Source organism: Cupressus sempervirens, chromosome 11, assembly GCF_028749045.1.
Source record: "Cupressus sempervirens isolate cs-2001-9-10 chromosome 11, ASM2874904v1, whole genome shotgun sequence".
NCBI lineage: Eukaryota > Viridiplantae > Streptophyta > Pinopsida > Cupressales > Cupressaceae > Cupressus > Cupressus sempervirens.
In genome coordinates, this window is record NC_143128.1 from 699,653,900 (window position 1) to 699,725,988 (window position 72,089).

The window sequence follows — 72,089 nt, forward strand, 5'->3', positions numbered from 1 at the left end:
CGAAGAGCCCTCATGATATCCTGGTTTTCTTGTAACATGTCTCCAGCACTAGGCACTCTACTATCACTTATCAACAAATCAAGAAAGCTAGGAGCCTCATAACCATACAAGGCCATGAATGGTGTCATCTGAATAGAAATATCGTAAGTGGTGTTGTAGCAGTACTCACAAAGGTATATCCACTTAACCCATCCTTTTTGCTGCCCAACAATATAATTTCTGAGGTATCCTTCCACCCATTTGTTGACTATCTTTGTCTGTCCATCTATTTGAGGGTGATAACTAGTACTCAAAGAAAGCTCAGTCCCACACAATCTAAAAAGCTCCTTCCAGAAATTGCTCATAAACTGACTGTCTCGGTCACTAACAATGTTTCGTGGTATTCCATGCAATCTAAACACCTCATGAAAAAATAGTTCAACAACCTGTGTGGCTGAAAATGAAATAGTGATTGGGAAAAAATGTGCAAACTTGGCAAAGCGATCAACCACCACATAAACGCAATCCTTGCCTTGCACTTTTGGCAACCCTGTGATGAAGTCCATAGATATACATTCTCACTTCTTGTTTGGAATTGGAAGTGGTTGTAATAAACCAGTAGGATATGTATGATTTTGTTTGTTCTGCTAACAAACAACACATTCTCTAACATATCATAGAACATTAGATTTTAGACCCTTCCAAGCGAACCTCTCCCAAATTTGTCGATAGGTTTTGAAATACCCGGGATGGCCTACCAATGGTGAATCATGAAAGGACCTCAATACTATGTTCTTCACTTTTGATCCTAGAGTCAAGAAAATCCTCCCCTTGTAAATGATAAGATCATTCACCACCGTGTACCTATTATCATGTAGTGACCCATCAATAATACTTGAAGCCCAAGAATCCTTAGCATATTTAGCCACAATCAAATGACTCCAATCCTCTGAAACCTCATTCATAGAGCTCAAATGTGGTTGGCGAGACAAGACATCAACAACTATATTCTGTGAACCTTTGACAAAAGAAATGTTAAAATCATAAGATTGCAACTTGCTTACCCACTTTTCCTGATGATCATTAAGATCCTGCTGCCCAAGGAAATGTCTCAAGCTATTATGGTCTATTTTAACAATGAACTTACTGCCCACTAAGTATTACCTAAACTTAGCCAATGCATGCATAATGGCCAACATTTTTTTGTCATATATACTATAGCTCCTCTCAGGGCCCCTCAACATCCTACTTTCATATGTGATTGGATGTTTGTCTTGCATAAGGATAGCTCCAATCCCCTCACCTGAAGCATCACACTGCAACTCAAAGGGTTTAGTAAAATCAGGCAATGCAAGCACTGGGCAAGTAGTCATAAGTTGTTTGAACATCTCAAAGCATTCATGTGCCTCATGAGTCCAAACAAAAGCCCCTTTCTTAGTCAAATTTGTAAGTGGTGCTACATGGCAAGAATACCAATTAACAAATCTGCGATAGAATCCACATAAACCCAAAATTCCTCTAAGTTGTGTCAGATTTGTCGGAGTAGGCCACTGAATAATTTCCTTGACCTTATCTGGATCCATCCGAACTCCTCCTGCACTAATGGTGTGACCCAAATACAATAATTCTGTCATGCCCAAGTCACATTTAGATTCCTTTGCATATAGAGATTCCTTACCAAGAATACCCAAAACTATGTCAAGATGTGCAAGATGCTCTTCCCATGTCTGACTATAAACCAAGATATCATCAAAGAAGAATAACACAAATCGCCTCAACTGTGAATGAAATACCCTATTCTTAGTAGACTGGAATGTAGTAGGGGCATTGGTTAGCCCAAATGGCATAAGCACAAACTCAAAATGTCCACAATGGCAACAAAAATTTGTTTTCTCAATATCTTCTTCTCTCACACGAATTTGGTGGTAACCTGATCTCAGATCAATTTTGGAGAAGTACTTGGCACCATGCAATTCATCAATCAATTCATCAATCCTTGGAATGGGGTAGCGGTTCTTGATTGTTCTCTTGTTAAGCATCCTATAATCAATACACATCCTTAGAGTACCATCTTTCCTTTTAACCAATACTACTGATGAAGCAAAAGGTGACTTACTCAGTCTAATATGCCCCATAGCTAGCAACTCCTTGATAGTTTTCTCTATCTCATCTTTAAGCCGCTTAGGGTGCCTGTAAGAAGTGACTATAATAGGCTTAGCACCCTCCTCCAATTCGATGATGTGTTCTATCCCTCTATTTGGAGGTCTACCAGGTGGAATCTCGCTAAAGACCTTGTCATGCTTGATCCTCAACTCTTGTATATCAAGATGATAAATAGGTTTTTGCTGCTCTTTTCGTGTTGGCTTCAAAACACAACCTACTGCCCATTCAACCATGTCATGACACAAGAGATGTTCCATTTTCCTAAGCGAAATAGTCTTGCAACTGGTGTCTTTGAGTGCTTTCAACACATGAGTTTTTCCATCCATCTCAAATCTCATTTCCATCTCATGGAGGTTGAGGGTGAATATTCCTATGTCATGTAATCATGTCATTCCCAAAACCATATCTATGTCTCCCATGTTCACCACATAAAATTTGCCTTGAACTCATAGTTATTCAAGCGCATGGGCAATTTTGAAATCATTTTGTCACACCTAAGAGTGAAACCATCAGCAACCTTAACTCAAATTCCCTCAAACTTCTTATTCTGTATACCGCGCTTCTCAACAAGCCTAGTATCAATGAAATTGTGTGTCGCACCTGTATCAAGAAGAGTAATAATCTTTTGTCCAGCAAGAACCCCTTACATCCTAAAAGATCCTTCTCGCTGAATACTTGTGAGATGAGCCTCTTTAAGCTTCACTTCTTCCTCTAATTATTCATCATGTTCTAATTTTTCTAATTTTAAATCATTAATTTTAGATTGCTGGTCTGAATCAAAATCTTCAATTAGTGCCCACATTGCACGATTTGACTTCCCCTTAGGTTTCATAGGGCAGTCATGGTTAATATCATATGGTCCCTTACAATAGAAGCATGGTTTCTTCTTCCTCAAATCATTAAGAGTCTCACTGTCGAGTGGAAAAGTAGACTTATCTTTGGCTTTGTCCTCCTTCTTAGGAAACTTCTTGTTGTTATGACTAGAAAATGCTCCCTTTGATGTAAACTTTCTAGTAGGGGCAGCAAACTCCATGCTTCATGCCTTCTTTATTGCTTCTTGTAGTGAGGGAGGATCGAAAGATTTCAACCAACCCTTCAACGGCTCCATCAATCCTTCCATGAATAAGACCACCAATCTTCTTTCACTTACGTTAGGAACCATGATCGATAACTGTTGGAAGTCATTCACATAAGCATCAAGAGAACCATGTTGTTTTAGTTGTGCCAGTTCAGGAAAAGTCACCTCAGGATCTTTGACATCAAACCTTTCAATCAGCCTATTAGTAAACTCCTCATATGTAGTGATAAGGTTATGTCCAAGAGTGACTAACCCATGATACCACCACTCGTGAGCAGCTCCTTCAAGATGTAGTGTGGCAAATCTTATGACATCCTCTTTAGGCATTGGTCTCAAAGAAAGATAATTATCAAGCTTTTGAACCCAAGACCTAGCTGTGCATTTGTTACTTCCATCATAGTAAGGCATGGAAATCTTACCAAGTATTTGCTGATAGTCATTTCTTGGAGCATAGTGATCATTCCTTCCTCCTCTCCTATTCCTTTGATTCATGAATTGATCAAATGTCCATATTTCTCTCATATCAAGAGGAAGATTGGTATACTCCAAGTAAGCCTATCTAGCTTCATCTCCAAAAGAAATAGCTGGAGTAGCATGTGGTTGTTCTTCTCTTGGTATAAAGGTGGGAAAAAGAGGCCTAGAGGCTGATCCTCTAGTTTCTTCAGCATGATGTATATACCTTCCCTCATTATTTCCACTATGTTTAGCTGTGTTTCAATCTTGAGTGGTTGTGTTCTGATTTTGAGTGACTTGCTGATCTATTTTTGCTAATAAGCATGACAACATATCAAGCATGGTATCAAATTTCTTTTTAGCTCTTGCATCCCTATTTTCTTCTTCTGCCATATTTTGAACTGTTTTGTTGGTATCTCTTTCTCTTAAAGCTTTTGAGGATGTATCCCCTTCAACCTATGGGTTTTGATATTGTTGTTTTTGTTGTTCCCTATTATAACATCTAATTTCTCTCTCACTCATCTGTTGTTTGACTATTCACAGGATGGCATGATGAAAGGCTCTGATACCACTGTAATGAGCCTTGCTCAAATCTGATCACCTATTGCCTTATTTGTTACTTTTAAATAGTTCTACAATTACTATGCAAGAAACAACTAAGAGGATATGAAACATCTACACCCAATAAATCTTTACAAGATCTAAATATAAAACTAATATTTGTAACAATCTACTAATTTTTCCTCATCCAATACAATGCCAATTTTCAAACCCAAGACTCTAGTAATTTATGTATGAATGAATGCTTAAAAACTGACAAGACCTCCACCTACAACAATAGCATATAACATACATGAATAAATAAGGAAAACCTAGTTATGTTGCAGCCTCCTTAAAGTATTTGATTCTTCAAAATGAGGTTTCTGAATAGCTCCAAATGATGTGCCCTAAATGAAACCCTAATGACAAGTAATAGCATGTTCCTACAACAGGTGCCTATGGCAAACCCCCAGCTTATTTTTTTCTTTTTCACACCTAGCCCTTGGCCACAAATTCAGCACAGTGAAGTGACTAAAATATCACCTCCAACCTGCAATAATTTGGGTGATGTTTCACACCCTCAAAATTGCTATCATTGGGAGTTTTCGTTCCCAAAAACAAATTGATTATCTGCAAGCTCTTGGCTCCACAAATACATAGGCAAATGCCAATACAAATCTAGATGCCTTCCCATGAGGCTCTCTCCTTTATTTATATTATTCCTACCCCCACTTCTGGAAGAATCATATGTGTTATCTTATCGCTCTATTCTAGAAGCTTCCTCCTTTCCAACAATAGATGAGTTGTGCTTCTCAACGATTTCCTAATATTAAATTAATTAAATCTAAAGTCATCTCTTTTAATTTATTTAATGACTTTATAAGAAATCAATTTAATTATTTCCTCTTAGCCTTCGAAGGACGAAAGGCTAAGAAATCTATTAAGAGGCTAAAGAGATGGAGACATTACATTTGTTTTGCAAGTTCCTTCCTTCTTTTTAGGGATTGGGAAAGATGTTCTTTTGCTTCCTTGAGTTGAGCTATGTCCATCTCCAAATATAGATTTTCATTATCAATAGCTTTGTCAAGTCTGAATATCTCCATTGTCCTCGGTCTTTTCTCAAGATGTCAAACTTTATCCTGAGAACCACAAAGCTCTGATACCAATTGTTGGAAATAATCAAGACTAGCTAGGTTACTGAGAGGGGAGGGGTGAATCAGTAACCTCAAAACTTTTATAAACTAATTCAATACTTAATTAGCATAATCCGTTCACCATTTAATTCATCTAATCTCGTGCATACATGAGAAACTGAAAAAAATCATTCATGACACATGAACACAATATTTGGTGACCCAGAAACCTTACAAGTAGAAAGTAAAACTGGGGTGGGGATGATACCCATAAAACTTCAATAATGCAACATAAAGTTGGCCTGTTAAGGCTTACATTGACCACTTCTGATGATCTACCCTGTTAAGAGCAATTTGGACTGCTAGATCCACCTTGTTAGAGGTTTTACAAACATACAATGAAGTATGCACTCTGTTAAGAGATTTAAAGAAAGACTGTTAAGTCTACCCTATTAAAGGATTTAGAAATTGATTCACCTATTAGGATGAAACAATAGATCTGACTTACAACTTGATTGCTGATTAGATCCTTGAAGTACATATCACCTCTTGTGATAGATATAACTTTACTACTCCTTATAGACCTTGCTGAATACTCTGCTCTGCTGCTGATTCACATTCACTCTTCTCAAAACATTACATCTCCATACATGGAAAATGATATAATACATTACATATATACCATTCCAATATTTACAATTACAAGGTCGGCTAAAACACAAGTAAACAAAATATTACTGAGTCAGCCAAATAGTAGAAACTCGAGTTCTGTAAGCTAACTTGGTGAACTTCTGATACTCGACATCCACTACATTACTCAGCACCATCATGCACTCGGTAGAAGTAGAGGCTTAGCCCATACTAATCACACAACGTAGCTTCGAACTCACTGACCATTGGAGACTCGGTAGATATAGTGTCACTCGGTAGATGCTGAATACTGTGTTTACCTTGCCTTCACTTGGTAAACACTTCTCATCCCATCACTCGGTAGATACTAGCTTCTTATCACAAAAACTGATGACTCGATAGACACTGCGAAGCACAATAACCACTAACTGCTTGGTGATAACTATTGGACTGCACACTATCTGTTTTCACTTGGTAGCTTCTATAATGCTTGGTATGAACTGCTTTACTGCTGAACTCACTTAGCAGCCACTGAATGCTCGGTAAACATTGGAGACTGAGTGATGAACTTGGTAATCATACATAATTGAATAAGTGTTGTCACTAATGACAAATATAACTTAATGCCAACACACACCCCCCCGCCCCCCCTCTCAGTACTAGTTGGGACCAACACTTTTATAATTTCCAAGGCGATTATGGTCCTTCCAATATATGGCCATGAATAGTATGGTTGACAAATTTGCATTAGTGTGGGGCACATGTCTACAAAATTGTGGGGTAGATGTTGTCCCTCTCCTAGAAAACCTTTTAAAACCATACGAATTTAGGTTGTCCAAAAATTTCCCTTCGAAAATTGTAGGAAAGTGTTTTTAATTTGTTGTGTGAATTTTTTTTATGATTGGCTATATCGTGTGAAAAAAAAGAGAAATTGTGTGGAGATGTGCCCGGGGGTGTGACCCATTTTGGTAAGGTTGGGGCAACATGCTCTACCCCATATGTAGAAAAAAATCACCAAATCAATGTAGACCAATTTGTGAAATTTGTAAATTAGCGAAGATTTGCCACTAAAGTAAACCTTGTAGTAGGCTCCAGTCTGCAAGCAATAAACGACCATGTACGAGGCTTGGTCTTTGGTGTAACCAAAGGATAATGCTTAATTTTATGATCTTCCTTGTGATAATAGATGCATGTATTAGGCATATGTAAATACATGACATGCTGAGGAAAATACTAACTTCCAATATGAATATCTGCAGTTTCTCTTAAGTCCTTCTCTAGGTCACTTTCTACGCAAACCCTTTTTTTAAGGGTGAGCATGATAGAAATTATCAAGCGCCATCCACACAACTGGACCAAAGGTTTGTGTAATATTCTATAACAAGGGAAAATCATGAAAATCTACTCAAACAAGGACTTCAAGCTTTTTCTTGTCGGAGACAATAAAGTCTTGTGATCATGATTGAAACACAAGAAGGGAAGTACGAACAAACCAAGGGCTATGTTTAAAAACACCCTCAACACGAGAGGGGTTCCCAAAACAAAATTGGAAAAAAAAAACTTCAATTAGGTTTTGAATGCCATCAAGGCAGACCCCTAGGGGGACCCAAGCCTTATTCATCCAATCCTTTAGCACACTTTCAAAAAGGACAAGACCAACAAATTACCCAATCAGACTAAATTTCTCAAACCATTCACAAGCTTTATCAAAATCTAACAATGATAAAATCACATTAGGAATTGAAAATGTCTTACCTTATGAAATACCTTGGCAACAAATTTCCTTGGCTTTTTGCTTGGAGAAGGCATGCTCACCAAGAGACAACGTTTCAACACCAACAGATGCGAACTAAAAGTGGTTGGAACAATAGAAAATAATTGAATAATTCCTACAATAAATGTAGAATATTTGGATTTGTGGGGGGAAAACAATACGATAACCCTAAAAGACCTAAGCACATGATTATGCAAAGATTGTTGCATAGCACTCAAACTTCACTCAATTCAATTTGGAGACAATTTCAATTTGATTAGATACCATATAATAAGAAGGATTTCAAGACCTTGTATTGTCTTAAGAAAGTATCATTTTCAAAATAAGTAAATAAATAAAATAATTAAAATTTTAATATCTTTTATATACATATTATTAAATATGTTAATTTGTATTTAAATCTTAATATTATTTCTAATTATTCAAGTTAATTAATATATATTAAATTGATATACCAAGAAAATTTCTTTAAAAAATATTGTCCTGTAAACCATCATATAATACTTGTTAAAAAGATAATAAGTTTAAAATAATACTAATGCATATTAATTCAAACCATTTTCTTATAATAACAAGAATAACCTTACTAAAAATAAGCCTGATTTATAACTAAATAATAATTTCACATATTTTTAAGTCTGTTGTAAGTCATACATTTACTTTTTAAACTATTTAAAAAAAAACTCTTTGAAATATAAATTTAATATATTAATCCCCACATAACGCTTGTTAAAAATAATTAATCTTAAATAAAACAAATGCATGCTTTTCGGAACTGTTTCCTAAAATTAGTAAATAATTTTTTTTGAAGAAAACTAATTTTATAATAAAATAATATCTTAAATGCAAAAACATTTTTTTCCCAAATTCTTAGAATTGGAAGTCTATTAGTTATAAATCTAACTTTTCTAAATCTAAAATCCAGCTGTTGAATTAAAAATTAAAAAAAAACATTTTTAATTAGAACAAATGCATGCTTTTTCTAAACTAAAATCCAATCCCTTCTAAAATATATTTGAAAAAGCCGTTAAATTAGAAATTTAAAACAATTATTTTTAATTAGAACGAATGCATGTTTTTCCTAACTTCTTCTTAATTTTTAAAAAGAAAACTTTTATAAAGTACACTAATTTTATATTAAAATAATAATAATATTTTAAATGAAAAACGAATTTTTCCCATATTTTTTGAATCTAAGCTCTATTCGTTATAAACCTACGCGTTTTTTTATATTTAAAATCCTTTCATTTCTAAAATATATTTGAAAACGCCTTTAAATTAGAGATTTAATAATAGTAAATGCTATAAAAGGAAATTTGAGGTGTCACCGTGACTGTGGAGCCCATAAATTCAAGAAACATGCGAACATAAGTGTGGTGCCAACTATTTATTGGGTCCTACAGCGTCCCACATGGAAAAGGTCGAGATCTCCTGATTCTCTGAGCTTTCAGAGAAATTCGTACGAGTGTCCGTTGACTGTTGGAAGACAATTTAATTCTAGTTTCGGTTATGTTTTTGCAACCCGCTTTTTTGAAAGAGGTAAAAGATTTTTTCACAATTTCTAAATTGGTACGGAATTCAATCCGGATTATATTTGTTCGTTATCAATTCACATAAATTCATTAGTTTCAATTCATGCAAAGGCTCTCCATCTCACAAAGCGCCCTGCAGATTACACGAAACAATTCATTAATTCTACCATGGAACACAGGAGCTGGAGTCTCGACCGTAATGCCAGAAACAAGTTGGTCATGATGATGTAATTTGTTTAACTCTCATTCTTCTTTTCTCCTTGCCTTCTATGGGCTGCATGTTGCTGCAAAAACTAGTTCTTATTACAACATTCTTTTACCATTTCCGGAGAATACCTTCTCCTGTGTTTCAGAATTTCAGGTGCAATCGTATGAAATATATGGTTTCTCTATGTCCAACACACAAAATCTGATCATTCGTTGCTGGGAGGATACCGCCGAATTTTGTTTTGATTAATTAGGTCTCTGCTAAGAATGATTCGAAATCGTGTTTTTTATGATATGGGTGTGCTTAAAACTCGAAAATGGAGGCGCTGATTCTTGTTGAACAACCACTAGCAGAAATGTAATCCTCAACTGTTACAAACACAATTCTTTTCCGCCTCTTTCTCATATTAGGTGTCTCTACATTTATGCAGTTAGCGACAAGGTTTAAAATCTGTTGTTGTGTAAGAATAGAGATAGTCCTATTTATCGAAGATCCATTCAAGGAACTAGTCTATTCGAATCAAGGTTGAATTCCCGTGGCTAAATTTCTGAGCAGACAGAAATTGGAAATTCCGTGCTCCACTAGGATGAGTCTCTGCCATTTATCTCTTGCCCTTTTTTTCCTGTCCCCGTCTCTATGCTGTTGGTCTTTATATATGGTTTTAGGATTATGGGGTGTTCTTAGGCTTACCCTTTTCTTGGGACTTAGGCTGAATGGAATATAGGTAATCTTAGAATGTGTCTGGATTCAATTCTGTCACTGTTTGGGATCACAGTCTATAATCCATCATCATGTTCTCTATCAGTCATCCTGATGATGGATTACAGAGTGTGATCTGAAATGTTGATGCAAAAACAGTGACACAATTGAATCCAGAAACATTCTAAGATTATCTATGGATTGTGGAAATCTGCTTTCTCTTATAGAATATATTATATAAGTGATTTGCTCCAAAGATTGTAGGATGCTCTTAAGATTTATTCGTTATAGAGGTTTGATTATATTAAGTGGTTGTTGCTCTGCTTTATTGTCAATCCTTTTGGCAACACTGGTAAATTCTTACGTCTGCATTGGTTGAGGTTCATCAACCTAAGCATAGAGCTTCTTTGAGTGTTGAGCCAGTGCAGTGCAATTCTTTTTAGTTTTAATAAGAGATAGATACAGTTTTGAGGGCTACGATAAATGAGTATTTTCAGTTTAATATTAAAAGTATTTTCAGTTCAAAATATTATTTTCGGCACTATATGCATCACTCAGATATGCTCTTCTGATTGGAATGTTCTGTTTAACCTACCATGCAGTCAGTGTTAGTTTTCGATTGTAGAATTCGCTCATCATGGTCTAAAAATTTAACAAGCACAGAAAATGTGACTTTGTGTTTCCTAGTTGAAGGTGTAATTGGTGGGTGGAAGATGTGTAATGGAGGGAGGGAGGGTAAACTCATATAATGTATAGGGCCAAAGTTCCATTAGAAATTTAGGGCATCATTAGGTTTACGGTGTCAAAATGCAAAAGTATTCTTGCAAATAGCTTCCATATGCAGAAGTATCTTTAAAGATTCAAGAGGCTACACATCTGAGGTAGGTATATGACAACCAAGATAGCCCAAAATGCTTGCGAGTCATGCTAGTGACATGTTTAGGTTGACAAATGGACCAATGAGTCCTGTGAATGTATGCAAGAATATACATGAAAATAAGTATTAAAATGTATGGTGGAGATTGTGAGTAAAGTAGGCAGTTGTGCACTATACACTCATAGAACTTTTGCCCACGAAACCAACATACAAAAGAAACTTTAGGGAGGAGTACCAGCCAAGTAAATGAAAAGAACATACACAGAAGGATAGCCATTGCCATGCCTTAAGATTTGGCTTGTCAAAAAGCTTGCACATGTAAGGATATATACATACGATGCCTCCTTTATATGTGACAATAACTTGGCCTCTTTGTCAACAAAATAAAATGATGATCAAAGATGGGTCTACAAACCATAAATATGGATTATACCTCATTAATTATTAGAAAAACATTTCTTTCAATAGTTTAATAAAATATAAGGATAACGTGGGCCTTTAAAAATAGAGTTAAAAACCAGCTAGTAATGCCAAAACTCAAACTTAAGGTGGTGAGTTGAGATTCAGAAGATCATCCAAACTGAGATTCAGAAGATCATCCAAACTATCTTAAGTCACCTGCCTCCAACTTACCAGGGTTGATCAACTCCAACACCAGCTAAAAGATCAGTAACTTCATTACATTCACCAAAGTATTCAATTAAAAAAGTACCATTGGAAGACTTGTAGACCATAGTAGCTTTATACTTAATGACAATGGCATGACAAACTGAAAGGTTAAAGTGGAATTTAATTACATGTTCTAAAGTGAAAATAACACGGAAAATCAAGAAACACTAGTATTCATAAAAACATGGAAAACATTGCAATTATTTTTCCATGTGAAATGATGAAATTTAGAAACAATTTGCAAACATCAATTATAAGACATAAATGAAGATTCAATGTTACCAGTTTTCCTCAATTCTCCTTATTTTTTTTTCAGTCATAGAGTACATAGTCTTATATAAAGATCCATTTTTTCAACCATCCATCCGCCCTGCCTCCCAACTATTTAATTAAGCTAGAACTCCTCTTAACCGTCCATCCCCCTACAATTCTATGGCACAGAGTACTAGAGTTGCCCGGTTCTAGCCATGTATCATTTTGTTAGTTAGGTCCCTCGCTCAGTACCAGCTACCACCTCCATATGGCCCTACTATTCTAATGGGCCAGCAGGACACCCAACCACCTTCTCTAATGCCCTTTCCATAGAACAGTAGGGGCCTCCGGAGATAGTTGGTAGGGGCTATCCGTCGGAGAGCCTTTTCTTCCTTCTAGTGTCCTCACTTTGCTTGATGATCTTTGTACAGAAATACAGGAGGTTGGCTTGCTTTGCTCAATTATCTGAGTTGCTTCGCTCACAAACTAGATCTAGTTGGTTAAGAAATGACTGAAGCTAGTTACTTAGCAGGGCACTTGCCATAGCAATGAGCTCAGGCAGTAGGGCACTAATGAATTAATTGGTAGGCTTTGGTAGTATTTTTTTTTCAACGCAATAATAAATTCATCCGACCATGGCCCATTATATTTTGCTTGCTTGCCTTAGAATACTAGGGCCCATAGAATAGTAGGGTCTGCCCTACAATTTTGATGGGCATTTAGAACCCTCATCACTCATCTCCCACCGTAGGAGAGGTTTACTCCAATTCAGCTAAATCGGCAAATTTTTCACTTTTTTTTTATGGTGGACATTATCTTACTTATAATTATGGAACCAAAGGCTTGAAGGAAAAAAAAGGCTCTCCTCAAATAGCATTTGAACCTACGACCAATCGGTTAACAGCCGACCACTCTACCACTGAGCTACGGAGGAATAATGAAGGTATGCTATATACCAGATAGTCTCTATGGCACTGATGACTAGAGATGTGAAACAGAAGTGAATGCTTACGTGTCTCCAACCTTTTACTGCATGTGAGAACGTTCATTGTCATCCCTAACTACATTAAAGATATCCAAATTTTCTTAATTAAATATTATTTAAATGCTATGCTTGTTTGGCTATGATTTGTTCTTAATTGTGATCAGGTTTAATTTCAGAAAAAAAAGGAGCCACTACATTTTAGGGCTGCATATTTGAGTAGAATAAAAATGTGGGACTACAATTAGATTCACCACCTTCGGAAAATATTTCCAATTTTACATTCCTGCCCCAATAAAATTTTAGAAGTAAAATCAAATATGCCTATTTCTTCTCAATAAAAAAATATATTTTAAATAAATGTTTCTTTATTTAAAAGTATTAGAAGAAAATTCATAATTCCCAACTTCCTTCAGTTTTGGAGCTTAAATTTTAAAGCTGCATTAGAAATTCATGGGGACAACTAAGTTAAAAATATTCCTAAAAATCTCTGCAGCACCCACTCAATTTTTTTAGGAAGCTCCCCTCCATGGGACCCCACCCTGAATGTGAAAAATAACAGTCACCTGGAGATCGGGAGACTTGGAGATCTTGGAGGATGGTACTGTTATGGGTATGGCTATTTTTCATAAGATAGGAGATGGGGGCACTTGGAGACTGCATTTTTTAAAATGTAATTTAATAACTTCCCAGAAATATCATAACAGAGCTTGGAAAACAAGAACAATGTAGAGCTTTTAGTTTGAACATTAAATCCATTGAATCAAAATTTCAAATCTGAAATTCAATTTATTAATACTAATAGTAATATAAATACTAATAGTAATGTCATATACTCATTTAATATTGTAACATATAGAGTCAAATAGTTCAAAACTCACATTGCAAACAAATAAAAAATAAAATCTTTTGTTTTTTTTGTACTTTTTAATATGCTTTTTTCCTCTGGAGATGTGTGGGAGACATCAAAGCCGGAGACTTGGAGACATTGGGAGTCTTTGACACGAAGTCTCCACCCAAATTTGAAGTCTTCGGGTATATGCAATGTCTCGGAGATTGGTTTATTGATCAAACCCGACGTTCTGATTCTGATGGACATGAGGAAGTTGGCAGGTGTTGGGTGCCCTCAGTGCCTAGTTTTTGCTTCTATGGCGTTGATGGCCAAAGCCTCATACAACAAACGTCTCTTTTCCAACTTGGAGATTCCATTTTTCTCTAACCCTAGATTAATAGTGAGAATGATTATAGTATTTTTGTAGCCTAAATCTGAGGACGGAAAGAGGCCTTTGATTACTGCTGCCCAGTTGATCCATGATTACCTCTAGAGGCACCATCAAATTGAATGGACAAAAGCCATGAGGTTCATCCAGCATGAATCTTTATGTAACTTCTCGCCTGTCTATCACCCCATTAATGGGGTATTTTAGGGAAATATTATTGTCACGTGCAGACTATAATGATGCAGGACATTATATCATTCATGTGGGCTTGGGACATTATTTTGCTTTATTAAAAAGTACGGAGTTTGATAGGAGCATCCACCCCAAAACAGTAGTAGTCACACATTAGTTGAATAATAAAGCATGATAATGAAAAAGTGCTATGACATATCCAAACTAACAAAAACGGAAAACCTAAAATAGACCAATGGCTCAACCAAATAAAATGACTGACATTCAGAACCAACAATATAGCCCATTATATCAATGAAATTGGGTAGATGCCACCTTCTGTATCATACTCTTTTGGAAAGGATCAAGTCCCCACATCCACAAATACAAAAAACATAGTATCAATGTATCATAAAAATCTGTCTTATTAGTAGATAATAGATATGGTTGGGCCTACCAATAAATGTAAGGAACATGAAGGGTACTAAAATACCCAGTACCAATGACCTTAAAATTAAAAATCATGCAGTTTCTTGGCACATGAGTTCCTGGAAAGGGTACCAACTGCTTCTTAGGCGTAGTTTCATTATTTAAATAATGCTTTGTCTATCTATGATTCATGAAGACTGAGGTTACGTGATAAGATTTTGTCAGAGGTCAATTAATATTTTGTTCACCATTGAGTAAATAGTGAGGGAAAGCCTCAGTGACATATTTTTTCAATATCTTTCTTGTTTATGTAAATATAAGTAGGTGCTATCATGTTGGTACTATTGAATAATAGTCAGATTTGCAGGTGCATTTCATCATGTTTGAGCATTTTTTTGTATTCTGTCATTCAATACCTTTTGCTTTTGTTTTTCTGATGATTTATTCAGGAACAAACAAGTTGTATCACATCTCTGGTTGATTCTTATAGTTGCCTTTACTAAAATGCCTAGACTGATTTAATGAAGCAATAGCTGTGAATCTTGACAAAGCAGGAACCAAGAAGATTGCTCATAGATTTGTTATCTTTTGGGAAAAAAGTGAATGAATTGAGAATTAGAAGATGGTGTTAGCTATTGGGTTGACTCTGATTTTATAGAGCGAGACCTGGAGGTGTAGGCAGAAGGAAGGCAATAAAAATCTTCCTTTAACTTGTGGATGAAGATCTTGCAATATGACTTTTGGAAGGAAGTGGAGGTCCAAACGTGGTCGAGTAAGATTCTTGTAGCATTCAAGTGCAACTTATGACCTTGAGGGGAAACTAAATGTGGCTGCCGACACATAGGGAGATGGATGAGCTTTGCCAAGTCCTATGGATAGGTTTACCTAGTTTCCTGAAGCTCTGACTCAAAGGGCAGACTAAATCAAAGACAGCCCATTTTGCACCTATCTCATGCACTTTTATTGAAATATCATTATGGAGGAATACAGAGGGCTTCTACTTTCGTATATGAAGGCCTTTCTGCCTGAACACAATATCTACATATCCAGCTTGTGGTTAGAAATCTGAACTGATGTAAGGATAGTTAACCGAAGAAATTGTAAAAATATTATTTGTATGGCCAGGAAATCAGAAATCCATAAAGATATTATAAGAAGAAAATAAAGCTTTGAGAATAGAGGAAATACTGTTGGTAGAAAATTTTAGTAAGGGGAGAAGATTGGTATGTTGTCAAAATACTCTAGCTATTCAATTGTTACATTTGCAGGTCGCAATTGTCAAACCTTATAAATATTCCACCCCTTGAAGTAAGGATCATAATTGTTTCTTTTTAATGTGGCTGAAGATGTGTCCTTCAGAGCTTAAAATTTCATGGTGAAGTAACATACTTCTGGCTAAGGTAATGCCGAGTGGGAAATGGAAAGTCAGTCTATTCCACTAGTTGAAGCAGTGGGTTGTTAGTATCCCATTCTGAAATGATAAGTTTGGATTATTTTGACACCTTCAGGTTTTTTGCATTGTAAGGAATAATTTGGTTTTGGTCATGTTTGACCTTGGTAGGGCCTTTAATATTCTAGATTAGAAACAAGTTGTAGGTTGGGTCCCATCTAGACTTTTTTGAGTATTTTCCCATATTTATGTTTCATTGGATTCTTGGATGTGTTTAGGGATTAGATTATCTTGCTGATATTGGAGGAGCACATGTTGTGTTGGGTGTACAGTCATTGCTTTCTATATACTATTAAATCTTTATGCCTGAGGAAAATAGGAACTACTGATTTAATCCAAATGAATAAAATTCTAGAGAAAGTTCATTTCAGATATATGGGTCACTTGTACATTATGAACTCAATCATTTTGATCCACAGGCAGGCTACAAAAATTCAGAATTACTTTGCATGTACAAGGTAGTGTTCCAAGATCAACAAATGTATTTGTCCCAGCTATAGGTGAGTATAAAAAGTTAAGGTTTTATGAACAATAAGCACTAAAATGTGGGTTGACATAAGAGGATATGCAAAACAATTGTGAGACAGCCGAAAAGTAAAAGAAAGTTCCATTTGGTGGTAGTGTGTTCTCTTCCTAATATCTTCATCAATATGCAAAATTCTAACTCTCCTTTTTGCGCATTCCTAGTATATGTTGTTCATGCTTAGCCTTGTGTTATTATTTAAGCAATGTTCATCTATCTATGATTAATGAAATATTATATCATGCATTAAGAGGAACCCATGGGTGAATTAGAGTTTCCTTACCCATTGACCATAGAATGAGGGGAAGCTGTAAAAGATATGTCATGAAATATAGTGAGGAAAAAGATTCCTGCACAGATATGTCCAGAAGCATTCTAAATGAGATATGTTGTCAGTTTTATTTTGTTAAAGGCATGTAGGAAGAGTTGTAATTGTGTGAGTACTCGTGTTGCTGCTGAATTCGCAGGTGCATTCTATTGTGGATGAGCAGGTGTTCCCATTCTTTGCTATTTTCATCCTCTTATTCAGTACTTTCTGCATTTGATTTTCCTGCAATTCATTTAGGAACACAACAAAGTATGATAATGGTTGGTACATACATTTGATTAATGTTAAATTTTGAAATGAAAATGTTTGTGTTCTGTGGATTCATTTTCCTGACATGTTCATTATTTCTAAATGCTGGCCGTATGACATTTTTGTCCATTCTGTGCTAGCGATTCCCCTCACCTGCTTGCTTTTTCTTGCAAAGATTTGTTCCCACAAGCAATATATTATTGCACTTATTTGCAAAAGTGCTTGCAACTAGTTTGTTTGTTAATAGAAATTAGTTAAGGTTGTGTGGATATTTATGTGCAGAATGGATATTCTTCAAAAACTCGTGCCAGTCAGAGGTTCTGAAGGCGTGGATGATCTCAAAAATCTTGCTGTGCGGTTTGAAGAGAAGATTTATGCTGATGCTGCGGACCAGGTGTGTTTCTTCTGTTCCAGTACATGAAAATCCAGTAGATTAATTTTTTTTCATGAGTTTTCTGTGGAAAGAGTGGAATGCATATTCCATTTTGTCACTCTGTCAAATTTTACTGTAATCAAGATTTTAATGTGTTTTAATGCGTTGTTTCCTTTGAGCTTTCCTGCTGATAATTAATACAGTACAATTATATCTCCATCTTTTAGTTACCACTTCACAAGGAATGGAAGTGATGAGTCATAAAATATGATACATTTCAATCAGTTTAAAAATACAGGAAGTGAACAACTTATGTAGGTATATATGATATAATTTTTTTGTTTTGTATTGAAGAAGATTTGAACTCAGCACCATCTAGATGCTTTGGACATGTACTTTGCCGTTGAACCAAGTGTCTTCCCTTGTGAGTAATGTGATTAAATTTATCCCGACTTCAAGCTCAAAGCTTCCTTGACCTAATCTCCATGTTGACTGGATGACTTGACGTAATTTAATGTGAATGTTGATCTAGTAAGTCCCCAGTATGAGCTAGACAGGTATATGCTTTCTAATCATGATGGATATTTTATTATCATGTGCATATGTATACGTGCTAACCTTTCAATTCTGCAGGAAGATTATCTACGGAGAATTTCTACAAAGATGATATCTTTCGAAACAAAAGCCAAGGTTTCTCGAGGGAATACTCTGCCAATTAGTTCTGCTGGTTGCGGCCAGAAGCCTCTGGATCCTGGTATGAAATCTCACAGGATGCTAATATTTCAACACTAATGGTTCTACAAGTCAACACACTTTAGATTTCTGTACCATGTCTCTGATATCTATACAAAATGCACAATTTCTTGTGTTAACATCAATATTTCATTGAGGATTTGATTGACATTATAGATTTTTTTCCTACTCTTTTGACCATTTCAACATTGTGGCAGGACCTACAATATCATCACAGCTGCAAAATCCATCACAGACATTAGCAAATGATTTTCCACTAGCTGGTCAATCTCGACTGCCACAGCAGCTACAACAAAATCTTCCAAACGGCATGAGTGCTTGTGGAATGCAGAGTGCAGCTACTTTAGCATCCGCCTTGTCTCCAGTACCAAGCTTATCTCAAAGTACAGGTGGACAGTGCCACGGCACTCAATATTCAAGAAACATTTCCACAGGCCAAGGTTTAGCTCAAAATGTTCTTGTAAGTGCTCAGAGACAGATGCAAACAAGACAACAGCAACATCAGCAGCAAGCGATTCCACAACAACAGTCACAGGTCGAACATCAAATCTTACAACAGCAATTGCAACAGAAAAAAGCTATATGCGGACAGAGGATTCAACAACAGTCACAAAATGGACCATCAATGCTTCAGCAGCCACAACAACAATTTCAGCATCAAAACATCCAGAATCAACAACTTGTGCAACGAAACCAGCACCGGCTGTCACAACATTCTATCCTGCAACCAATAAAACCACCACCTCTTCAATCAACTCAACAATCACTCATGCCGCATTCTCAGACATCTGTTTTACAATCTCCTCAACAAGCAGTCCTTCAACAAACTCAACCATCCACTTTACAACAAACTTCTCAATCTTTCCTACACCAGCAATCTGTTGTTAGACATCAGCAGTTGCAACAAGCTATTACACAACAAGCATCTATTATTCAGCAGCAACCACCTTCCCTCAGTAATGTTTCAGATATGCAGAGGCAGCAGCAGCAACAACATCTACAGCAGTTTCTGCAAGCCAAAAATGCTCAACAGCAACAAACACAGAAAGCATTATCATCCTTGTTACCATCACAGTCAGACCAGTTGCAGCAACAGACACAACAGCAGCAACTCCTCTCCAATCTGCAACCTCAGCCTCAACAATTGCAACAACAGAAACAAGTGCTATTGCAGTCAACTCTTGCACAGCAGGAACTTCAGCCAATGCTTCACAGTTCTTCTGGTTTACTGCAACAGCAGCAACAAAATTCTACTGAACAGCAAAAGCAGTTTTTACAGGTCCAATCCAATACGATGTCAGTTGCTGCTACAAGTAATTTCAATGACCTATCATTTTGCATTTCATATGTATATTTTATTTCTTGTTAAATTATATTATATACATGCAAATTTTATCACATTATTTCAACCTTAAGTGTTAACTTATTTCAACAATCTATATTGAAATGATTTCTGTCTTTCTGGATTCTGATTGCGTAAGCTTTTTTTGACTCAATGTCTCAGGTCACAAATTAACTTAATTTACCAAGAGTTAAAGATACACAGTTAAGAATTAAATATCCAATGTCGAGAATACAAATATCCAATGTAGAGAATAATGGTGGAATATTACCAAAATGCACAGCACCTTTGAGGTAGATTTGACCATGTGGTATTGTAAAGATTGAAGGACTGGTACTGTAAAGATTGAAGGACTTCAAGAGATATTACACTATGAGAGCCAAATCTACAATGCCATCTGATCTATGATCTGTAATCTATGGTGAAATACAATGATAAATGCCTCTATATATAGCTCCATTTTCCTATCATATCAATCTTATTTAACAACCTTAACCCACCTGATTCATAGGTTGCAAACTGATAAACAAGAAAAAAACTTATTTAATAACTTGTCCATTTTGCTCATTATAATAAAAATTTATAAGGTCAAATCTATCCAAAACAGACATGTTTCTCACAATTTTACTACTCTTTAAACTGCAATACATCATAAAATATGTAGCTACAAAAATAAAGACAATTGTAGTGAAATGTCCCCTTTCAGAATTTGCCCTAGAATTTGTCCTATAATTGCATCAAGTTAGGATTAGAGTTATATCTTTACCAAATAAAATATCCCCTTAAACTAAATGGGCCTAGCTTTAGACCCTACAACCATAACCATGGTTACATATACATATGTATTTATGTACGTGTGTATACTTTCAATTATTAGGGTTAGTTATTAACATGTAGTATCTTTAAATCAATATTTGTATCACTTTGTACTATCCAAGCACTTGGTGATTTGCAGGAAGCAATGATAGGCTTGCCCAAAGTTATCTACACTAATATCAAGAGCACACACTCATCCTCTTGGCCCTAGTGACAAGCAGCGTGGACATCCACTTGGGGGGCTCTACTTGTCCGCTAACAATCATGGTAGAGGCAAAGAGAAGTCTTATTATGAGCCCAAAAGTGGATCTTTTCCCTCTTGGCCCTAGAGGCAAGAATCTTACTTTCCCCTCTTCCTTACACCTTCTTCCATCTCTACATGATGGGGGTTTACAAGCTGGTCTATTAATAGACATATGCATCATATCCAATCATACAAAATGTCTGGAAGGGATAAATGTTGACAAATAAAGCATATGCAATCTGTATTCCACAGTAGCAATTATTAAGATAATAGATTGCTAGATGCTGTTATAACAATTTGAGATGTTCAAAAGTATTCTGCTTTCCTATGCTTGATCTGAAACTCTTCTTGAGCAGTGGCTGTATTTGCTTCTATTTGATGATTTTTTAATATGATTTTTTCTTATCAGATCATCAACATAGATGAAAAAGAAGAATATTACCACTAGTATGCTTGACATACAACTTGGGATCCAAAGGACTTCTTTGAAAATCTTGATCGATCAAGTACTTAATCAATTTTTACTTCGCACACATGAGGAGCCTATTTGAGGCCATCGAGTGCTTTCACTGACCAGCATACCTAGTATTTTTTGCAGACGACTTTGAATTTTGGAGGTTGTGTCATATAAACTTCTTCCTGCAACTAATCATTGAGGAATGCACTCTTGGCTTATATCTGATGGACTCTACATCCAAACTGGGCTGAAATAGAGGACAAGTTGAATGGTGTTCATTTTGGCTTTAGGAGAAAATGTCTCCTTATAGTTAATGCCTTCCTTCTATGAAACCCTTTAGCTATTTAGATTTGTACTAATAAAGAGTACCATCAGCCTTATACTTGACTCGATACACCCATTTGCAGCCAATGGGCTTCCTATTGATTAGAAGATCAGAAAGAACCAAATTGTTCTTTAGAAGACTATGATGTTTGGTTGCTGTGGCATATTCCCACTCAATTAACGCCTTTAGCCACTGAATATGTTTATGGCTCATAAATATTGTGAATATGGGCAATAAGAGCAAAATTAACTGTGTGTTATTCTGCTTACTTTTAATCCTAGCTGATCGACCCTCAATATGTTCATCATCATGAAGATATCCAATGGTCTTGGCCTACCGGTTAGGCCAAAGAGTAGAAGCACCAACACTAGCTCTGGTAGGAACAACATCATTAAACTCATCTCGATGTAGATCTTGATTTTCCCGAGGGAAGTTAGGTGCTGCAATGTTGCTTGGGAGAATCCAAAATTGTAGAGTCAATTGTATCTCTCCCATCAAGTGACCAAAATGGAAGTCAAGACACCAAAATCCTTAGCCTTAGGTTCAAAACAGGAGAAGGTTAAAACTGTTGTACATCAAACACCACATCTTGACTGAATATGAGACAATCAGTGTCAACATCAATCAACTGAGAAGCATTTTGGCTATCACTATAGCGTGTGAGCATCAATTTATGACTCTTGGGATCCAGTTAGGTGTGCTTGGCATCTAGAACCCAAGCATAAGTTGTAGAGCTAAAACCTTTAGATGACTGATTTTGGGCTTCCTTCTAGATCGAGCTTCCTCTAGAGTCATTGTCTTAATTGATGGTGTAGAAGACCAGCTCAAAAGACAAATTGTAGTGTAGATTTCTTATGCCCAAAATCTCTTTGAAACATGTTTATGCTTTAGCTTAGACCGGGTCATCTCAGTGACTATATGGTTTTTGTGCTAAGTTGCCGGTTCAGATTTTGGTATGGATGCAGGTTCGAGATTTGGGTTCAAAATTCGTCTAAATTTTTTTGGGGTTGGGTTCAGATTCGTTTTGGATTCATCCATACAAAAACATATGTTTTTAAAAAATATGTATATGTGTGTGTATATATATGCAACAAAAGATAAATCATACTTGAATCTGCTAATAGTAAAGGAACATAGCAAAATACACCATCAAATTTATGTTTCAGTTCAACAGGGCTTTAATTGCACATTTAGCACTACATACAACTTGATTCATTTGCTTGGTCACATGCATGGAACATATTTCCATATAATCGGGACAGTTTGAGAATGAAACGAATTGTCAAAAGAGAAGTGCAGTTATCTGAATTGTTATTTTGTATTGGTTAAAGCATTTCTAACCAGGCTATATCAAAAGGTGATACAAATTTGAAGTCTCGGATTCAAACATATCATATCTTTTTAAAGACATTCCTCTATAATCATCAATTTAGATGTCACCTATTGTCAATTTGGATTTCCTTTATAAGCAAGTTTTCATTTTCATACACAAATGCATAAATGACATATAAACATCTTTTTCTGGTCTTTTTAGTGGTCACAATAAGGTTGAGAGGTCAAAAAAACACTTAAAAAGTCTTAAAAAAAATGTTCCGAGACCAAATTTAGCCCAAGTCTAGACAACAAATTCATCAAAATTCGCTGCAAATTCTTCCCTGGTTCCTCTGACAGATTTTGCAGCAAATTTGCAGCTCTACAAGAGAATTTGGAGACAATTTGACAAGGACCAGACATTGTACAGAATTGAACCAGATTTTAAGGGTTGCTGGAGAGAATATGGTTAGTTTTTGTGCTTAACAACACTATTCTGCTAAGGTTTGTATGGTGTGGTAATGTAACGTCCCCATATTAAAATAGGATTTAATAATAAATAATAAAGATAAACAAATAAATAACAATAAATTATAACATAATTTATTATTAAATATAATAGTTTAACCTGGAGACTCGCACCCCCTTCCCAAACCTTGAAGCACCTGTCCCCGGGACATCCCTACACCGGGTACTTGAGTACCCAACCACCCCCACCTCCACCATTCCGAAACCAGGCCGCCACTGGGATGTGTACTTGAATTTCTATTTGAATTTTGATTTTTGAATGTTACCATTGGCTATGTAATACGTTACTATGTTGAATGTCAATGGTTCTAATTCATGTTGCAATTTTGCTATGTTCCAGTATTTTAATTTGGTATGATTTAGTGAACTACTGAAATATCATTTCATAACTAGCATTTCAAGTTCTATATGTATACTATACAACACCCCTCTCCAGCGCGTCCTTCCCTTGCTGTTGTCCCCTGGCCGTCCCCCCACCATCCTGAAAATGAGGCCCATTTTCCCCGGTGTAGTGAAAACTCGCCCCGGCGTCCCGCCATCCCGAAGTACCCCCATACTGGTGTAACACCGAAATATAAAAATGATAGAATGCAATTGATATAGTACCATATAATATGAATATTATAATAGTATAATACAATATAATCTATTATAGATAAATAATACTAAAATATATAATACAGTGTACTGACTCATAGTTGGATATATATGTATATGTATATGTATATGTGTATACATATATGTATATTTATATGTGTATATATATATGTATATGTATATGTGTGTGTGTATATATATATATATATATATCCATCTCTTTACATAATTAATCCCTCAATTATGTTAATTAATAATTAATTCTTATACCATTCAATAGTCAATATGTATTATCATTCATAATTAATACCATATGCAACTCTTGGTTACCATCCAAGACCAATAGACTAAAGTTGGTGAAGGATATCTAGCAAAACAAATGGTATGTTCAAAACCATAGAATCAAATACGATGGAGACAACATAAATACCAGACATCTATTGTAACCTTACTCTATAAAATGATTAATAGCCCATTAAACCACAATATAATATTAGGTTCAAAATTGCATTCATTAAGGATAGGGGAGTATATTATCAACATTGTAATCACCGAAATACCAAATGTGGGCTAATATAAAATAGTTGATGTTACTGTGTTTGGAAATAGACTGCATCATTTGCCTAGCTTTATATTATTGTGCAATGCTAAATAATGAATTCCCCTTCATTGAAATATTATTACATGGAGGAAGAAGAGAGAATTTATAAATCGATATAGCTAAGCGGATATCGATTATCAAAGGTTTGGTTAAGATGGTTGGAAGAATAGTGGAGAGCTATGATTGTTTATTCTCCCATCTTTTCATGATATATATAAGGGAGCATACAAAGAATATGGCAAGGATAAGAAGAATATATAGTCAGCAATTCAGCATATACAGTCACCTAAAAAAAAGAACTCCTATTAGTGCTATGTAAGATTGAGCCTCTTATAACATCAAAAAACAAGGAAAACGGTGGTCTAGTCAGGAATCAATATTAAAGAAAAATAATCAACAAACAAGTATTGTTATCTTCTTAGGGGAAGAATTAAGAAGAAGGGAGACACACATTTTTATTACATGCACTTCACCCGTGGAGAATATCTATCAATAGCTGTTAAATTTTTAGCCCAGAAGTAAAGATAAACAATAGAAACAGAGCACAAACAATACACAAAATATTCAATACATTTATCCTGGGAAAAATCTGTCCCCTTGAAGGGAAAATCCCAGCCACACCAGCAAAATATCTGTTTTATTGATAATAAGAATGTTTGAGTACAATGCTTTTACTTGATTGATTTTCAATATACCAAGCAATCACATAAATAGATTGCATAAGACCATCTTTTACTTGAAGGTCTCTTTGAATCCCTAAAATAGGGCTGTTGCTGTTTTGTAGCTTCGCTTGGATAAATTGTAGCAATATATATATATATATATATATATATATAAAAGATTGTAATTATGTTAACAAACAGACATGTTTGTTCTTTACTCACTTTCTTATATATATATAAGAGGTCTCTGCCATTTGGAAAACACATACCAAATATCATGGCAGTGTTAATACATTTGCAGTAGATCCTATTAAAATCAACATGGTATCAGAGCCAAACTGCGAATGTAAGGAAATAAAGAAAAGCAACCATTGAAAGTAAAAATGGAAATTTTATGTCTGAAGATTCAAGACAAGAAGCTGTGAAATTTAATTTGATACAATGAACAAAAGACACGGTTGACTTTGTTGTGTCAACTACAGTAAAGGGGGATGTCACAAATATAAATGGATTAAGTGCGAGAAGAGGTAGATGAATTCAAGGAACGAGTACTTGACAGGCACAGAGGATGCACGACTTTTGCTTTACATTCCCCTATGGAGCCCTGGTTGCAATTGGAGGACTGGTGGGATTCATGAGAAAGGGAACTGTCACTTCCTTGGTTGGAGGCCTTGGAGCGGGCCTCTTCCTCCTCCTCGCTGCCCAAATGAGTCTCAATGCCTTTAACCAGTGTCACAATTCCTCTCTCGCCCTTTTCATAGTAACCACACAGTTAGTAAGCTTTGTGGTAACACTACCAACTAAACCAACATTGTGGATAGTCCCATCAAGGACTTTGCCATGGATTCTAATGAAATGACACAACTTTTGGTCTCTATGCTAGAAGGCAGTGCTTGCACCATACTCAAGTACTGACATAGACCTCCATCCCCATCACGACATAAGTAATACTACTATTTTCAATGAGATTCACAATCCTTTATACAACCACCAATATAGCATTGGCGGGGAGGATGCGACAAGTGTGGCATCATATTACACAAAAAAATGTTTTACCACAACATTTCCACAAACATTTTGTCATGCCGATTGTGTGGGTGCTCTACAATCATTGCATTCCAAGAGGTGATTTATTCATGAGGTATTTATGACAAACAGTTTGCGGTTGTAGTTCTTCTTGTGGTGTTAACCTTTAAACACTTTATAATTCTTTGCAAAATAGAATCAACGAATTCTCACAAACATGGGGTTTGGATTCTGCCTTATTGATTCTTGACAAGATATGAGTTGGAGGTTATGTAAAACAAATGGTGCACAATACCCATTTCATCATTTTCTCACATACATAGCATTTCTAAACCGTGGGAAACCATCATGATATGGCTAGAGGCTTTTGGAATGTGGGACTCATTGCAAGTATAGGTTGATGATTCTTAAAGCCATGTAATATTCCCCTAGGCTAGAGGAAGACCTAAAAATCAAGACTCGCGTAAGAAAAGGGTTTGAACTAAATAACCATGGCCCTCAAAATTATAACATGAAAGGAGGAACCCTAACGATTGGAAAAGCCATCAGTTGAAGACGTGAGTACATCAATGTAAGTAGGATGAAACTTACATGGGAATTAGGAGGTATGCCAAATTTTGCAAATATAATGTGTTATATATATTTAGAATGATATTAATTGTTTATATACGTTCTTCTAAATATTATATGTAATTAAAGCATTACAAATTCTCATCTTTTATAAATGTGAAATCATTTATATGATTGTAGATTATTGATATATACACACACACTCACAATTGAGAATTATAATATGAATCATCACAATCATAATGTTGTTGTTAGTGACAGGCATGAGTTAAATTACTAATACTCTAATTGACATTCTTATTTGATTTAAGATTATATTTAATTTGATAATGTTTACAAAATATATAGAGATTCATTATGTGAATATATAAGTTTTCAATCAAACATTTATCTATATTATTCTTATTTTATTTATATAAGAGGTATGTACCTTTATCTTTTCCTTCGAGAATGTTATTGCAGGAAAAAGAGGGAGATTGAGAGGGAGATTGATAGTTCAGGCAACCTTGAAAGAGAGGGAGCAAATAGATGAAATGATTCAGTCAACCTTCGATAATCTTGATCATATTGATTAAGAGGGAGTAAATCATGTTGTGATGATTCTCCATGATCAATAAATTCTAGCAGACAAGAGGACAATGATTCATGAATATTCCTCCTATGTGATTTTAATGGGCCTACCCCTTGTGTACATCATGAGGAAGTAACGATTTCCAAATGATGTCACTTGTATAAGCAGAAATTATTGTAAGGTGACGATCTTACAATAGGTTGTATTATGAGATCAAATAAATTGAGTAAATGGTGGATGCTATGCATCTCAACATTCTGGGAGACCATTACTTGGAGTATTTGGCGAATATCTTTGATATTTTGGGAGGCCAATACTCTTGATATCAAACCTTATTTTGAGTAATTGGTGAATATCTTATGATATTCTAGGAGACTAATACTTGTGATGTCAAATGTGATATCACACCTTACTTGAGTACTTGGAGAATATCAGATGTCGATATTCTAGGAGGCCAATACTCTTGATATCAGATGTGATATCAAAACCTTTTGAGTACTTGGTGGATATCTTTGATATTTTGGGAGGCCAATACTCGTAATATCAACTGTGATATCAAAATGATAGATATCATCTGATCAAAGATATATTTTTTTCCATACCTAATATTACCAATGGTGTAATACATGTCCTATGTTTATCCTCCCTAGCTACGAGGGAGTGTTGATGTTTTGTAGCTTCACTCGGATAAATTGTAACATATATATATATATATATATATATATATATATATATATATATATATATATATATATATATATATATATATATATATATAAGAGGTAATATATAATTAACTAATTATAAGATTGTAATTATGTTAACGAACGTACATGTCCCTTCATGGGAATGTCTATTCTTTACTCACTTTCTTATATATATAAGAGTTTGTTGACATTTGGAAAACACATACCAAATATCATGGTAGTGTTAATACATTTGCAGTACATCCTATTAAAATCAACAAAGGCCCATCATATTTCCACATATTGACCATTTCATATTTCCATACACATGCCTCTTCGCATGACGTATGCCGCTTGTCTTTTTACATAATATTAATTAACTTAAATATAATCACAAATATCTCTTTCAGCTGAAGATAACCATAATATAATCTTCAACACTCCCTCTTAGCAAGAGAGGGAGAGATGTTTAGCCAGGCATGCATACATAGCTGCAACCAAAGATGATAAATTCACATAACACATGTTATCTCAGCATAACATAATCCACCATAGTTACTTCATAATCATATAGAATGGAGTCACACACATGACTTTCACCATACCTACTCGTAGAGGATAGGATGAAGACTTTTACCTCAAAACTTCTCCCAAAGAAGGATACATTTCCACCATGCCTAATCGCAGGGGGTGGTCAAACATAACTACTCAAAAAGTGTGGAACGAGCGCTTTTACCTTAAACTTTTCATAGAGAAGAATGCATTTCCACCATGCCTACTCGTAGAGGGTGGTCCACCATACCTAATTGTATAGGGTGGAACTAGGGCTTTCAACTAGAACTTCTCCCAGAGAAGAATGCATTAATAAGTGAGATTTTCTCTTAACAGAGACTCCCTCTCAGCATGGACAACTTTTAATCACCACAATAAGATAGTTGACTTTGCATAAACTTGCAAAGGGTTGGACATTTCCCTCTGTTACGTAACCTCCCTCTGAAGTGAATAGTCTCTTTTTTTTTTTAAGAGGGGTAAACGCTTTGACCTGGAGCTATGAACCAGTGAGGTCACAAACGGGGGACCTCATCCCCATTAGATTTGAACAATGATGGCAATGATAACAACTCAACAACTTAACCATCACAACATGCCACTATTGGCATAAGTGAATAGTCTCTCACTCTAAATATGTTCTTTCTTTTTTTAGTAGTGTGCCACCAATTTAGTATCAAAATTGCAAACAACATTGCATAATCTCTCGTCATCCCATTGCATCCTACAATCAAGAGAGATTCATAAGATCCATTTATTTTAAAAATATACTCTATTTCCAGCTATATACAAGCATCATAGAATACTTATCTCTTTGAAGTCTGATCTCAACACACATACACAATATTTGAATAACTGCAAACCAATATTAATATGATAATCATAGACCTTAATGAATAAAGATGTCACCATAATAATCAACATCATCCAATAACTTGCTAGTCAAATTATAGGCTTTTGCACAATGTCAAGTCAACATACACCTAATACAAAATATATGATTCTGAAAAATAAAATCAATGAACACAAGTAACAAAGTAGGATCTCAGAGTTTACCTCAATAGTAAGGAATTATATCTCAAAAACCCATTAAACTCAACATATATATGAGATAAAGTTGTCACACATCCTCAGAATTTCATCAAAACAAAGATAATTTATATCAATCGAATCTCCAAGTGTATAGCCTTGAAGTCATTTTAGTAACCTAGTTAGAAGTTGCAAGTTCTTGCATAATATCAAGTGAGAACATATGATAAGCATATATAAATAAATCAAAAAACCAATAAAACATTCTCAATAGATACCCCTAAATGAAAAACTATAAAGAGAAGAAACAAAAGAAAACTTTCCTGATGTCGATGACCACCCATCGATACAAGAAACTATAGTCGATCAACTGATGGATACTGTTATACCTCATTCGCTGCTTCGATCTCAGCCTCCAGTGTTTCAGAATGGTCTCTCATGAAGTAGACATTGGTGTGGTAACATTGTTCATTAAGCCAGCATCAAGGATACCTTCCGTTCTTACTAGACGCAAAACCTTCCAATTCTCAATGAAAGTAGGATCTTATTGTCAATAAACCAACTCCCAAAAGCCTTGATTGCCTGCAACCTAGCAGAGAAAAATTTGCTATAGGATTACTCGTCTCACCTTTTAATGTTGGAGCTGGGTATTGAATCCCTTGATCTGATAGTCGCTTTGTGCCCAACATTGGGCGAAATTCTGATATCCAGTGGATGCTCTGTGACTGCCTCCGAACTTGCCAATCTCCTTCAGCGCTACCATTATGAGTTTGTAATGTCCTGACAAGTAATGTAATTAGAACTACAACCTCCGAATGCAACTCTTTTCTTGTTTCGAAAGTTACGATTTGCTGATCGCTAGATTGAAATAACAATACACGTGCTATCAAAGCATTCAAGAATACTAGATGGGATTGCTTCAAACTTGCAATGCATATAAATACTAGACAACTCGAATGAAAAAAGGTGACTAACACAAATTAGGTGTTAAATAGATGCCCAAGCTAGAAGCCTCTGCTATTGATCGTTGGCTTTGTGATACATTCGATGTTGTGAGTGCTATTGGAGAACACTATCCATGCTTCAATACTATCATTAGAGTTTGTTAGGAAACACCAATGAAATTGCTTTAGGAGAACACTTCAAACTCCCCAATAAATACTAGTGGTTTAGGTATCTTCGTATATGGGCTTTGTTATAGTTCATTCAACCCACCTTCAAATATTAAGCAGTCCATATTATGGAAGCACAATTCATGCATACATGCTAAATGAGACCCATGGCTCTAGCCAAAATCTATGGATGAAGCAAGATTGTTCAAGTTGTTGAATGTTTTTCAAGATCAGCTTTTCACGACAATCTTCAAAGAATTTCCATTTAGTATCCATGACAATATGCACACAACTGAACAATATTGGAAGCTCCTTCTTAGACTCCAATAGTTGCTCTTAATCTTCAACACCACAATGAGGAACAAAACAACTTGATCACCAAACAGTAATAAATCAATGCCCTTTAGAAGGAAGCCATGGCAATATTTAGGATCTTTCATAGCAAATATCAACCATGGATCTTCAATTTACTTCTCCCATTCAATAGGAGATACAAGGTGCGAGTATTTAAAGCCCAAACATATGATAGCTCCTAACAAACCAAAATAGAAATTGAAAATCCCCTTGCCCAAACAATAAAGTCCAAGCCCAATTAAAATTCACGAAAACTCTTCCCTCAAAGTCAGAACTCAATATATATTGAAATATTTCAACACCAAAATAGTTGAGATGGAAAATTTAGAGATTCAATCTTTGCCCAACTGACGTTCTTTCCAACTTAGAAGAATTGTAGCATCTTCAGTAGTTTGAACACACTCTTACTAAGAGTGCCTTTTGCGATGTACAACAGTGTCAAAGCATAGAAATAATTTCATCAAACTTTCATGACAACATTTTAATATTCGGAACTCAAACTAGACACGAAAGAATACATTGTACTGAAAATAATTAATCCCATGCCTTATAAAATAGTAGCCACAATCAAAATTTATTCATCATCAAATTTGGTATGCTAGGGCAAAAAATATTAAAGGCCTCCTTTATAAATTTAGGCACCTACTAATGTTTTATAAGCTCACAATAAACAAACGAATCTAGAGGATTTTCTAGGCTTTTGACGATCACATATAAATCTGTGGGCAATTGAACACCCTCTGTTATGTCTTTGATTAATTGTCTTCCAATGTCAAACAATCCAACACCTCTGACAAATTCTTCAGCCCATCTATAGCGACGCCTTCTCAAAATCTCTTATAGCCTTGAACCGATATTGTGGACAATTAGGTACTCTATACATAAATTGCATTTTCCATACATTGAACTAGATTCAATCAGTTACATAATTAGATATCTTACCATTGACAAATAACATGTTTTCCACTCTCTATAGGTTGTAATCAATGTTCAGGTGATGCCATCGCGGCAGATTAGGGATGTTACTTTGTGAGGGCGGCCTAGCAAAGAAATCCGTTGGGTGGAACACTCTGCACTCAGTTTGTTTGAAGATACAACCTAACCTGTGTCAGAGGTTGGAGTAAGCTGAGGAAAGGAAAGTCCCCAGCCCGCAAGGAAGCAGGTTCATGCACCAGCTTACTAAACCTTTTATGAATGCTTCAAATGGAGTCAGCTTCACAATCTACCAAAATCCAATACACAATTGCAAGGCAAGTAATGCCTTACTCAATATAGACTCTATTTCTGCCATAGCACTTCACACTCTACCACGTGCTCTCTACCAATAAATCACAACAATGACAATCCTCAAAACTAGCGACATGACAACTTTATCTTGGCGGTTACAAAAATGCAAGATGGACTGCGAATAGTCTTCATAAAACAGTTGAGCTATTTCCCATAGTGGCCACTATCAATAGATTGGAGTCTCCACTTTCAAACACCAACACGATAGAGAACATCCTCCTCTTTGAAGGTTGTGATCATCGCATAAAATACAGAGGACATTTGCTCAAGATACTGTAATCTCTCCACCGTGCGATTTCTTCCAGCAAAACTTCAACTGTTTGAGGAATGCAAAGACCCACACAGTTGCATAATGAGTCATTAATAAATTTGAAATCCAGACACACCCACATAGATGAATCCATTGATAATAATAGCCATAGAATATATGAGCACAAAGTCGAACAAACAACCTTCTTAGAATGGATGAAGAGATCTAAAGATGACTATTGATGAGTGCTATAGATGCCTTAGACAAATCTGACAACAACAATGTTCAGATGATATGAATAGTGTTAAGTGACACTTGATAAGACGTTCAAAAGACTCCTGTAGAAATAAATTCTCTTCGTAAAAAGGCATACATTTTACAACTTTTTCCATTACATGATTTCACTTCCAATCAACATAGAGGCCACATAGATGGAAGGAAGAACAATCCACTGGCAAGACATACTGAATGACGTCCTAAGCATGCACTCAACCTTGAGTAATTTTGAGCAACTCTGATAAACCAAATAACTCTACACTCACTGATGCTTACACTCCAAACGTCAAAAGAAAGGATGGTGACGGTTATAAAGATGAAATGATACAAAATATCAAATACAAAGACCACTTCAAGAAGTTACAGTTTTCAAAGATCTACTGACTACGTTTTGAAGGGAACACAAACAATAAAGAAAGTTTGACTGCATTGAGAGGGGTTACAATTGTGAGATCAAAACCGAGAACATTGAAAGGATAGCACTTATGATGCAAAACACACACAGTACTGTATATTTTGCTAGGATCATTCACATATCTATTTAAGACTCAATTGGTTCACATCAAGATCGATACTCAATTGATGGCTATACTAGCAAGGACATATTGATGTAAGATCTAAGCCACTAAAAATGTCAAAGATTGCACAACTAGGCACGACAATTATTTTTCGTAGGGAACTTGGGGTGACATACATCCTAGAATGTAAAGGATTAAAGTCAAGTAATAAATATTTAACCCCAACTATTGGAGCTTTAATCTATTAAAATCCCTTCATTCTTGGTGCTCACTTCCTCTTGCTGCAAATTAACCTTCGTGTTTGATATGCCTCTTGGAGAAAGAATAGGAGACTCCATTGGTTATTGGAAGTTTTAAAATAGATATTTATGGACAGCTAATATTGGAAGGGATCAAAGAATGATTTTCTAATAGCTTTACTCTTTTTCCACTTAGGTCGCAAACTTTTGAAACTTGTTTAACACTTTTGATTTGTTATTAAGAAAATAAACCCAATCACACAGAAAAATTACTTCGATTAAAGTAAAATAGAATGTCATGATATAAAATTTTGTTCTACGCTGAACTGAATTGAAGATGAGAAATATCAAAATGTCCTTCACACAAAAATTACCATCTGATTATAACCTCAAGCTGCATATGAATAATACTTGACTTTTCATTGTCTTCATGGAGAGTGAAAGGACTGCCAGCTATCAAGAAGCATAAAGAATAGACAGCCACTGTAAGAAACTCCACTTCATCCATTGCTAAAGAGTAGCTAAATAGACAATCACCACTAGGAATATTAGATACTATTTAACCAGCAACATCATAAACCAAGAAGGTAAAATGATTCATCTTCAATAGGAGATAAGAAGAATCTTAATCCTACACTCATTTAGCTATAAAACATCAACACTCCCTCTTAGCTAGTGAGGAATCTTTTCAAATTCTCATGTCATGGAGTCTTTCATCATGACACTCACAATTGCTGCACCCAAAAACTTTATCACAAAATCTCTCAACATGATAGCATTATGGAATCACTCAACATGATGTTCATCATGGCTACTCCTATGTGTGAAATAATTATAAATACAAGCTCTCATCAGATATTCACTCAATGTGATGTTGTGATGGAGTTTCTCAACATGACATCCTTTATGGCTACTCATGTGAGTGGAAAGAGCATTACCTCTATCTCAGAGGAAAACAAGGGCTTTCACCTCAAATTTCTCTATCTTAGAGAAAAATGCACTACAAGGGCTGTCACCTCACATTTCTCTCTCAAAGAAATATGTATTACACAAGATTTCACCTCACATGTCTCTCTCACAAAGAAACATGCATTACAAGGGCTTTCACCTCATATTTCTCTCATAGAGAAATATGCGTTTTAGCATTTAATAAGAACAATTAAGTGTTGAGACTCTATCTCAGTAGAGATTCCTTCTCAGCAAGGGGTTTTCACAACTTTGATTATCACAATAAGTTATAGTTGGCTCCAATGTTTGACCAAACAATGAACTTTTGAGGTCATACTTCTTGAGTTTTTTGATCCTTTGCAAATGACTTAGCCCTCTTAATATGAATAGGTTCTTATTCTTGGATAGCTGACTTCAATTAAGTCCACCAACTCAGCCCTATGACATCAAGTTGTATCTCCATTCTTTAGCCTACATGACTTCCTCACAGGATGTATCAAGCTCTTTTTCATCATCCGTATGGTCGTTGATCCATCCTGGAAGCATTTTAATGAGATAACTAATAGTTCATAAAATCAACAACAATGGACTTGTGTTTCGACATCAATATCTACTAAGGAAAATTGGGATGGCTTCTGTGTTGTGATTGGCCCACAAAAAAAATTCAAGACTGAGAGGATCAAAGAAAAAAATACTATTTCAAAAAGAAACAAATTTCCAACCCTTAGAATCCCCTTAAATAGTCCTCCACATTCTTACAACACAACTGGCAAGAATTCCTAGGACAAGCTTCCATCTAGAAAGCTTCTTTGTCATTTGGGCGCTAGTGCACCTTAACACCACCCATCTTCAAATATGCATCCCATTTATTGTCTCTTGATCACATTGTATAGAAGGAATCAGATCTTATTTTTCGACCAGGCAAATGAATCTTGCTTTATACTACAAGGAACAACCTCAAGTCCCAACCACTTCAAATCCTTATTTCTTCTTAGAATTATCCTAGTCAGAAATCATTGTCCCTTCATCACCAATACAATGAAAAGATTGAACCCAATATCCTCATCCTCATACACATGCATCAAAACCTTGAATTAGAGATGATGATAATGTAATGATCCTTCGCTTGTTCAAATATAAAGCGAATAGTCACCCAGTCCACTTTATAAAAATACCATTTCGCTTAGTATACCTTATCACAAGAAGATTGTCAAGAATTGCAATAATTTGGTACAAATCATTAATCCTTTGCTTCAAGCTTCAATATCTTAACCTCATTCTCATTTAATGACTTTGTGGCCCAAAGATAAAAAAATTCTTCTGATTAATTTGAAAATATACGGTGAGGCTTTTGATTTGGTTGCCCATGAGAAGCTCGTCAATATCCTCTACATTTTTTATATTCCTTTTGAGGTCTCCAATATGGAAGACTATTATAACTAAAAGGACAACTAAATACTCTACTAACCTTGACAACTAGCTCAAACTGTTGGTGAATGTGTGATGTGAAAATTCTTTGCATAACCTTTAGAATATTGCACCAATGCTTACGGAGTTGTAGTTGGGCTTGGCGAAGCAAAGCTTGGTTGTTTGGAGTTTGTCCATTGAAGCACTATCCATTGATATCATTGCCCTTATGAGTAGATGGAGTTCATTTTAGTTGTGTTATTTAAAGAAGCATAATGAGATTGCAATATTTGGTGGAGTTCTTGTCAATATTTCACAATAAGTGATGAACAATTCAAATGTAAGTCCCTTTGTGATACCAACATATGACAATAAAGAACCTAGGAGTCACCTATATGATCTCTTGCAATCATATCAAACACAAGAGTTTGATCAAGAGAGGATAAGGTACTTTGGTATTTTATTTTGTTGATGGAGCGATCGTAAACACACATCAACACCTCCAACTAAATGGTCACAAAGGTCCTTGGTCTTTCTAAGATGTGATTGGAGAGACATCTTTTCATCTGTCACGATTAAAAACAACATATACTTCAAAAGGAATGCTTTGCTCTTGTCAAATGTTTCATGGAGATCCGTTTAAGCGATACAAATCTCTTTAGCTATTTTGCAAAATGGCATTTGAGGAAGCTGATCATTAGAAATAAAAAGTTTGATAAGCATCCCAACTAGAGATATCAAATTTCCACATTCCATCATAATTATCTTTAGAGATTTTTGGATTTGATTGTGTGTGCTTTTTAGCATCAACTTTTCGGATCACACTCCATGATCCATCATCAAGATGTAAAAAACACAAACAATTGAATCTAGTAATCTCTGAAGATAAGCAACCCAACTTCCCACTTGTGCTCATCAAATTTGTCTTGGTCTGTTCTAGCTGTTGTAGGATGAATTTCTATACCCAAAATGATTTCATCAAGGCATCAATATTCAGATATTGTCATCATGCGCTTGTTCTGACAGTGTTGTAGTTGTCATCGTTGAACTTTGTACCATGTTCTAACATTCTGCTGGTCAAAATGCCTTCATGTACATTGAGGTCAAAGCAAGTCAATCTTGTGAAGGTACAAACAATGAGACAAGATTTAGATTGAAAATTTGATTGTAAAAACAACTGACATAGATTCCAAGGCAGAAAAATAGGGTCAAAACCCTAGCTGTAGGTATAGGGACCCACAAGCACTAGGTCATGGCTGAAAAACATACATAAGCCCTATACAAGTTTCGGAAAATGCCATCCCAACTCCTAGTTGTGCTAAAAATGCCACACAAAATGTCACTGAACAAACCATTGTCACTGCAAAAGTGCAGATCAAATGTGCTCAAACTTGGAAGAAAAGTTGATGCCAAACACAAACCCTCAATCTCTTGAACTGCCTAGAGAGAAATTGCCTCACGTGATGGTTACAGAAGGAAAACACGTCACAACTTTTTCAAAAATAATGCAAAAATACAAGTAGAGATTTATCATGCTGAAAATCATGTGCTTAAATAATATGAAAAAGTATAGATTGCGCAGGCTACACAGAAACGTAACAAAAGATGTGTTCAATTTTTTCGCTTAAAAAAGGAAAGAAATGATTTTGCAGATAAGAAATGACCAATGAAAATGCAAAAATCCGATGAATAGGAACAACATGACTTGCCAAAAAAAACTTATACGAATTTCACACATTTTTTAGAACATGCAAATTATAAGGTTTTTTGAAATGGCTTTGATACCATGAAAAAACTAATTGCATGATCTTATTACTAAATATACAAGGTATATATGGTAATTTACATGATGGTGTTAGATAAAAAGACCAAACTGTTTAATTGAAGCTAAAAATAGCAACTACATCTTTTAATATGAGAAGTCTAAAGAAATATTAAATGCACTAAATGACTATTAATATTAAAAAAAAAATTACAGATTAAATAATTGAATGTTTAGTTTTTTTTTTACCACAATAAATTTAAATTTCATATTTGCACACCCTGTTTTGATACTAGATGTCAAAAATAAAAATCTAATAAGAAAAAAAACAAAATGTATGCAAAATGCATGATATTAGAAGCATGGTAAACTCAAAACACAAATCCATGTTTTGATACTACTTGTTAAACATATGTATCTAATAAGAAAAAATCCAAAATATATCCAAAATGCACAATATAAGAGGTGTGCTAAGCATTTACATTCCCTAATTTTTTATATAAATAGAAAATAGAAACACTCCTCCAGATGAATACCTCATATTTCGGAGAGAGACAAGTCGTTGTTCCAAATGATGTGGTATTATTTTAGATATAGACATGTACTTTGAGACTTGGGACTTAGTTACAAGATGCATACCCTGCTGGTCTGCTCCAAGTCGAAATGCACTCAAGTACAAGTCACAAGTTTTGGTTTCTTTTTTTTGAGAAAAATCTAAAATGGCCCTTTAGAGTACATAAAACGATATGAGCCCCTTGACCTTGTTGGGGGCACTGTCCCTTGACCCTCATTTGATTTTTGAACCACACTACAATTTTGAGTTTGCACAATGAGTATTTGATAATGTTACTGTGTCCTTAAGGTTTATTCAATTGGCATTTAATATTTTTCTTTGGCATCTGCCATTGATCAATGATGAAGCATCGTACTATGAAATGGTTTAGTTTTACAATTATCTATGTTTTTAAAAATATTTTGTATACATATCTGGGATGTCCAATTTGCCCCTATGGGCCCCTAGGCCAGTCACTGTATGAACTGGTTCGTGATTCTGGTCTGGTCTGTGAGGGTCTAGACAGAGTCTTGCCCACAGGGTGTTGATTCAAACTAGACAACGCCCAGTTTGGACCAAGACAGACCAAGCCAGAAAACATTGAACCACCAACGAATTTGGTATTGCAGATGGTCAAAGTCAGCGACCAATTTGATTTTAGTCTTTTGCAAATTTAATTATTTTGTGATATCCACTATTAGGGTTCAAAGAATTGTAAAAAACTTCCCGGTGCCCCTTGACACCATCTTGGGGGCACTACCCTCAAACCCCTGTTAAAAATCTTGGGGGAAGGTGAGCTAATAAAAGTGGGAAAAATAAACCTTTGAACCTGATTAGGCTCCATATAACAATATCCACAACCTTAAAAACTGGATTCTAAAGGTTTATGCTGGCTTCCAATTCTCAGCTTTCACTTGATGAATTTGAAGGTTTTGGCACCATTAATGTTATTGGTGCAGCTGATCCCATTGGCCTTACTTCTGTTTGTGAGTAAACTGTTGCCAATCTAGAAGGATAAAAGATGATGATGATGACAACGATGACGACAAATAATATTAATAAAGTTTTAATCCATAGTTGAACTTGAAATAATGATACTTGAATTATGATTTATCACTTGACATTTTTATGTTTTGAATCTTTGATCTTGAACTTGAGATATGTCAATATGATGCATGATCATGATTCATGATGCTATGGTTAGAAATTTAATGATGTTTAAATGTTTTTATGGTACTACGTGGCATTCTATTGCTAACTCATGCTTCTAGGCTTCATAAATATGTGTGTGTGTGTGTGTGTGTGTGTGTGTATAAACACCAAACAAACCAAACCTCTTTTCAAAATTTTGCCATTTCGGCAAACTGGTTCTTCAAACCTGAACCTGAACTTAAACCGGCATCCTAGATATATATACTCTGACACAGACACACACGTGCTAGGTTCTTTTACCCTTCCCGTACTTGAATTGGCAACATAGACTTGAGAAATATAATGTAGAAGTTTATCTTAAAAGTGAGGCAAGGGACTGCTGGGACATCTTTATGGGAGCTATCAAGTTCAGCTGGAAGAAGTTGAAGGAGTGGAGTTAGAAGATAAAGAACATCAATTAGAGGAAAATAAAATTGAGAAACAGAGAAAATACCTTCAAGCTGTAGATATAGAAGCAAACCTCTTTGTATCTTTTAACATAAGATATTTTACAGTGATTACTTAAGGAAAATTTTATTTGAACTTCAGCGTATTCCATTTTTATTTATTTTGCTTGTTAGGGCAATTGGTATGCTATATGTCTCATTTTGTGCATTTATTTTATTCCTCAGTACTAATGCTTATACGAGGCATATGATATCTTAATGTATCTGGAAACTGTGGTATTTTGGTATTTCCAGCAAATATGGAGTCAGCTCAAACAGGACAAACAAATGCTGTTGAGATGCAGGAGAGGAATTATCGGAGGGTAAACTTTTTATATTCTATTAGTTGTCAGTTTTAAATATTTTTTGAGATTCCAAAGCTTTGCATTCCTTTATGAAACATGGCTTGATACTTTTTAGAAATGGTTCTTTGTGCATGTTGATGCTCAAGTGTGCTTATTGTAGATAAAATGACAATTTTTTGTTTTACCTGTATTGATCCCATGTCTCAGTTTGCATCCTGATGCTATAGCATTGGCATTCATTAGTCATACATACAAACAGATGTTTTGACAACCCTTAAATGATTGTAATTATATTTATCACTGTTTGAATTACCCTGATCAATCATGAGCTTACCAGAAGAAATCTATTATCATGAAAAAGACTGATTTTTTTTTTTCTCTTGCAGCTGCAAGTTCTTAAGGAAATGTATCTACCGGAATTACAACAGTTTTACCAAAAGCTTCGTATGAGATTGCAGCAGGTGTGTTTATGTAGCTCCCTAATTGTTTCCTTGTTCTATCATCTAATTTTTTCAAATTGAATGGCAGAAACAACTCTTGTACAACCATGTAAGATGCACAAAGTGTCAAGTGATTTAGCTAACAACATAGAAAATGCCCACAATAGTGAATTTCCCAACATGGTGACTAGTTTCTAACGTATATTTCGGCCATCAGGACACTCCTGTAGCATCTAATAAAGACATATTTATGGTTATAATAGATACATATTCCATTAAGAATGCATGATTTCTCACAAACTGTTTTGTTGGCAGCCTATCCCACCTGAACAATCAGGTAGGTATCAGCTCTACAATGATATAATGACCCATATCCTTCAAACTTTTCAAAATCCAAGGGGCAGTTTTTCAACAATGAAAGAAGAAAAGGTGGACGCTATAGAGATGCAAATTAAAAATATTCTAAGCCTATGTAGGTTAAAAAGACCTGCATTGCAACATGATGGACAACAAAAAGTTCTACCTCAGGCTGGAGGTCAGGTGCAATCTATTCAGCAGTCACAACTTCAAATACCTCAGATTCAGAAAGAAAGGTATGTTCCAATGCAATCAAACACTGTGCTACCCATCCAGCATAGTTCCACACAAATGTTGCTTCAGTCTGGCCTTCAAAGATCACAACAGAATATCCAAACTGCAATGCAATCTGTGGGCAATCTAAATTCAACACAGGGTACTGGAGTAGGTATCTTTCAGCAGAGTCCAGTTAGCTCCCTTCAGCATAATAATAATAGTTATGCCCTTCAGCACAACAATTCTGTGATTCAGCAGAATAGCAGCAACTCCTTTCAGCAGAGTGGGATCAGGACACTAGAAAACAATATAATTCCTGTACAATCAAATGTCAATGCTTCACATCACCAGCAAGCAATAAAACAGCGAGAGATGTTAAAAGAACAGAGGAGTTTTATGCTAGCACAACAGAAGCATCAACATCGGCAGCCATTGCATCAAAGTCAACAGTTTCTGCAACAACATCAGTTACAGCAGAAGCAGCAACAAGGTGTTCAGCTGCAGGCTCAGTTCCATGCACAACAAATGCCTCAACTTCAACAAATTAACAATATGGGAAATGATGTAAAGCCCAATCACGCTGCCACTGTTAATCAAACATTAGTGCAGCAAAAAAATTCATTAGCTCAGCATCCAGTTTGTGAACAGAAGCAGCAGCAGCAGTTTAAGACAGGGACGCCATTTTCTGTGTCTTCATCACCACTCCTCTCAACTGCTTCTCCTCAAGCCTCCCAGCAATCCTCTCCACAAATAGGTCAGCAAAATTCAGTGGCATCATCAGTTCAAGTTCAGTTTCCTAAAGTTGGAACTCCTTTGCAACAGATGACTTCAGAAGATGCTGAAAAGCAGTCCTCAGCACTTTCTTCAATTTCAAATGTTGGATGTGGTCAGGGAGTTCAGCAGACAGCTGCTGCAGTTGTGATTGGTGCACCAGAAATTTCTGCTTCACCTTTATTAGATGGTTTTTCGCCTACCCATTCTGACAATATTGTCAATCAGGAACAAAATGTTTCAGCTACACTTCTTGAGGAAGACAAGTCAAGAACGAAGGAATCCCCTTTTGAGCGCTTGATAAATGCGGTCTGTAATACTTAACTTCACCTTAGTGTTGGAAAGGAGAGAGGTTGTCCCTGTCTAGCCGCTTATTGAAATTAATCACGAGGGACAACTTAGATGTCAGTCTGTTTATTGTTACTAGTTAGGAAGCAACGATTATGGTAATAGCTGGGCATAAGCAATTTTTATTTTCAGGGGATTTTGTCCCAAAAAAGTAGAAATGCATATACATCAGTCACATTCCTTGACTCTTCTGTTGGGTTTATCATTATGCACCTTGGTCATGAAAAGAGTTAAACAATGATCAAACTGGTAAGAACTACCGAAGCTTGGACACAGCAACTTAATAACTAAACATCATGCCAACTTGAGCTTGACATTGACAGATTCATAATTGTAAAATGGTACACATAGGTAAGCACATCAATTTTATACTTTCATTATTCTTAGCCTTTAGCAGTTCTAGGGGGTATGCCTTGTCCATGTTAGCATCTCTTAGTAAGGGTTAAGGAGACTAATAGCTTCCCATTAAGTATTCATAAAGTTTTTTTGAGTTGAATATAAACAAATTAGTTAAGAAAGCATAGTTTTGGTGATACTTCGATAAACTAATGATAACAGATTTCCACAATCCATATAGCTCTCTGTTTTGTGCTTTTGGATTTGATTGGGTAAGAGTTTTTTAGACATTAGAACTCCTTGAGCTATCTCTCATCTTGATGATGGATCATGTAGTGAGACCCAAAATGTTGATGTTAAAAAAATCTTACAATCAAATCTGGAAGCACACAATATATAGCTACAATAGACTGTCAATAAATTAAAATTGACATGGAACTGCTATATTAAACTCATAATGGTAGTTATACTTTTAGCTTGTTGGACAGTTTATGATTATGGTCTGAACATGTCCATTGAATTAAAACCTGAAGGAGCTCAAAATAACTTATTTACATTTTAGTCTGAGTGGCAAACATCACTATCATTTTTCAGCATAGATTTACGATTTTGGATTATGCCATCTCCAATCTCACTGTATAGATATCTAGGGTTAGCTAATGCAGTTTCCAAGATACCATAGATTTAAACAGCTATAAGGGACCATCCTGCAATTGTTATGGTTGCAAAGGCCATTTTCAGGGTTCTCTATTATTGAGAACAGACAATCAATAATTACCTTTGTGTTGAAATAGTTTTATCTTTGAGGTTGGAATGTTAGTGGACAATTGAATTTGTTAAATATTAACTAACTTGCTGATTTTGTATGGATCCTGGTTTGGGTTTGTGGATCCAACAATTATTATTATTTTGTTTGGGTTTGCTCATACAAAGCATGAATGCACACACACACATATCCTAAAAGAAGGAATTTTCAGCGTGAAATGTATTTTTAACTATAATAATATCAAGTTCAACCACTAGTTCCATATTAATATGATATAATAATAACATCAAGTTCAACAACTAGTTTTCAGCATTAAATGCATTTTCTAAATCATTAATTTTATCATCATCATTGGCATTAGATGATTGAGGAATTTCTTCGGGGGTTAAGTTCACATACACACAAGCAAAAGCAGGAAATGTGATTTGAATACCGTAGACAATCATACAAACAACGAAATTGCCATAGACTTGAATGCCATTTCAAACATAAATGATGAAATAAACATATATTAATTGTTCAAGCTTCAAGTTCAATATTTAAATAATAATATAAGTTTAACATTTAGTTTCCAGTGTCCAATGGATATTCTAATTTTTTTTTTTATATTAAAGATAGTGTACAAAGACTGGTACATCATAAGGAGCTACTGTCCCAGTCCAAGATCAAACTTTATCACCAAGCATCTAGAGATATGAAAAATATAAAAATGAAATTGAACATTTACAAAATAGACACAAACAAGGGGTCATAATCAGTTCCATGACCCGATAATATTAGTACTACATTCAGTCTTATCACTTTCAAAGACACTCCCCCAGTGGTTCAATCTTAGAATTCATTGTAGTATCCCAGCTGACCTCTTGCTTCATTTTTACTTCCCTATCAATGGTTTCCATGCCCGTCATGAAATATGGGTCAATGACTTTGACTCAAAAAACTACATAGTTGAATCTTGATAGCAATATTACAATTTGACTTGCAGCGGAAAATATCTTCAACTTATCCTTTTACAATCTTAATCACATAACCCTGTGTTTGAGGAAATTTGTACCAGTGAATTTGTCTGTTTTCAAGTCACGCACGACACTATATTACCAGCTTCAATAGGTGCACAACAGTCTGGCCTAGTTTGAAAATTAGTTTCCTATTACCAGCTTGATTCACAATGCAGAAGGTGCAATTATAATTCCATTTTCCTTTCACATTGGCTCTGTTTATTTATGTTATGGTTTTTAAGAATCAAGCATCCTTACCCCAGACAGTCGCAAAATGTTTTTTGGAGGGGATTATCAAATACGAGTCATTGTTATTCAAAATTTTATCAATTGAATTTGCATTGAGATGTACCTACGATTGCTATCTATCTAAATTCCAGTTTGCTTCTCACAATTTTCAGATAACTAAGGTGTCACATAAGGCCCTGGCTTCTGCTGTGAATGACATAGGCTCAGTAGTAAGCTTGATGGATACGATGGCTGGATCTGCACCAGGAAATGGCTCCAGAGCTTCTGTAGGGGAGAATCTGGCTGCTATAACAAAGTCTTGTTTACAAGAAAGAAACTTAATGTCCCAGGATGGCATTGCTGCAACAAAGAAACTGAAGCGCCATATGAATTCCATTCCCCTAAGTACTGTATCTTCAGATGGAGCTGTAACCAGCAGTATCCAACAGCACTATAACGAAGAGCCACTAGAGATAAATTCAACTGCATCTTCCAGAACCAAGAGGCCAAGATTGGAGGTATGGCATATCCTGACGCATATAGATGTCATTTTCTTCACTTGTCTGTTCATATTTGGAAATGGATGTTAATTTTGTGTCAGGTCTATCTTCCAACATGCCTTTTCTTGCCCTTAAACTCCATTGTGAATTTTAGAAAACTATTACATATATTCAGCTTATGTGTGCCTTTAATGGAAAACAGTGTTATTGATAAAAATATTTTGTAGTTTCAGATTTGTCCATCTTCCATTGTTTGGTCACAGTGCCTTTTGAATTTTAGAAATGAACAGATAAAAGCATCTCAAGGGTGCAGCTTACAAGGCATATTCAGAATGAGAATACTAATATAAGGACAGTGGAATTACATTTCCTGCCTCAAAACCCATCCTCTAGTTTGCAAATCTGTTTTACCTTATTTTCCTAACCCCTTGATCCTTAGTTCCCTGTTTCACTTACGTTCTTAGGTTGAGTTACTGATATTGGTACTAATAAAAGTTTGGGTTCGTGGGTTTGGTAAAGAGTTTTTTTCCGGGGGATTCTCTTCATCATTTGAAAGCATATAAAATTCACAAATATATACATAATTGCAGCAGTAATTAAGTGAAGAATACCACAAAGTGTCATATAATAGACCAAACACCATAAAAATTTAGAACACAACATTGTCAATCAGTCAAAGTCAGAAGTCAGAAGTCATCGCTAATCAGTCATCACTGATTAGGAACCAGTGTCGGTTGGGTTCTCAAAAACATCATTATCAGCATACATATTAGATGATGTAGGTACTGGTATATTAGAATAATAAACAACGTTATGAACAATAAATATTTAGAAAATAGAATAAGGATTCAAACATGCATTCCAAGTCGTAATCAACATCAAATTGTACTCTGATTGAACAAAGGAATTGTATAAGGAGGTAAAAGAAAACTAAAGTTCTCTCATCAACTCCTTGTTGCATACACAAGATGTGTGTGATCTTGTTTCAATAGATCGTGATTTTGAGATGATATATTGGTCACCCTTTCAACCTGATACATGATTTTGCATTCAACTGGCTCTCCTTTCTTTGGCTTGGGGATGGTTTGATTTATAGATTGGGATGATAATCAATCAAGAATTGACTCTGATTCAAGAGATCAATGGTTAAGGATTAATAAGATAAGAAGCTTGAAAAAATGGAAATCCTCCAAGTGGCACAATTTAAAAAGATTTAGATGGTCTAGATTGTTTTAGTTTGAACAGAGGGTGGAAAATAAAAGTTCCAACTTGTGAAAATGATCATCGGAATGTGTGATCGTAGCATGTGATTGATCTGACATTTGTGAGGATCATATGTCAATATGTGATTTCACAAGTAAGAGAGATCTCTCACGTATAAGATGTGGATATGTGGGATCTCATCCTGTTTCAACATATAAAACTGCCTCAGCTTCCTATCAGAAAGTAAGAATGGCTTCTTTATCTGTTTACCATTAGCATAGTTTGGTATTAGATTGGGCAGTAAGACGTATCGTCATATTTATGGAAATTAGTTTGGAGTTGTAAAGGTTGAACTTGAACCCCGTAGACAGGGTTAAATAGTGTTTCGATACTTAATTCAAACATGAATTTAAGGTTCCAGAATCTGCCTCTTGTTTATTCTTCTATGCTGATAAAGATTCTTGAGAAGCTTCAGAACATATAAAAGCTCAATGCAATAAAAGCCATATATGATCAAACAAGAAATGGGGGAGAAATTCCAGAACACTATGGAAGAACAACAATATGACAGCATTCTTGTTTTCAAGTGTTTCTTCAAGTTTTTAAACTCTAGAAATATTTCAGCACATGAAAAGAACCATCAAGATATTACCTTGAGTGAGCTATTATTCTTTTCAAATTATATAATGAAGTATTTCCTTCAAACAATACTCTTATTCTTGATATATACATGCATTCAGTTGAGAGAACAAATAATCATAAGAATAGCTCATGCCGAGTGGTATTCAAAAGCAACTGTAGTACATGCTAGCTCCTACTGGCTATCGTGAGCTTTCACTGAGCTCCCAATCTTTTCTTTGAAAATGCACAAGTAGATACAAACTAACTTCCCCACTTCTTAGAATCCATTCTCCATATACAATTTCCCCAAATTCCCTTTGATACAATGGATCCAGAATTTGTCATTCTCCAAATGCTACGCATTACAATATGCATTTCAATTTCATTTTTCCAACGTTTGATTGGTTGAGTAACTAATATTCTCTGAAAAGGAAAGGTGGGGACTTGTAAAATACATGTTCTTAAATAATACATCGCTTCCTAATTCTGGAACATTGACTTCATTAGCCAATACCAATGTTGCCATACATCAAAGTTGGTAAGTACTAACATTACATGATTTATGCATCTAGCCTGATTAGTTGATATCTAATATTTGAGTATAATTGAATTATTAATTTAATACATGTGTGGACATGCTTTTCCCCTTAGTGTCATAGTTGTTTTCTTCATCGGTTCTTCTTAAGCTTACCTACTTGTGTGAAAAGCGTTTCTTTTTTCCTTTCACAGCATCCTTTCTTCTATATTTGTTTGATCTCCTTTTGGTATTTTGGCTTAATTGGGAATTAGTATTCAACCCACCTAGAGTTTTTCATGGCTCTCAGTATTCCCATCTAGGTCTTATTTTTTCCATGTGACTAGTTCATGGATCTGTCTAGCGCATGGAGGGATATCATTTTCGCCCTTTTTTAAATCATAAATCATAAAATATGATTTTTGTTTTGCCCAATTGGATTTAGTATTTACATAACTGCGAGGTTTTTTTTTAAACTGCGTGATTTTTGATGATTCTTTACAAAACTGTGTTCCTTCCACAAAGTTTTTTCTTGATTTGTTCGTTTTCAGCTTGCATAGTTTTTGTTGAACTTTTATCCATAAAAATCAAAGGTATTTTTTTGTTGTTCAGCAAAGTTGTAGTTTCATCTTTTTTCGCGCCTTCAAATAATGTGAGGGGAGGCTTTGTTATGTAACATCATGTTGGAATGTAGCTAAAGGTAGAGCTTTCTATCTTAAAAATATGTTCTTGATCATGATGAATGACTAGGTATCTCTGTAGAACCATTTAATGAATATCAAAGGTATTCACAATCAATTTGAGGCCATTTCTCACAAAATAGAAAGAGAAGATATTGTTGGTATTTTTTATTGATGTTTTTGTTGTCACTATTGTTGCACTTTATCAAAACAAGAAAATTGAGGGCATGGTATTGATGCTAGATATGAAAAATGCATATGCTAAGGTATCCTGGAAAGATTTATTCCTAAAAATACTTGGGTTTATTAATAAGGGGCACTCATGGATTGAAGTTATGCTTATTTGATATTCTATTTAGTTTAATTTGGGAATGGAAATGGACCTGATCAATGTTTAAGGGAAATGTGTTGCACATCCTTTCCTTCCATTCCTTATATTGAAAGGGGGATTGGAATGCTTCTTTGAAGGCAACCAATTTGTAGAAGGAATCAATTTGACTACATATTTCCATTGAAAGCCACCCAACATACAATGCATGTAGGTTCCCATACCATTGTGTTCAAAATAATATTAAAAAAACATAAAGGAATCAGCAAGTAAACTACATCTCCTTGATTCCCATAAAATATTTAAAATTATTTGATTATGGTTTAGTGAACACATATATTACCCTTCTCACACGGAAAAACCATGAATCTCAATCACGAATGATAACTTAATAGGATCCAAATGCATTTAAATGACAAGAATTAGACATAAATCAATTAAGATTGATAATATAGGGTATAAACTAACCTTGTTGCCTATGTTATGCACTAGAAACTATAATTTTGGCAAAAACTAAGCAATTGAGCATGCAACACAATTGACTTGTAGTGCCTCTCGTGTTTGAAATCTGTACCATGTCTATTTTGATTCGAGAGATACTTGTTACTCTTATTGTTAATTGTACTTTGAGATGACCTAAGGGTCAGATGTTATACTTTGATTTAGTACCATAGATGCCTTACTGCTATGCTGTTCAGGTTATCATATTTGCATGTTGATGCTATTTTGAGATGACAGTAGATCTATGATGATATCTGGTCATATGGTTTATTGGACATATTTGTTGATTATGTTCTAATGCTGTCTCTAACTCTTTTTCACAACTGGGTATGAAGGATGGCATTGATAATGTGGATATGTATGATGAAACACTTTCTTCCACTTCATATGCATTTGACTTATCTCATACACCTACTAGTTCACCTCATTTGGAGAGTCGAATAAAAGTAACTGAACATAAGATTATTGCAGCTTTATCACACTTTGATGTCATTTATGGGATGTTTGGAAAACACCTTTGAAAGAAAATGATGGAGGAGAGACAAAGGGGAGTTAAAGAGGAATTTCCACAGCTATCAATAATACAAGAAGGGCTGAAAACTATGAAATCAGATTATCTACACCTTTCAGATCGTGATCATCTCTTTGACCTTGCACAAATTTTCTCAAAAGCATTGAGGAAGAAGGAAGTAGAAGTAGATGTGTGTACATATGAGCTCATGAATGCCAAGGACACTCTTGAGGCTACTTTAATGGCATTTCATGAAGCAGAAAATCAAATTGCTGCATTGAATCAAAAATTAGATTTGGCCCACTCCAATTCAGCCCGAGATTTCGATATGACCGTTGAGGAGGTTGTTTGTGATGACAGCATGAGGTCGCATCAAGTTGAGCAGGATTCATGCACTTCCAGTGGGCAGATTGTACTTTATGATGACCATTTGACAGAGGTCGAGGTTATGCAGTATGACTATACAATGAGGAGTGCTCATCACTTTAAGTTTGATTCACACGTGGAGGATTTGATGAGGCGCAGATATGGATTGGCTCAAAGTTGGTATCGTTTGTTGTGGGATGATGGTTTTCCATCTATGCAAGATGGGATTAGAGGTTGCAAGTATCGTGATCAGGTGGTGATGGGAGGTTACTTTCACAGAGACTAGTCAATTTTTCACTATAATGATATGTATCTGAATGGATTGGTTACATCTATGTCACAGATGTCTCATGCAAATATAGGCTTACAGGGTGGTTATGGTGTCAGTTCCTACCAGCTGGGTTACTTCTAGAGTCAGCACATCCGTAGGAGTCTTGCAACGGTTGGATGTAGTTGTGAGGTTCTTAAGTGGTTTGTATCTCCTTATGGACGATGGATGTGAGAGTAGTTTTCTTTGAGACTCGAGTATTGACAGAGTTAGCAGTATAACTTGGTTGGGTTCCATTGATGGTCTTTGCCAATCCTGCCATGGTGAAGATGAGGTCAAAGTCATGTTATAGGAGTCTGATGATCTTCTTGGACATGTTTTGATTTTGATGCATTCCTCTTATGTGCACAATTTGGATAGTTGTGTGATGTATATCCTTACACAGTTGAGGGAGGGAAGATAGGATGACTTTCTAAGTTGCTCTCTTTTGAAATGTTCACTCTTGTGGCACCTATTATTGGATTACTGCATGATTTGCAGCATGGTGGTTGGCTTATGAGGTAGTCTAGTAGATATTATCCTCTTCATGGATACATGTATTATAGGAGTTAGTGGGTGATATCGAGGACATCACAGAGGTCTTCACTTGGGATCCAGGTGGAGCTTTTACATGTATAGTTACAGATCAAGGAGTTGGGAGTGGTTTGTTGCATTCCATTCTCGTTGAAGATTGGTATATTGTTTATCTCTTGCCACCTTGTAATATAAGAGGTGTGTGTAGTTACAGCTGGAGGGAGGTATTCAATTGTCAAGAAAGCATTTCCTTTTATGATAGTAGTACATGGCAATTTTTTTTGGTTGGATATACACATGAGACATTTTGGATGTTGGATACCCAGTTGATTGGTGTTTAGGTTCACATTGAGTTGTTTTACAACTCTAGGGTTAGAGATGTTTACACTAGAACAATGCAGTGGTTAGATAGAGTATCATCTTTGAGGCAAATCTAAGATCTAGGCATTTGGTTCTTGCTTACAGATGCAGATTGCTTGGGGGCAAGCAATCTTTGGCAAGGGAGGACTTTCATGTCCCCTTTTCTAGCTAGTGGATTTTATAGCGCTATTAACCCGTTTTGCCTTGGTCCCATGGGCAAACTAGGTTTTCTATGTGGTTAGAGCAGTTTTTGTTCTAAGCAATTTTATTCGTAGGCTAATCGAGGTTGGTTTAGTGAGGTTTCCGAATACTTACTGTTCTTAGTAAGTTAGTAGGCTCAACATTCTTGGCATTTCAGGGTTGGACTAGGAGAGTCTCTTCAAGAGCTTTCCGACAAATCGCACAAGCATATCCGAGTCCATCTGATTGGAGATTTAGTGCCTGAAGATTTAATTGATTAATTAATAAAGTGACTATAAAATAAGTTCATATTAATTATCAATTTATTATTATGGGAACTTTATTTCCCTAGTGGAAAATGTTTTATTTTATGAAGGAAACAAAGAAACACAAATGGGAATGCGAAGAGTCGCCTGTTTGTTCTTAAAAGGGAAGATGAAACTCGTTTTGGATTAACTTGGTTTATTGATTTGGATTTCACTGTCTCTCTTGGAGATTTAATGCCTACAGATTTAATTGATTAATTAATAAAGTGACTATAAAATAAGTTCACATTAATTATCACTTTATTATCATGGGAACTTTATTTCTCTAGTGGAAAATGTTTTATTTTATGAAGGAAATAAAGAAACAAAAATGGGAATGCGAAGAGTCCCCTGTTTGTTCTTAAAAGGGAAGATGAAACTCATTTTGGATTAACTTGGTTTTGTGATTTGGATTTCACTTTCTCTAGGAGAGCTATTTTTCGAAAGCTTAACTTTCAATAGGTGAGAGGACGGAAACCCTCAAGCTTGGACAGTGGACGAAACCCCATAGTCGGTTGGAGATATCACACAAGTGTTTCGCATTGTATTCTAGGTTCATCTTTCCTATTATCCAATCTTGTTGTAGTTTCTCTATCTACGATTGGATTTCTAGCTTGTTTTATTTAAGAACTTCAATGAGATATATGTATTTTGTGTTGGACATTTAATGCAATAATATTTTGGGAGTGCTTTACCTGGTTGTTTATTGAAGTTTTGCTAGAAATATTTGAAAGTTAATGCAGGAAGCTATTTGTTTAAAATTTCAGAGTTTCCATTAAGGGTTTCAAAGCAAATATCCTGTTAGGGATATTACACAATGGTTTTTCAAAATAATAATTGTGGTAAAGTTTGCAAATATCATTTTCAGTTTCAGATTTGCAATATGTTTGTAATAATAATATATGCTAAAGGTTTAGATGCATAACATAGAAGGAAGACATTAAGCATGATCAAGAAAATCATACGTCATATGATAATGACACATTGCAAATGATAAACTTCTGATATGAACAGCGATAAAGTTTTTACTATTAATCAGTATTGGTCAAAGTTCCAAACTGATTATGTATTGAATTAAGCTTGATAAACAAGAAGTTGATATGCAAACAAAAAACTGAAACAAAATCAGAAACCTTTATCAAGGTGCTTAGCTATGACACTCTCCACTAAGTACTTGGTACTTCGGTCTATGTACCTAGTACTTGGGTACGTGTACCCATGCAACATAGTGGTGCATTATAAAAAGTGCACAAGTAGCTTTCTGATGCTAGTAACATTATTGTCAGTCTGATTTCCAAACTTTGAGTTGTAAACTTTATTAAGAATACTCAAATCTTCTTGAGTGAGACAAGAGGAAATTTTATAACTTTTTGGGAACTCCTTTATTTTTAACATTGTTTTCCATCATTAAGATCTGAAATCAAATTATCTAAATCATCCCTTTTTAAGAAGACAAATTGTTATTCTTGTTATGTGTTTTTTCTTCCTAGCTCTAGTGGAAGCCTTTATCTACTTTTGCTATTAGTAAATACCTAGGTTGTGTCAATGGGCCCTTGGTCTACTGGTGAAGTTGAATGGCTCACAAAGAGCCCACCAAGGATCAAGTCTTGCCAAGTGCAAGGTCCGAAGACATCAAAAAGGGATGAGGCCGGGATCGTGCCCTAGGCGAATTTGGCAGCGTGGATGCTCCTCAGTCCTTGGCTCTTAGCCGAAGAGGTTGCAGGGATGCGTGGGCCCGTATCGGGTACCTAAAACGTCTTTGTGGATGACCTCCATAAAAAAAAAATACTTAGGTTGCTGGTTCAGATTCTAGTTCTTATGCAAGTTTGATATTCAGGTTCGACATTCGCTCGATTTTTTTTTTTGGGCTGGGTTCAGTTCATTTTGGGCTTGTTCATATAAGATTTTTTAAAAAAAAGAAAAATTATATATATGTAAACATATGCTGTAGCAAATAAATTTATACATCACTATGCTAATATTATAGCAATTTAGCAACATACACCACCATATATATTCACAATTTAGTTCGAATAGCATGACAAAATGTCAAAATACACCACTAATCATGAATCCAATCCAGTATTATAAATACCTTATCTAAAATATAAGATATCTTTTTATTTTCATTTACTATCTTAATTTAAAACTAACATTTAAAATCTAATGAAAATAAATTTAATATTTTTATTTATTTTTATTAGTATTCAATTATTAACATTTCAAAAATTAATAAATATAAATTTAAAAAATTAAATTTTCTAATCTTTCAGTTTGAATTTATAACATTTCAAAGACTGATTTCAAGAATCGCAAACTTCATATAATGTTGTGCAATGAATATAAATCACGGCGGATCTCCTCCCGACGTAATGTTGCGTTCTCAAATTATGGGATAAATTTCATTGAATCTAGGCGAGGGCATAGCCTCGGACTTCAACAAAAAATAACAATCGCTCAAATTCGTTCTACTTCACCGAAACCACTCCAAATTCCTCCTGGGTCCGTTCACGTGTTTTGACATTCGGTCAAATTGGATGCAAATTTGACCTGGGTCCGTATGGGCGAATTTTCTACAAATATCACAGAGACATTGCGATTTGGATTCGGTTTCAAATCAAATACGACTATCACGCGAACCAACTTGCGATTTCCTAGTTACCAATGCGAATATGGTAACTTAGGTAAATACTAACATGATTTCTAATATAACGAATCTTTTGTTTATAAAAGCTGTTTTCAAGGGTTATATAGTTTGGCAAGTTACATATACATTACCAAAATGCATGCAAAGAAAGTTTATTCCAACATAGTTGTTGAATACACCTGGAAACATAAACAAACTAGAGGTACATAACCTTGGAGAAAACTTTCCTGCTGGGTTGAATTATTATATCACATATCTTCGAACCATTAATAATACATCATCATTTCAAATACATATGTTTTTATTATACTTTCTGTTTCTGTTTCTGCAGATGATCCCTCTTCTCCAAGACGAATTACAAGAAATTCATCATCAATTGATAGATACTGTAGTTGAGATTAGTGAAGATGCTGCTGCTGCTGCTGCACTTGCAGCTGAAGGGAGAGACGGGGTTGTGCTGAAGTGCTATTATAAGGCAGAAGCATTGAACCCAAGCATGAAATCATGCTACAGATCTTCTCAAGTGGTGAGCCCTGCTTCCGATAATTGAAATTTATTTGATGCAAATTGTGTCACGCTGTTCAAGCCTAATGAGCTACCCTTTCTGTAATCTTTCTATCTCCTACAAATTGTTTTTAGAGCACGCTGTCCTTCAAGAACGTAATTGTTTTTTAAAGTGATCTGTTTTCTAGGTGTAATTCTTATTTTAGCTCTCACAATTCAACTAGAAATAAGTCTTGACGTTAATTCATTTACATTATCTTTTAATTTTGTTTCTTGTATTTTCACTCCTATCAGACACCTATTTCGCCACTTCCTGTACTTATTCCAGCAGATTATCCAAATAGCTCTCCTATACTTCTGGACAAAGCTCCCACTGGATCATGGTGAGTAAATTGTGATTGGAACAACTTTTTTGTGATCTAATGATGCACTTATTCTTTCTAATAATGAGGGTGCTGTGGTAGTAAGGAATATGAGGATCTCTCATCTAAAGCAAGAGAAAAGTTCCATGCAGCAATGCAGACCCTCCCACAACCGATCTCGATTATGGCATTGGCAAGAACCTGGGATGTGAGTGCTCGGAGCACAGTAGTTGAATATGCTCAACAAAGTGGAGGAGGGAGTTTCAGCTCATATTTTGGTACATGGGAAAGTTGTACAGACGCTTGATAATTCTTCATTTATGTGATATAAAGTATATTTTTATGTATTATATATTCAAGTGACTGTTTTTGTTTTTCTTTAAAATTATCATCTAATTGATATTATAGCCTGCTTTAAAATGCATGGAAGGAAATAGCATGACAGTTAATTGTTTCCAGGGAAATGTGAAAAGATTATAACCAACCTAATGGAATATGTACCTTTAAACATGGTGTAGGTTTGCAGCAACTGATTGTTATGGTTGTATGTAAAAATTTATCCCAGCTATTTTCAACTAAGAAAATCTGAAATCACATTGCCAAGCAAATGAGATACTACAACATTAAATCAATTATAACGCAGGGACAATATTTGATCAAATCAAGAATTGCCGCTGATTTCGCATCCCAAAGGTGTCCCATATGTACAATATGATCATAAAGAGTTGAATTCGATCACTGTGGCAAAATATATAATAAAAATCAAGATTGGAGCTTTACCGTACACAATTTCAATTGAGCAAACTTTGATTCAGAGATATTGCTCTTATTCCGTTAAATTATTTTGTATTTATAGCTATTTACAATATATTATTTTGCCATTTATTCTTGAAACTTGATTAATTTGTTATCATCAGGGATATGCCATAGTGCTAGAGATCATTAGTTACCATGCTACAGTAATAGGTAAAACAAGGGTAGCAACAGGACCCTCACCTGTGTAAGTGCAAGAAGAAATGGGAAATGATGGAATCCTGGTTTGAATGAGTCATTATCGGATAGGCTACATATACTTAATTTGAACTGCTTTTGGAACCGCATTGAATGTAACCCGCAGCTTAGTATTGCACTAAAGTTGTGGATGGATAAATTTAAGCTCATTACTAAAGCTCCATTTTGGGGCACTACTTCAAGAGCATTAATGTATTTGCACACATCCCAAGTGAACTCGGTCATAAGTCACGTGGAGATCGCTGTGTAGAGCTACGATCCTTTTTAAAATTTTGGCTACATTTGGTTCCTACACAGTCTTTGGCTCTTCCTCCTCATTCACTTCTCCATTGGATCAACTCCATGGAAGGAACAACTAAGGATCCATGACCTATTCAATATCCAATCGTGCTACATTTGGTCGTGGACGCAAATTTGATTTGGAAATCCTTTTTAGTTCCTGCCTTGCCCAGCAGTAGAGATTCCAATTGATTTTTAAGACGTTATTAATTAATCTAGAATTTGTTCAACAACTTGCGTTTCTAAATTTTAATTGTTTTTGTTATAGTATTTACTGACCATTTTAAAAATCTCCATTTATTAATAACAAAAAATAGTTTTTAAAAAAGCAATTTCTTTAGAATGTAGATGGCTTAAAACATTTGCAGCCTTAGTGCCTATGCAAATAAGAGGTTTTTGCTTGACAACTTACCTGACACACCCGTTCAGTGAGGATGTCTACTTTCGTCGTCATTTTCTGTGCTTTGCAAATTAAAACAACACGTCACCCCTCAAGGTATACTGTGACACGCCCATCGTTCAGTAAGTATGTCTAGTTTCATCATGATTTCCTATTCATTGCAAAATGAAAGCACGTCACCCTTCAAGGTATGAAGTGCATCAACCACCAACTGTAAACTTCGCTAATAAATAGTCACACAATATTTCTTTAAAAACCATCCATCCCGGTGCCCATTCGCATTATCTCCACAAAGTGATCTATTTCACTAGTCGGAGGTATTGGGCTCATTTAGATTACACAGGACCCGAGTAGAAACAAAAAAGAGCAGGTTGAGGGGGATAGGAGACATCATAGGCACGTAGTTGAATCTTCTTTCCTGCTGGGATCCGCAATGCATGGAGAAAATATAATTCTATACGTTTGACTACAGACTAAATGCAGCCACATAGATCGCCTATTTTAATGGAGGTTCTTCCCAACCCAAAGACAAACAAAGAGGAAACTTTGTCCGAGGCATTTCATGCTCCCGTGAGCAAGCAATGCACACACTGGTGCGTTCTCTCGCCAGCCACTGAACCAGTTGTATGATTACTCTCAATGTACCGATTTAAATGTATTTCTTGATAACTGTGACAATCAATGTAATGGAACCAAATCTCGATGGGAGCACTTACCAGTCAGGGTTGTGAGATTCGCCAATTTCAATAAACTCTGGGAAATCATATTCATAAATTTTAGGCAAAGAGGTGGTCATTATATTTTGTCTGTAGTACATATGACATTGGCAGGTACCCTTTTTTCACTCTGTTTATCGGAATTCTAAGATTGTGTAAGATACCTAATACTCACGAAGATTCTGGGGATATGTTTTTTTTCAAGTCGAAGTCTGCAGGTGATCGAACGAGTGTGGAGTCAATAATTATAGCCAATGGGCTATCCAAAATCTGGAGAATCGATAGCTCAATCGTCTCTCATGAATGAATTTGGATGCAAAAGTCTACAGTTAAATGTTTAAGCAATTCCATTTAAATCTATGTGTTAAAATTAAGTCGCCAATACCAATGGAATTTGCTACAATGATTTAAATGGTTAAGCACTTCCATTTAAATCTATGTGACAAAATTAAGTCACCACTACCAATGTAATTTGCAGTTAGTTGGACAATGATTTAAAGGTGGACAAGATGAATGAGCTTTTTGAAGAGGCAAGGTTTCATTAGATAGTTTCTTATTCAAAATAAAAAATTGAAAGAGCTACAAAAAATAGATTAATTTGGTGTATAAGATCCTCTTAGACCATTAGTCCTCTAGACATCATTGAAATACTTTTATTTATTCATTCTTTAGATATTGATATCGTCATAATGGAATAAAAGTTCCATCAAAATCTTCTAGTACACCCCTTGGTAGAATGTAAAGATTTCTAGTAAGACATGTTCAATAACATCTTGTTGTTGGTTTATATAGAGCACAATGTAACCTAATTCATCCTTCGACGATGGATGAATGCAAGGCAATTCCCTTTTTCTTGTGTCCAAGAAAGTTCTAGGACTATATAGACTTAAGTTATGTTTTAAAAAACTTTTGGCACATTTTTGGGAGATGTTGGTAGGTAGCAAAAGAGTGTAGGATAAGGTAAGGGTTGCTCAAAGATTTGAATGCTACCTTCTTGGCAATCTCTATAGTCAAGACCTCAAAAATATTTTAACAAGTTCAGGGTAATTGACCTATACAATATGATTTATAAAATTCTCAATATGGTTATGGGTTGACAAAAGAAACTATGGATCACCATCACACTACATTAGATGAACAAAGTGGGTTCTCAGAGTGGGTGGGTTTTAGATGTCACCCTTGTGGCACATGAAGTTATATATACTTTATCAAACAAAAGAAAATTGAAGGTATGGTGTTGATGCTAGATATGAAAAAATGCATATGTTAGGGCCTCTTAGATCTTGGATGTGTCTTAGATGCATTCCTATAAATATTTGAGTTTACTATTAAGGGGCACACATGGATTGAAGTTGTGCTTATTTTCCATTCATTTTAGTCTAATTTGGGGGACACTAATGCAATTCTTTTCAACTTATCAATGTTAAAGGAAAAGGTGTTGGACTTCCTTTTGTTTCCTATTATTTATTCTGGTGGGAGGAATGGGATGCTCCTTTGAAGGAAAATTTTTGTAGAAGGAACTTAATTTGAGTACATGTTTCCTTTAAGAGTGGAAATGCAAATCACTTATAAATTTGTATATAATCCCTTATTTTAGGGGGAAACTTTATTTATGGAGGTTAGAACTATAAACCAATGTTTTAAATTACTATGAGAAGGCTATTGGTGAAAAGATCAGTAGGAGGATGCCCAATGTTCTCTTTTTGGGAGGCTGACATTAGAGATCATTCAATACATAAAAATCCTAGATTTCAAATGGTCGACCATGCACCAACATTGTATCATAGATGCCACTTGTATATAACAAGACCACTTCAAAGATTGTGAATCTTTGCTAGATCATGTAAAAAACAAACTATACTTTTGGAAGGGAAGGTGCTTGTTTCCTACTTATCAAATCTTCTCTTGCAACATGTAGTGCCTCCAATGTTTGCATTATGTTCCATGGCTATTTTGACCCAAGATATACTTTGACTATCAATATTTGTCTATCTACATGATGAGATACTTTCAATGACTATACATCATAGCTACAAGATGTTAGATTATGTTGCTATTTAGTTTGATCATAATTGCATGATGATGGTAGTGATGTGATATGATTTTTTATGGCGATGCTTGATTTATTTTATAGTTAGACTCAAATTGAGGATTATATTTATATCTAATGGATGCTATTAGACTCATTATTATTGTGCCTTTATGTTGTGGATATCTTTCTTTTACTCTCAGTAGATGTATGCTCATATGGTCATAAATAATTATCACTATTTTTTAAAATTTAAATGCAATATTATGTGATTATATGTTGTTAGGTTGTACTGCACTTCTGCTATGCATTTTTCCCATTGGTGCTAGCATGAAGTGGGAACAAAGTCATATTCACTTGTTTGTGAGATCTACATGATATTTCATTCTTCTTCAACCATGATTATGTGTGTATATGTGCTTCAACTAGTTTTATATTGAGCATTTGCACTTGATTTTTTCTTGTTTACTGAATACGTTCTACGTACATTCATCTCAAGTTGAAGGATTTGAGTGTGTACCTATATTCCTGGTAGTGGCACCAAGAGATAGTGATTTTAGCATTTCATGTTGAGCTAATGTTGTCCCTATTTCCAATCATCTCATTGTTTTACTTTGTGGCTTTTAGATTCATAGGCAAATTGGAAATCTTGACAAAGTGTTCGACTAAGTGTAATTGTTTTTTTTGCATATTGTTGTATTTCATGAACCTAGTCCCTTACACGTTGTATGTTTCCTTGATAAGCGTGGAATTGGTTGTTCCCACCCACGAACACGTGAGCGTACCTTGTGGGATCATGCTAGACCCGAACTCTTGGATTTAGGTCAATTGAGTGATTGAGAATTGGAGTTGGATTGGGAAATGCATTTGCCTTGTGGTAGTCATTGTATGACAAGAAGGGTATGTATGGGTGGACGCGTGGAGTGGCTTCTAAGAGTTCTTCTAGTCTAGAAGTGGTCAACAAGGTAATATGAAGAGGTTCTAAATAAGTGATAACTAAATAAACACATGGGATAATAAAACTTAATGCAAGATAAGAGATCTACCCATTTCGACAAGAGTCACGTGTCCTAAGGGTGATAGTGCAAGGGTGTGTGTCTAGAAGATAGCCAATTTTTTGTTTAATTTAGTGCAAGGATAGAGTACAAGGTCTCTCAAGGGAGTTGATTTACCATACCCATATAGCACTTGGGCTAGCACAAGCCAAGTGATGACAGTCCACTAGAGTCCCTACATAGTATCCTATAGAATGTTCTGAGTAGTGACATGGAATATTGTATTGGCATTCATGATCATGTGTATCTCGAGTCATGCATTGGTTGGCATGCTTGTAGCCTCTTGCATTTGTGTGTCCTTTGTGACCATGGTCGGGTCATTATCTCCATAAGCACAACAAGGTGGACCTACAAGTTCCACATGGTAGGGAGGCATTGCTAACCTATACCACGATTGGGTGATTAGAGAACATAGATGGTATTCTTCCAGTTACATGACTTGGGCTTGTCCACCCTTCTCTCTCTCTTCCTCATATGGTTGTACATGCTTATTATTGATGATGGCTACTCTCTTAGTATTGTTAGATTGTTGATTTAATATGTTAAATAATCTAGATTCTTATATATATGTTTTATTTATGTTTAGTATGCAATCAAGTGTGTACATCCTCAATATACGCATTTTTGGTACTCTACAAATAACCACACAACAGAAGTATTTTGTTGTATGAGAGAGCATCATGTTGTATGAGTATGAAGTTTGTGATACAAGCAAGTGGATGCTCATTCAACTTTGGAAACTTTGTCACATGGAACCATTAGAATTGTTATATAGGAGCCAGTCGTGGCTCGTACGAGTATCTGGCGTAAATTGTCATATCTCAAAAATTGGGCACATTCATCGTTGATTAGAAAGTTTGAATGGGACTTTTAGATACCCTTTTGGGAGGCACATCTTCCCAATTCAAACATATCGGTTGGTAATTAAAAACGAATCCATGGTTTCCTATGTGGTTAAATTGGTAAACGAACTTGTATGATTAACCGTGGTAGGAATTATACTTTGGGATTAAAAATAACATTGTTATGGAAATCTATTTCGTAGTAACTTGGATGAATTCTTGCATGTTAATCATTTAAACAATAACGAACTAGTGGGCGCATGTAACTGTCCCATAAACTTAGTAGTATGCTTGATAATCTTTGGTGATGTTGTAAGACTTCTTCTTGCAATATGTAATGTGTATTAATGCTTAAGGATTCAACATTCCAACCTTTCTTTAACAAAAAAATATGTTAGTATGTAATTGAACCTTGTGTCCAAGGATTCCTTGGTGGGGCATTACGTAATTGAACCAAATACAAGGATTCTCCACTCTATAGTTTGAACCTTATGTCCAAGGAACCTTGTGTCCAATAATTCCCCATTATGTTTTTTTTAAAAAAAAAATTCGGAAGGTTATCGTGGCAATGTCTCATGCCCTTATGAGTATTGGCAAGGCAATCTTTGTCATTTATGGGAATTTCATATAAAATGGCGAAAATGAAAACATAAAAATTAATTTACACAATTGATATCTAACTTGAAAGAGGGAAGGAAAGTTGGACTTTATTTTAGAGACTTTAGAAGGATGGATAAGGCTCTCGTTGCAAAATTGATTCTATAATGCCTTACTAGGAAACAAGACAAAAACTCTAATCTAACCAAAATAAAGGTACAAATACTTTTTTTTAATGCAATCTAATTTATCCTTCTATAATGGATGAATTCAAGGCATCTCTCTTTTATTGGGTCTAAGAAAGTTCTAGATGCAAACATATTTCAAGTACTATTTTAGAAAGCTTTTGACACATTTTGGGAGATGTTGGTAGGTTGAAAAAGAGTGTAGGATAAATTAGATGATGCTCAAATATTTGAATACTATCTTTGTGGAAATCATCTCAGTAGTCAAGGCCTCAAATATTTTTGATGAGTTCTAACTAATTGACCTATACAATATGATTTATAAAATTGTGACAAAGGTTGTGGGTTGACAATTAAAACAATGCATTAGTTACATCACATTACATTAGATGAACAAAGTGGGTTCTTAGAGGGTAGGTAGGTTTTAGATGTTATCCTTGTGGCTCATGAAGCTATGCACTTTATCAAAACAAGAAAATTGAGGGCATGGTATTGATGCTAGATATAAAAAATGCATATGCTAAGGTATCCTGGAAAGATTTATTCCTAAAAATACTTGGGTTTATTAATAAGGGGCACTCATGGATTGAAGTTATGCTTATTTGATATTCTATTTAGTTTAATTTGGGAATGGAAATGGACCTGATCAATGTTTAAGGGAAATGTGTTGCACATCCTTTCCTTCCATTCCTTATATTGAAAGGGGGATTGGAATGCTTCTTTGAAGGCAACCAATTTGTAGAAGGAATCAATTTGACTACATATTTCCATTGAAAGCCACCCAACATACAATGCATGTAGGTTCCCATACCATTGTGTTCAAAATAATATTAAAAAAACATAAAGGAATCAGCAAGTAAACTACATCTCCTTGATTCCCATAAAATATTTAAAATTATTTGATTATGGTTTAGTGAACACATATATTACCCTTCTCACACGGAAAAACCATGAATCTCAATCACGAATGATAACTTAATAGGATCCAAATGCATTTAAATGACAAGAATTAGACATAAATCAATTAAGATTGATAATATAGGGTATAAACTAACCTTGTTGCCTATGTTATGCACTAGAAACTATAATTTTGGCAAAAACTAAGCAATTGAGCATGCAACACAATTGACTTGTAGTGCCTCTCGTGTTTGAAATCTGTACCATGTCTATTTTGATTCGAGAGATACTTGTTACTCTTATTGTTAATTGTACTTTGAGATGACCTAAGGGTCAGATGTTATACTTTGATTTAGTACCATAGATGCCTTACTGCTATGCTGTTCAGGTTATCATATTTGCATGTTGATGCTATTTTGAGATGACAGTAGATCTATGATGATATCTGGTCATATGGTTTATTGGACATATTTGTTGATTATGTTCTAATGCTGTCTCTAACTCTTTTTCACAACTGGGTATGAAGGATGGCATTGATAATGTGGATATGTATGATGAAACACTTTCTTCCACTTCATATGCATTTGACTTATCTCATACACCTACTAGTTCACCTCATTTGGAGAGTCGAATAAAAGTAACTGAACATAAGATTATTGCAGCTTTATCACACTTTGATGTCATTTATGGGATGTTTGGAAAACACCTTTGAAAGAAAATGATGGAGGAGAGACAAAGGGGAGTTAAAGAGGAATTTCCACAGCTATCAATAATACAAGAAGGGCTGAAAACTATGAAATCAGATTATCTACACCTTTCAGATCGTGATCATCTCTTTGACCTTGCACAAATTTTCTCAAAAGCATTGAGGAAGAAGGAAGTAGAAGTAGATGTGTGTACATATGAGCTCATGAATGCCAAGGACACTCTTGAGGCTACTTTAATGGCATTTCATGAAGCAGAAAATCAAATTGCTGCATTGAATCAAAAATTAGATTTGGCCCACTCCAATTCAGCCCGAGATTTCGATATGACCGTTAAGGAGGTTGTTTGTGATGACATCATGAGGTCGCATCAAGTTGAGCAGGATTCATGCACTTCCAGTGGGCAGATTGTACTTTATGATGACCATTTGACAGAGGTCGAGGTTATGCAGTATGACTATACAACGAGGAGTGCTCATCACTTCAAGTTTGATTCACACGTGGAGGATTTGATGAGGCGCAGATATGGATTGGCTCAAAGTTGGTATCGTTTGTTGTGGGATGATGGTTTTCCATCTACGCAAGATGGGATTAGAGGTTGCGAGTATCGTGATCAGGTGGTGATGGGAGGTTACTTTCACAGAGACTAGTCAATTTTTCACTATAATGATATGTATCTGAATGGATTGGTTACATCTATGTCACAGATGTCTCATGCAAATATAGGCTTAGAGGGTGGTTATGGTGTCAGTTCCTACGAGCTGGGTTACTTCTAGAGTCAGCACATTCGTAGGAGTCTTGCAACGGTTGGATGTAGTTGTGAGGTTCTTAAGTGGTTTGTATCTCCTTATGGACGATGGATGTGAGAGTAGTTTTCTTTGAGAACCGAGTATTGACAGAGTTAGCAGTATAACTTGGTTGGGTTCCATTGATGGTCTTTGCCAATCCTGCCATGGTGAAGATGAGGTCAAAGTCATGTTATAGGAGTCTGATGATCTTCTTGGACATGTTTTGATTTTGATGCATTCCTCTTGTGTGCACAATTTGGATAGTTGTGTGATGTATATCCTTACACAGTTGAGGGAGGGAAGATAGGATGACTTTCTAAGTTGCTCTCTTTTGAAATGTTCACTCTTGTGGCACCTATTATTGGATTACTGCATGATTTGCAGCATGGTGGTTGGCTTATGAGGTAGTCTAGTAGATATTATCCTCTTCATGGATACATGTATTATAGGAGTTAGTGGGTGATATCGAGGACATCACAGAGGTCTTCATTTGGGATCCAGGTGGAGCTTTTACATGTATAGTTACAGATCAAGGAGTTGGGAGTGGTTTGTTGCATTCCATTCTCGTTGAAGATTGGTATATTGTTTATCTCTTGCCACCTTGTAATATAAGAGGTGTGTGTAGTTACAGCTGGAGGGAGGTATTCAATTGTCAAGAAAGCATTTCCTTTTATGATAGTAGTACATGGCAATTTTTTTTGGTTGGATATACACATGAGACATTTTGGATGTTGGATACCCAGTTGATTGGTGTTTAGGTTCATATTGAGTTGTTTTACAACTCTAGGGTTAGAGATGTTTACACTAGAACAATGCAGTGGTTAGATAGAGTATCATCTTTGAGGCAAATCTAGGATCTAGGCATTTGGTTCTTGCTTACAGATGCAGATTGCTTGGGGGCAAGCAATCTTTGGCAAGGGAGGACTTTCATGTCCCCTTTTCTAGCTAGTGGATTTTATAGCGCTATTAACCCGTTTTGCCTTGGTCCCATGGGCAAACTAGGTTTTCTATGTGGTTAGAGCAGTTTTTGTTCTAAGCAATTTTATTCGTAGGCTAATCGAGGTTGGTTTAGTGAGGTTTCCGAATACTTACTGTTCTTAGTAAGTTAGTAGGCTCAACATTCTTGGCATTTCAGGGTTGGACTAGGAGAGTCTCTTCAAGAGCTTTCCGACAAATCGCACAAGCATATCCGAGTCCATCTGATTGGAGATTTAGTGCCTGAAGATTTAATTGATTAATTAATAAAGTGACTATAAAATAAGTTCATATTAATTATCAATTTATTATTATGGGAACTTTATTTCCCTAGTGGAAAATGTTTTATTTTATGAAGGAAACAAAGAAACACAAATGGGAATGCGAAGAGTCGCCTGTTTGTTCTTAAAAGGGAAGATGAAACTCGTTTTGGATTAACTTGGTTTATTGATTTGGATTTCACTGTCTCTCTTGGAGATTTAATGCCTACAGATTTAATTGATTAATTAATAAAGTGACTATAAAATAAGTTCACATTAATTATCACTTTATTATCATGGGAACTTTATTTCTCTAGTGGAAAATGTTTTATTTTATGAAGGAAATAAAGAAACAAAAATGGGAATGCGAAGAGTCCCCTGTTTGTTCTTAAAAGGGAAGATGAAACTCATTTTGGATTAACTTGGTTTTGTGATTTGGATTTCACTTTCTCTAGGAGAGCTATTTTTCGAAAGCTTTAACTTTCAATAGGTGAGAGGACGGAAACCCTCAAGCTTGGACAGTGGACGAAACCCCATAGTCGGTTGGAGATATCACGCAAGTGTTTCACATTGTATTCTAGGTTCATCTTTCCTATTATCCAATCTTGTTGTAGTTTCTCTATCTACGATTGGATTTCTAGCTTGTTTTATTTAAGAACTTCAATGAGATATATGTATTTTGTGTTGGACATTTAATGCAATAATATTTTGGGAGTGCTTTACCTGGTTGTTTATTGAAGTTTTGCTAGAAATATTTGAAAGTTAATGCAGGAAGCTATTTGTTTAAAATTTCAGAGTTTCCATTAAGGGTTTCAAAGCAAATATCCTGTTAGGGATATTACACAATGGTTTTTCAAAATAATAACTGTGGTAAAGTTTGCAAATATCATTTTCAGTTTCAGATTTGCAATATGTTTGTAATAATAATATATGCTAAAGGTTTAGATGCATAACATAGAAGGAAGACATTAAGCATGATCAAGAAAATCATATGTCATATGACAATGACACATTGCAAATGATAAACTTCTGATATGAACAGCGATAAAGTTTTTACTATTAATCAGTATTGGTCAAAGTTCCAAACTGATTATGTATTGAATTAAGCTTGATAAACAAGAAGTTGATATGCAAACAAAAAACTGAAACAAAATCAGAAACCTTTATCAAGGTGCTTAGCTATGACACTCTCCACTAAGTACTTGGTACTTCGGTCTATGTACCTAGTACTTGGGTACGTGTACCCATGCAACATAGTGGTGCATTATAAAAAGTGCACAAGTACCTTTCTGATGCTAGTAACATTATTGTCAGTCTGATTTCCAAACTTTGAGTTGTAAACTTTATTAAGAATACTCAAATCTTCTTGAGTGAGACAAGAGGAAATTTTATAACTTTTTGGGAACTCCTTTATTTTTAACATTGTTTTCCATCATTAAGATCTGAAATCAAATTATCTAAATCATCCCTTTTTAAGAAGACAAATTGTTATTCTTGTTATGTGTTTTTTCTTCCTAGCTCTAGTGGAAGCCTTTATCTACTTTTGCTATTAGTAAATACCTAGGTTGTGTCAATGGGCCCTTGGTCTACTGGTGAAGTTGAATGGCTCACAAAGAGCCCACCAAGGATCAAGTCTTGCCAAGTGCAAGGTCCGAAGACATCAAAAAGGGATGAGGCCGGGATCGTGCCCTAGGCGAATTTTGCAGCGTGGATGCTCCTCAGTCCTTGGCTCTTAGCCGAAGAGGTTGCAGGGATGCGTGGGCCCGTATCGGGTACCTAAAACGTCTTTGTGGATGACCTCCATAAAAAAAAAATACTTAGGTTGCTGGTTCAGATTCTAGTTCTTATGCAGGTTTGATATTCAGGTTCGACATTCGCTCGATTTTTTTTTTTGGGCTGGGTTCAGTTCATTTTGGGCTTGTTCATATAAGATTTTTTTAAAAAAAGAAGAATTATATATATGTAAACATATGCTGTAGCAAATAAATTTATACATCACTATGCTAATATTATAGCAATTTAGCAACATACACCATATATATTCACAATTTAGTTCGAATAGCATGACAAAATGTCAAAATACACCACTAATCATGAATCCAATCCAGTATTATAAATACCTTATCTAAAATATAAGATATCTTTTTATTTTCATTTACTATCTTAATTTAAAACTAACATTTAAAATCTATTGAAAATAAATTTAATATTTTTATTTATTTTTATTAGTATTCAATTATTAACATTTCAAAAATTAATAAATATAAATTAAAAAAATTAAATTTTCTAATCTTTCAGTTTGAATTTATAACATTTCAAAGACTGATTTCAAGAATCGCAAACTTCATATAATGTTGTGCAATGAATATAAATCACGGCGGATCTCCTCCCGACGTAATGTTGCGTTCTCAAATTATGGGATAAATTTCATTGAATCTAGGCGAGGGCATAGCCTCGGACTTCAACAAAAAATAACAATCGCTCAAATTCGTTCTACTTCACCGAAACCACTCCAAATTCCTCCTGGGTCCGTTCACGTGTTTTGACATTCGGTCAAATTGGATGCAAATTTGACCTGGGTCCGTATGGGCGAATTTTCTACAAATATCACAGAGACATTGCGATTTGGATTCGGTTTCAAATCAAATACGACTATCACGCGAACCAACTTGCGATTTCCTAGTTACCAATGCGAATATGGTAAGTTAGGTAAATACTAACATGATTTCTAATATAACGAATCTTTTGTTTATAAAAGCTGTTTTCAAGGGTTATATAGTTTGGCAAGTTACATATACATTACCAAAATGCATGCAAAGAAAGTTTATTCCAACATAGTTGTTGAATACACCTGGAAACATAAACAAACTAGAGGTACATAACCTTGGAGAAAACTTTCCTGCTGGGTTGAATTATTATATCACATATCTTCGAACCATTAATAATACATCATCATTTCAAATACATATGTTTTTATTATACTTTCTGTTTCTGTTTCTGCAGATGATCCCTCTTCTCCAAGACGAATTACAAGAAATTCATCATCAATTGATAGATACTGTAGTTGAGATTAGTGAAGATGCTGCTGCTGCTGCTGCACTTGCAGCTGAAGGGAGAGATGGGGTTGTGCTGAAGTGCTATTATAAGGCAGAAGCATTGAACCCAAGCATGAAATCATGCTACAGATCTTCTCAAGTGGTGAGCCCTGCTTCCGATAATTGAAATTTATTTGATGCAAATTGTGTCACGCTGTTCAAGCCTAATGAGCTACCCTTTCTGTAATCTTTCTATCTCCTACAAATTGTTTTTAGAGCACGCTGTCCTTCAAGAACGTAATTGTTTTTTAAAGTGATCTGTTTTCTAGGTGTAATTCTTATTTTAGCTCTCACAATTCAGCTAGAAATAAGTCTTGACGTTAATTCATTTACATTATCTTTTAATTTTGTTTCTTGTATTTTCACTCCTATCAGACACCTATTTCGCCACTTCCTGTACTTATTCCAGCAGATTATCCAAATAGCTCTCCTATACTTCTGGACAAAGCTCCCACTGGATCATGGTGAGTAAATTGTGATTGGAACAACTTTTTTGTGATCTAACGATGCACTTATTCTTTCTAATAATGAGGGTGCTGTGGCAGTAAGGAATATGAGGATCTCTCATCTAAAGCAAGAGAAAAGTTCCATGCAGCAATGCAGACCCTCCCACAACCGATCTCGATTATGGCATTGGCAAGAACCTGGGATGTGAGTGCTCGGAGCACAGTAGTTGAATATGCTCAACAAAGTGGAGGAGGGAGTTTCAGCTCATATTTTGGTACATGGGAAAGTTGTACAAACGCTTGATAATTCTTCATTTATGTGATATAAAGTATATTTTTATGTATTATATATTCAAGTGACTGTTTTTGTTTTTCTTTAAAATTATCATCCAATTGATATTATAGCCTGCTTTAAAATGCATGGAAGGAAATAGCATGACAGTTAATTGTTTCCAGGGAAATGTGAAAAGATTATAACCAACCTAATGGAATATGTACCTTTAAACATGGTGTAGGTTTGCAGCAACTGATTGTTATGGTTGTATGTAAAAATTTATCCCAGCTATTTTCAACTAAGAAAATCTGAAATCACATTGCCAAGCAAATGAGATACTACAACATTAAATCAATTATAACGCAGGGACAATATTTGATCAAATCAAGAATTGCCGCTGATTTCGCATCCCAAAGGTGTCCCATATGTACAATATGATCATAAAGAGTTGAATTCGATCACTGTGGCAAAATATATAATAAAAATCAAGATTGGAGCTTTACCGTACACAATTTCAATTGAGCAAACTTTGATTCAGAGATATTGCTCTTATTCCGTTAAATTATTTTGTATTTATAGCTATTTACAATATATTATTTTGCCATTTATTCTTGAAACTTGATTAATTTGTTATCATCAGGGATATGCCATAGTGCTAGAGATCATTAGTTACCATGCTACAGTAATAGGTAAAACAAGGGTAGCAACAGGACCCTCACCTGTGTAAGTGCAAGAAGAAATGGGAAATGATGGAATCCTGGTTTGAATGAGTCATTATCGGATAGGCTACATATACTTAATTTGAACTGCTTTTGGAACCGCATTGAATGTAACCCGCAGCTTAGTATTGCACTAAAGTTGTGGATGGATAAATTTAAGCTCATTACTAAAGCTCCATTTTGGGGCACTACTTCAAGAGCATTAATGTATTTGCACACATCCCAAGTGAACTCGGTCATAAGTCACGTGGAGATCGCTGTGTAGAGCTACGATCCTTTTTAAAATTTTGGCTACATTTGGTTCCTACACAGTCTTTGGCTCTTCCTCCTCATTCACTTCTCCATTGGATCAACTCCATGGAAGGAACAACTAAGGATCCATGACCTATTCAATATCCAATCGTGCTACATTTGGTCGTGGACGCAAATTTGATTTGGAAATCCTTTTTAGTTCCTGCCTTGCCCAGCAGTAGAGATTCCAATTGATTTTTAAGACGTTATTAATTAATCTAGAATTTGTTCAACAACTTGCGTTTCTAAATTTTAATTGTTTTTGTTATAGTATTTACTGACCATTTTAAAAATCTCCATTTATTAATAACAAAAAATAGTTTTTAAAAAAGCAATTTCTTTAGAATGTAGATGGCTTAAAACATTTGCAGCCTTAGTGCCTATGCAAATAAGAGGTTTTTGCTTGACAACTTACCTGACACACCCGTTCAGTGAGGATGTCTACTTTCGTCGTCATTTTCTGTGCTTTGCAAATTAAAACAACACGTCACCCCTCAAGGTATACTGTGACACGCCCATTGTTCAGTAAGGATGTCTAGTTTCATCATCATTTCCTATTCATTGCAAAATGAAAGCACGTCACCCTTCAAGGTATGAAGTGCATCAACCACCAACTGTAAACTTCGCTAATAAATAGTCACACAATATTTCTTTAAAAACCATCCATCCCGGTGCCCATTCGCATTATCTCCACAAAGTGATCTATTTCACTAGTCGGAGGTATTGGGCTCATTTAGATTACACAGGACCCGAGTAGAAACAAAAAAGAGCAGGTTGAGGGGGATAGGAGACATCATAGGCACGTAGTTGAATCTTCTTTCCTGCTGGGATCCGCAATGCATGGAGAAAATATAATTCTATACGTTTGACTACAGACTAAATGTAGCCACATAGATCGCCTATTTTAATGGAGGTTCTTCCCAACCCAAAGACAAACAAAGAGGAAACTTTGTCCGAGGCATTTCATGCTCCCGTGAGCAAGCAATGCACACACTGGTGCGTTCTCTCGCCAGCCACTGAACCAGTTGTATGATTACTCTCAATGTACCGATTTAAATGTATTTCTTGATAACTGTGACAATCAATGTAATGGGACCAAATCTCGATGGGAGCACTTACCAGTCAGGGTTGTGAGATTCGCCAATTTCAATAAACTCTGGGAAATCATATTCATAAATTTTAGGCAAAGAGGTGGTCATTATATTTTGTCTGTAGT

At 35.4% G+C, this 72,089-nt stretch overlaps 2 protein-coding genes across 2 annotated transcripts; one reads left to right on the plus strand and one right to left on the minus strand.

The window, feature by feature from the left end:
• Positions 1–3,178: 3,178 nt before the first annotated feature.
• LOC149531609 (uncharacterized) lies at positions 3,179–3,547 on the minus strand. Its single transcript, XM_089808371.1, has one exon. It carries the CDS (start codon positions 3,545–3,547, stop codon positions 3,179–3,181), a length of 369 nt encoding a protein of 122 aa, XP_089664497.1.
• Positions 3,548–9,155: 5,608 nt separating this feature from the next.
• On the plus strand, positions 9,156–55,617 carry LOC149531610 (mediator of RNA polymerase II transcription subunit 15a-like). Its single transcript, XM_089810610.1, has 12 exons — positions 9,156–9,289; positions 9,422–9,509; positions 17,622–17,733; positions 18,346–18,466; positions 18,663–19,778; positions 40,378–40,445; positions 40,814–40,888; positions 41,183–42,520; positions 45,061–45,405; positions 54,776–54,970; positions 55,243–55,331; positions 55,413–55,617. Exons 2-12 carry the CDS (start codon positions 9,451–9,453, stop codon positions 55,615–55,617), a joined length of 3,723 nt encoding a protein of 1,240 aa, XP_089666736.1. The 5' UTR covers positions 9,156–9,289; positions 9,422–9,450.
• The last annotated feature ends 16,472 nt before the right edge of the window (positions 55,618–72,089 follow it).

Coding starts and splice junctions, on each gene's coding strand:
- LOC149531609 (XM_089808371.1), bottom strand. CDS start 3,547: ATGCCTAAAGAGGATGTCATAAGATTTGCCACACTACATCTTGAAGGA.
- LOC149531610 (XM_089810610.1), top strand. CDS start 9,451: ATGGAACACAGGAGCTGGAGTCTCGACCGTAATGCCAGAAACAAGTTG. Junction 40,889..41,182: donor TTCGTATGAGATTGCAGCAG/GTGTGTTTATGT, acceptor TTTTGTTGGCAG/CCTATCCCACCTGAACAATC. Junction 45,406..54,775: donor CCAAGAGGCCAAGATTGGAG/GTATGGCATATC, acceptor CTGTTTCTGCAG/ATGATCCCTCTTCTCCAAGA.